General features: G+C 38.2%; 2 protein-coding genes across 2 annotated transcripts; one reads left to right on the top strand and one right to left on the bottom strand.

The window, feature by feature from the left end:
• Positions 1–42972: 42972 nt before the first annotated feature.
• Positions 42973–43488, bottom strand: LOC141638314 (uncharacterized). The gene has a single exon (XM_074447718.1). The coding sequence runs from the start codon at positions 43486–43488 to the stop codon at positions 42973–42975; it is 516 nt and encodes a 171-aa protein (XP_074303819.1).
• Positions 43489–44475: 987 nt separating this feature from the next.
• LOC141638353 (protein P21-like) lies at positions 44476–45402 on the top strand. Its single transcript, XM_074447751.1, has one exon. The coding sequence runs from the start codon at positions 44528–44530 to the stop codon at positions 45185–45187; it is 660 nt and encodes a 219-aa protein (XP_074303852.1). The 5' UTR covers positions 44476–44527; the 3' UTR covers positions 45188–45402.
• The last annotated feature ends 26687 nt before the right edge of the window (positions 45403–72089 follow it).

Below are 72089 nucleotides of genomic sequence, written 5' to 3'. Positions count from 1 at the left end.
ATTTTAAGTTTGTACAAATAATACCCATGTGTTCACCTTTTTCTTTCCCAGAATACCATTTGACAAATTTCGTCATTACTCCTATGACTTGTGACTCTTTTTTCTTTTGTTATCTATTACACAAATATTTCATCATCTAATTCCTAATTTCATATTTTATTTAATAAACTAACATTTAATACCTAAATAATAAAACACAAATAGTATGACATGCTCAGTTACTCATAGGAGTAACGACATTATGAAAAAATTAAACACAAGGGTATTATATGTAGAAACTTAAAATTAGGGGTATTATGTGTAATCTACCAAAATTCGAGGGTACAATGAAAAATTTTCATTATAATATTTACCATTTTATCGCTCTTCCTCCCACCTAAAAAAATGTTACAACTTTAAAAATTTAACATTTAATTCAAGATTATGTTTAAAGTCTCTTATATAATAAGTATACTTTGAGAGATTCAATATATTTGGGGTGATACCTAAGTTCCAAGGATAAATCCTATTTATAAACATGGGATCACCTCACCTTATGATAATCTTCTAATGTGGGACAATTCAACTATTTATACGTAGTATATATTTATCACACCTACATTATTTTTCAATGTGAGACAAATAACATATTTAAAAGTACACCATATTTTTTGAACCTAATTCGACTCCAACCCGATTTAATAATAAGTAAATACTATATTATCTATTAATATTCATACGTTTGTTTTCTATTTTTTTTATCATAATTAAAATATATACAAATGATATGAACCTATACTCTAATAATATAATTTTTTTTAATACAATTCTAATTATATTATTTAAACGTAGTATATTTACCAGACCTACATTATTTTTTAATGTGGGACATATAAAATCTATAGGTAAAAAATAATAATATAAACTTTAAGAGATCTCCAAGACAATACTTAACAGACTCAAAAGATTTTGGGTTATGACTTCTATTTATAATCATAAGATCACCCTGCCTTATGGTAATCTTCCGATGTGGGACAATTCTAATATATATATACATAGTATATTCACCACACTTACATTACTTTTCAATGTAGGACACATAACATACTAAGTACACCATTTTTTTTCGCACCTACTTTGACATCAACTCGATTTAATAATGATAAAATATAATAGAATCTACACTCTAATGATAGCATTTTTTTGTCACCATCTAATTATATAATTTTCATACGATACTTTTTTGTCAAATGAAATATAAAGTTTTTATATCAAAATTATAAACATCATTTTAATATAATATAGAAAATGTATATATATGAGACAATTCTATTATTTATACATAATATATTCACCACACCTACATTATTTTTCAATGTGGGACATATAATATACTAAAAAGTACATATCTTTTAGGATGCATCCTATTTAAATTTCACCCTACTAAAAAGTACATATCTTTTATATACTATTCTTTCGATGTGAGCTACATAATTTAATTATTTAGACGTACTATGTTCATCATGTCTACATTATTTTTCAATGTAAAACATATAACATACCAAGAAGTAAATGTCTCTTCTTAAAAAAACCATTATTGTATACGTATTATTTTTCTTTGAAGGTAAAACCACTTAGTCTCGATCGACGATTATTAGATAGGGATCTGTATATCGTACATATAACGACACATTAACGCTCTATTAGTGCATTCAGAAGACAACCATTAGTAAAATCTTTAGTTTTGTACTGTCTTAGGAGACAACCATTAGTAAAACTCTTGGTTTTGTATTGTGCTTTAACTTTGTGTATGTTGTAATATTGTTCATTATAGGTTGCCTATGTGACACCAACATTAAGTGATTTTTGCTTATCTTGTTCATGTTCTTAACTCTTTCCCGAGTAGTTATCATTTATATCATATCGTAGAGATAATAATAATAGAAAATCTTAAGAGAGCTCTTTAAAACAATATTTATGAGACTCAAAAAATTTTGGGTTGATACATAAGTTCCAAATATGCCTCCTATTTATAATCATAGGATCACACTACCTTATACTAATCTTTCGATGTGGGACAATTCTACTATTTATATGTAGTATATTCACCACACCTACTTATTTTCCAATGTGGGACAAAACATACTAAAAAGTACACAATTTTACATATTAAGAAGTACACCATCTTTAATATGTGCAAATAATATGAAATTTATACTCTAATGATAGCATTTTTTACCACAAAGCTAATTACATTATTTTCATAATTTTTTTAACGATATTTTTTTGGCAAATGAAATGTAAAAGTTTGATACAAAAATTAGAAATATCACTTGAATATAATTTAGGAAATATACATATTATAATAATTAAAAGATTCTCCACTTTATTTTTTACATAAAAAATTATACTTTCCTAAATTGATTTTTGATGATGTGGACGCTCTCAGATCGCTCGAAAAAACTATCTTTTATATATATATATATATATATATATATATATATATAAACTAGATTTAATGCCCGTGCGATGCACGGGCCTAGAAATAATATCGGTTCGTTTAATTTTTCTTGATGTCTGATAATAGATTCTATCATGATGAAATGAATGTTTGGCGTTTTTTTAGTCATGATTTGATCTAAAAGAATTAATGTATTTGGTCGAAACGAAATCTATTTTCACATTTTGATTTGCATGCTGGTAATTTTTCCACTTTTCAAAGGTTTAAGCCTTTATATGAAGGCTATTTTTTCTTTTACGTACGTTCATAATAATGACCTTTCTCTAAATATCCTATACAGTTTGACTTGCTACGGTAAAACATTATAGTTTCCAAAAATAAACCTGTAGACACCTCGTTTCTGCACCCCTCGCAAACCACCCGGTGATGATTGGGCCGCATGTTTGATCCGCGGAACGATTAGTGACAGTTCGTAAGATTATCGTCAAGTGATTGCTCAAAAATTAATGTCAACCTCTTAGTTGTCATCTACGTGCCGATACGGTCGTTTGACATAATTAGAGTACATTCGAGTCCGGGTCAAAAACCGTCTCCATTTTCGATAGGCTTTGTAAAATCCCGAGTCGAATGTTCGGAATATTCCGGATATTTCTATTCCATATTTCTCAAATTTTATCTTTTGGCAAATAATATCCCGTAATATTCAAAAGATAATCGAATTAAATCCGTCCTACCATAACTTAAACGCGGAAATCTTTCTTAAACAGAGGAAACCTCCACGGGAATAGACGCAGCAGTCTTTGCGCCTCTTCCAAGAGACGCGATGGGCTGCTGCGCCTCTTCCCAAGCCCTTCTTTGCATGATTTACGTATCTTTTTTTATATCTTTCCGAGATTCACTTCCAAAGAGTCTCCGAAACCCTATTCCTTCACGTGATTAGTATAAATAGGAGCCTTCGTTCCTCATATTTCTCACGCGAGTGTCCGCCCTTCTCTTCTCCCTTTGCATTCTAGACTTCGTTCTTACTAATTGGCGCCTACGTGCTTGAACCTTCGACCACGTAAGCTCGGATCTTTCCGGGTACCCGCCTCTCCGTTGCATGACCGACCAATTTGACCACTACACTCAATCAATCTAATTAAATCAATTTGTTAAATCGTTTTCCTCTTTCGAGGGCACTCTTTCCTTGCATTCGCGTCGAGCATTCACTAATCGATCTTCTTAGTTCATCTCGTTCCGTCAACATGTAAGTCTGAGGGTGTAATAATTCTCTTTATTTATTGTTATTTATTTTATTGTAATCACCGTTGTAAGATTTATGTCGAAAGCACCTCATTAAAACCGATTTCTAAAACCGTCTTTAAAACCTTTTTGCGGATTTCTAGTAGACAGACAGATCGAGAAAAGACGCAAAGCGCTGCGCCTCTTCAAAGGAGCGCACACTGCTGCGCCTCTTCGTGAGGCCGCCGATTCTCGCTTCTTTTCTTCTTCCTCCGTCCTCTGTAATTCGAGTTTGTTTGTTTCTTTCGTTTTGTTTGTTCGTCTGTTAATTCTCCGTCATAAAATCATAATAATTAGCATGTATATTGTGTCATATATTTCATCATCCATTCACATGTTTAATTCATCTAATCCAACTTAAATCCCAAATAATTCATATTTGCGGGTTTTCGTCATTAAGTTCAATTCGAGTTTTAGGGATTCAATTCGTTCGTATTGGGTTTAAGGATTCATTGTTGATATATTTTTATCATGTTCATTGTTAATCCGCCATCAATTCATCATGTTTAGTTAATTATTCGCTTGTTTAATCCTTCATTAACATCGACCCTTCACATAAATAATCCGTCTTATCCCGTCTTAATCGTGTTTGCTATTTTATGACCCTCAATCATATGTAAATAATCTGTAAATCACTTTCATCCGACTAAGTAATCTAAATCAATCCATTAATTCACTAATAAACGTTAACAATTGCAGTTTTGGCTTCACAGCCAGAGTTCGTCCTTGGAACAGACGCAGCAACTGCTGCGCCTCTTCCAAAGGGCGCAGTGCCTGCTGCGCCTGTTCCAGGACGACTTCTGTCCCTGAACTCCTTTTCTGCCTTGACCTAGTTTACTTAGCTACGTATTAACCTACTATTATCCGTATTATCACCTTCTGATCTGTCGTGTTTTATTCTTTTATTTCTTTTTCTCAAATCATCCGTTTTAAAGGTATTTTCGACATAGATCGCCTATTCCAATGTAATTATTGTATTTTCCCTTTATTATAATTTATCGTTAGTGTATCGCTTTTATCATTTGTATGCTCCCACATGTAAATCTACATTAAATCCTACTTCGACCCCAGTTGTTTGCCTAATTAATTGTTCACCGACTTAGTTAATTCTTCACATGCTAGGATTAATCTATTGGATGTTGCATTGCATGCATATAGCCGACGATATATCAAGTACGAATAAACTCCCTAATCATTAGTAGAGGCCGCTATCGAGGCGGGCGGGATTAGGTGTTCGATCAAAAGAGCTTCCTAATACGTACCCTCACCCCTTACTCCAGATCTCCGTGAGCACCCGTGTTCATTGGCATCCACGAGAGTCATTCTAGACATAGAATGCTAAGGGTAACGATTGCTTAGTGTTCATGTCACTACTTTGTGTCTTGACATGACACGAGGTATTCGAACGGTTCCAATTTCCCATAAAAATTGGTGGCGACTCCATACAAAATGCAAACGCTTGTTTTCGAGCCCCTTCACTCACCAAGCGCCCCCGTGGGCGGCCCGCTGTCCACAGTTTGGCGACTCCGCTGGGGATAATACACTTACGTGTAGCTAGGGTGAAACTCGAACAAGGTTAGGGAATAATTTGTACAAGACAATTGTCGGTTTTCATAACTCGGTCTTCCTAGACCGTTTAATTCGGCCTTCCTAGGCCCAACCCAACCTATTCGACCAATCGTCCCGTCTAAACGGTCCTAATTCCTATTTGGGCCTAAAGATGGATAGCGATTGACGTCATCCATACCATGATGCTTACTCTTGTTTGTATCAAGGGCCTTCACTACTTGAGGAAATGGACTAGGAATCGGCCTTACTCTTGTTTGGCACGAGCCTCTCCACAGACTTCGGGTTTGATGGTTCGGTATGGCAACCCACCCTTTAAACCAAAACCCTTCTAAAAGCACTCAGCATCCCGTTATAATGCTTGTACAAATGTGTAAAACTCTACATGATCACCATTTCTAAACAAAACCATGACGAATTTTCAAAAAATCAAAACCCGTTTTCAATCAAGAATTTCGAAAATAGGGCCTTCAATTAACGCAAAAATCCAGTCAAAACTCTGTCCGTTTGTCGTGTCAAAATTCGGGCCATAAGCCCATTTCAAAGCCTCACTTCGAGTCCACTCCTACAACTACACTACAGTTGGCTAGGACCCACATTTTCAAAGACCTTGTCTTTCTTCAAAACTCACTCAACACAAGTGGCACACACCCACTTCACGAGTCAAAATTTTCCTCTTTTAGCAAATGTGATAGAATGGTCGATCGTGTTTTGATTCGTCGCCGGTCTCTTATCCAGTTTCCAAGATGCAGGGGTCAAGTGATGATACGAACCTCCAAAAATTCAAGAGAATAGTAATCAAATCCTAGGCTGCCTGGCCCAAATGCAAATTACCCAGAACCAAACCTATGACCGCCTCGAGCTCATCGAAGGCCGCATCTTTGATGTAGAGGGAAGGCTACCTCCCCCTAAAGGTGAAGTACTAGGTTTTTCCGATGACGAGTCCAAAGATGAGAATCCTCTCATGGGGACAATGCAGTGAGAAAAAGACTCCAATACCTAGAGGAGCAATTGATGTACCTTAAGGGGGATGACATTTAACGGGAGAACAATCGTAAGTATGAAGCCGTCAATTCCAAATTGCCCACTAACTTTAGCATGACGGATATCCCTAAGTTCAAGGGGCATGAGAACCCTTTGAACCATATCCGTGCCTTCAAGGATTACATGTCTATCAAAGGCATCAAACCCGAGATGTTCTTAAGGATCTTTCCTTCATCTCTCGACACCATCCCAAAGCAATGGTTCTACACTTTAGATCACAAAAAGGTCGCTACTTGGGAGGACGCCGCGATCGAGTTCTCGAAACAATACGCGGATAATGCCGAGATCCAAGTCAACATGCGCACTCTAGAGGTTCTTACCCAAAATGACAAAGAAGGATTCACCGACTTCCTAAGTAGGTGGAGGAAGACTAGTACTCAACTAGTAGAACGTCCGATGAGGCCACTCTTGTGGAGAAGTTCGTGGACAATCTCAAGCCCATATATGCCAACCATTTGAGATATCAAAACATCAAGACTTTCAAAGATTTAACCGTGTTAGGGACACGGATTGAAGATGACATCCGCAAAGGACTCTTGTCCAAAACGGTGGGTCGAGGATATCAAGGGTCCACAAGTCGTTCATACGGCTCTACTAGCAAGACCGACGAAGTTAACCTTCTCGAACCATCCAAGAAAACTAGCCCACCAAGGAAGTTCACAAACCTTGGGGATACATACTCCAATGCTCTAAAAAGGCTAGTGAAGCAAGGCAAACTCCAACCCATTGGACCTACTCCCGAACCCGAAAGGAAGTCCAAGTTTTGGGATGAAAACTCTTACTGTGAATACCATAGGGGTAAGGGGCACGACACCGAAAAATGCTACAAGTTGAAACACGTGCTTCAAGATATGATCGAAGATGGTCGACTTCCAATTCCGCCAGGAGGTAAGCCTAATAACACTCAGAATCCTCTTGGAGTTCTAGTGATTACAAGTGACGAATCTACCTTAGATTGCTCACATCTCATTTCTCCCACCGAAAATGAAATTCATGCAATTGAGAAAGAAAGACTCTACTCTACCATCTCCCCTACCATCTCCGACTTCATCGCCTGGGCAAGGAGTGTAGATAGACAGGTGTGGGAATTAGAAAGCATGGTAATGATCTTACGCGATCCCAATGCAACACCTAAAGAACGCGTACCATTGATCTTCTCTCAAAATGCTACTATGCAAGAAGTCATCACCGTGGTCGATAAGCTAGTTGATCAAATCATACAACTAGAAAGTGACATCATGAAGATGAAAGAACTAGCCACAATTAATGGGGTTTGGGCCGATGACGATGAAGACGAATACCTCATTGAAAACTCTTTGGTAAAAGAGATAGTCCAAAATGGCGAAGACCAAGATGTGGATCACCTAACTCGCTCGGGCCGTCCATACCAAAGTACTACTCAAAACAGTCCAACCAATGTCATCACACCAAATGACAACGAAGACGACCCCACTGATCATTTGCTCAAGCAATTACAAAAAACCAAGGCTGATCTTTCGGTCTGGCAATTAGTGGCAAGCTCATTTCCACACCGCCAAGCTTTACTGCAAGCTTTGGCCAAATTGAATGTGGCACATAACTCTACTCCTGAAGATGTAGTCAACTTGGTCTTCCAAGAATCCCCGAAACTAAGTAACCCTGTTACTTTCTCGGACGAAGATTTGCCACCTTTTGGCGCTAGTCACAACCTCGCTCTATACATCACTCATCATCCTTCTAAAGAAAAATGTGCCAATGACCTTGGTAGATGATGGCTCCGCGGTCAACGTCATACCCCTCAAAACGGCATATAAACTGGGTATGAAAGAGTCGGATTGGACCCCTACAAGTCAAGGTGTACGCGCATATGACGGTACGCGACGAAAAGTGGTTGGACTTGTTAGCCTAACCATAGCTACGGGACCGATCGAGCGAAAGGTCAACTTCCAAATAGTGGACATCGAAGCTTCATTCAACATACTTCCGGGAAGGCCTTGGATTCACGCTTCCAAAGCGATAACATCCACCCTTCACCAAAAGATCAAGATCCCACTCAATGGCAAAGTTGTGACAATCACTTCGTCGCCTATCAAGGCAATAATCGAAAAACAATCAAGCAATCAAGTCCTTGCAGATCCCATATACGAACTTGGGGGCTTCCAAAGTGTAAGTGTCATAGAAAGCGAGTTGGCACCTTTGTACTACAATCCCTACTCCAACTTGGTGGTCAACCACATTCTCAAAAACCAGGGATACTTCCCTGGAATGCCTTTGAACCCGAGTTCGGAAAACACCTTCGCGCCATACAAGAAAGGCAACTCATCGAGAATACCACTTGGACTAGGGTACAAACCCACAACGGAAGAAGTTCTCGAAATGCTCGCCCAAGTCCAAAACCGCAAGTATGTAGGAGTCCAAATGAGGCCATATCTCCCTACCCTCAATGGATACTTCGTTCAAGAAGGAAGTTCGGAACTCTTTCATGGATTTCCCGAACCTTGGCATTACCTCGAAAAGAAGTTAGCCGGAATCGAGATCTTTCACGATTGCTACTTCATCCCTCCAGAAACGGTTCCTACCGTCAAAACCCGTCAAGCACCTTGCTTAGACGAACAAGCTGTTAGCCTCCTGTTTGGAGAGGATCGATTTGTTAGGGCCGCGCAGGATGAGATCATTACTACGATACTTCAAGACGATCGCTTCAACCCCACCGCTTTAATCACAGAAATCGACACCAAGCGGCGAAAGGGTGGAGAAAATCAATCAAATGGACCAACAATCAAGGAAGACTCTTCAAGCTCACCACCGGAGAAGGAGAGATGTTCAAAGAAGAACCAAAGACGACGAATTCGAATCGAGTCGGAGTCGGAGTCGAGTCGAGTCTAGAGAAGTAATTAGAGAGTCTACTCCCGTCGTCATCCCCACTCCCCTCGTTTCTCCTAGCTTATTTTCGAGTAGTCACGATAGTTCGGAAATACCCCAATTCTTGTCCCTTTGCCGCCACTATCCTTGGATCAGTTGGCTTCTTTGTTTCAACTTTACTCAAATCTTAATATGAATAAATCGGGTTCGCTTACTCTTTGTGTTATCTTGAGTGCAATTACATTTTTATGATGATACTGAGGACGACCAAAATCCAGACTTGACCGAAATACCTCCCTACATAGCCAAAGAAATACTACAAGAAAGGGAAGGGGACTGTAATGAGGACACCGAACCCATCAACGTGGGGACCGAACTAGAACCCAAAGAACTTAGGATAGGGACTACCTTGAGCTCAACCGAAAGAACCGATTTCATAGACCTCCTAAATGAATTCAAAGACGTTTTCGCTTGGTCCTACAAAGACATGCCGAGGGATCGACAGGGGATATCGCCGAACATAGAATTCCAATTAAGCCAGGTTTCAAACCCGTGAAACAGAAGCTTGACGGATGAGAACAGTGGGCTCAAGATTAAGGAAGAAGTTGACAAACAATTCAAAGCCGGGTTCATCAAAGTTTCCGAGTATTACATTGGGTAGCTAACATAGTACCCGTACCCAAAAAGGATGGGAGAATCCGAGTTTGTGTTGACTTTAGAGATTTGAACAAAGCAAGCCCGAAAGATGACTTTCCTCTACCTCACATCGACATATTGGTAGACAATACTGCAGACCATGCACTACTATCCTTCATGGATGGATATGCGGGTTACAACCAAATCAAAATGGCCATGGAAGACATGCATAAGACCGCGTTCGTCACCCAATGGGGAACCTATTGCTATACGATAATGCCGTTCGGATTGATCAACGCCGGAGCTACATACCAACGCACCGCAACTACACTCCTACATGACATGATGCATAAAGAAGTCGAGGTATACGTAGACGACATGATTGTCAAATCCAAGGAAAGAGAGGGACATATCGCGAACCTTCGCAAGTTCTTCGCAAGGCTACGGAAGTACAATATGAGACTCAACCCTCAAAAGTGCACATTCGGGGTGACATCTGGCAAACTCCTAGGATACGTCGTTAGCCAACGAGGTATAGAAATAGATCCCTCAAAAATCAAAGCTCTGATTGAAATGCCACAACCTCAAACAGAAAAAGAAGTCAGAGGATTCCTGGGAAAAGTGCAATACATAAGTCGATTCATATCGAAACTCACGATGATTTGCGAGCCTATCTTCAAGAAACTCAAGAAAACGGACCACACCATGTGGGACGACGACTGTCAAAAGGCATTCGACCGAATCAAGGAGATATTGGCTAAACCACCAGTGCTCATGCCACCACAACGAGATCAACCTCTTGGTTTATATCTCACGATGAATCGAAACGCCATGGGTGCCATGCTAGCTCAAATTGTAGGAAGCGAAGAAAGAGCTATTTACTATCTAAGTAAGAAGTTCTTAGAATACGAGTGCAAATACTCACAACTCGAAAAGACATGCCTCGCTCTTGTGTGGGCAACAAAAAAGCTACGTCATTACATGCTTAGCTACTCCGTCAAAATATTCTCCAAAATGGATCCAGTCAAATACCTCTTCGAGAAACCCGTTCTCAACGGACGTCCGCAAGATGGACCATGATGCTCTCGAATTTGACCTCAAATATGTGCCACCAAAGTAATAAAGGGACGCGCCGTCGCTGAATTCTTCGCAGAAAATCCCATCAACGACGCACAAACCATAGATACTTGGTCATTTCCCGACGAGGATATACTTCAAACAGATGTAGACTCCTGGGACCTATACTTTGATGGAGCATCAAACCTAAGAGGATTTGGGATAGGAGTGTTGCTCATTTCTCCTGAAGGTGAGCATACACCGATCGTTGTCAAACTCGACTTCGAGGTGACAAACAACGCCGCAGAGTATGAGGCTTGTTTAATTGGACTACAAGCGCGAAGCTTAGGCATCAAAAACCTCCGAGTGCATGGAGATTCATCACTGATCATTAACCAAGTTACGGGATCCTGGAAAATCCGAAGTGAAAGCCTAGCACCCTATCAGGCTAGGATTGACCAAGTCGCTCAATTCTTTGATCACGTAACCTACTTGCACCTACCTCGAGAAGAAAATCAATTTGCAGACGCTCTTGCGAAACTTGCATCTTTGATAAACATGCCAGATTACATGATGGAAATGCCTTTGTGTATCGAACGACGGTCGGAGCCGGCTTATGTCCATCAAATTACCAATGAAGAAGAAATCGCGCAGAACCCCGGTTCCAAGCAATCCTAAATTTCAAGCTTAATGGTACCTATCCGCCGGATATGGACAAGAGGGGACAACGAGCTATACGCCTACTAGCTTCACAATACGTCCTCATGCAAGGAGAGTTATACAAAAGAACACCTCTTGGTGTAGTGCTGCGTTGCCTTGATCATTCACAGGCACGAAAGGTGATGGAAGAAGTCCACGATGGAGAGTGCGGTCCTCATATGAGTGGACCTATGATGGCAAAGAAAATCACACGTCTAGGGTACTATTGGACCACAATGGAATCCGATTGCATCAAATATGTGAGGCATTGCCACAATTGCCAAATCTTCGGGAATGTACAACATGTCCCTCCTTCGTTGCTCTATACGATGACATCTCCTTGGCCATTCTCCGCGTGGGGAATCGACATAATTGGGAAAATAACCCCGGCCAGAACAGGAGGTCACTGTTTCATCCTAGTAGCAATTGACTACTTCACCAAGTGGGTAGAAGCGGCTTCCTACACCGCTCTTACGGCCAAAAATGTAGCCAAATTCATACAAAATAACATCATCTGCCGATATGGTTGCCCACATGAGATCATCAGCGATAATGGGTCCCACTTCCAAGCCGAAACCGAGCAATTGCTAGCCAAGTTCAAGATCAAGCATCATCACTCATCGCCTTATAGACCACAGACTAACGGCGCGGTAGAAGCGGCTAACAAGAATGTCGTCACAATCCTCGAAAATGACCGACAATTACGAGATTGGCCAAGCAAAGTACCCTTCGCTTTGTGGGGGTATCGAACATCCGTCAGGACGCCCACTGGGCTACTCCTTTCTATTTGACCTACGGCATGGAGGCCGTACAACCAGTCGAGCTAGAAATACCATCCTTGCGTATTCTACTCGAAAGTCAAATCCCTGAAGCCGATTGGAAGAGGGATAGGTATGAAGAACTCATCCTCCTGGATGAGCGTCGGCTACGTGCCTTACATAATGTCCAAACGTATCAAGCACGTATCAAACGAGCTTTCAACAAAAGGGTTAGGCCAAGAAACATCAAAGAAGGAGATTTAGTTCTCAAATCGGTTAGAGCTCTCTTACTGTCGGCCCGAGAGGGAAATTCAAACCTAATTGGGCCGGGCCATATCTAGTCAAATCCATACTCCCGGGGGTGCGGTTAGAATCACGGACACGGATGGAAATGAGTTTTCAAACCCCACAAATCTCGACCAACTGAAACGGTACTATGCCTAGGATAGGACAGAAACGCGCCTCGCGTAAACCTACGTGTCGCTCTTGCGGCACTAAATAAACGGCCCCTGGCCTATTTGAATGTCACTATGCTCTTGCATCTTGGCAAACTTGTCATCCTCATATCATCAAACAAACTAAATTCGCACCTCCCGAGTAAGCAAAAGCTCATGCTTATTTTCTATGTTCATTACAAGCTCTTGCTCCGAACAATTATTCTTTTACATTTACTCGAACTACGCGCAAGGGTTTGATTTCGCTTTTTTTAAGTGAATACGTAGGCAATCCTTCACGGGATTCAACCCACCATTTTATTTAAAATGTAAATAGAAGGACATCTGCATTGCATTTGAAATTCGACAAGAATAATTAAAGAAAATAACCACGGTTTCATAACCATTTAACTTTTTATTTCATTCAATTTCTAGTAATAATAATACGGCAAATAATAAAAAATAGATAGGCTAGGATTCTAAAAAATCCCCCTTTTTATTACAACAATAATAATAATAATCAAATAATAAATAAAGACTTGGGCTATTCCTCCATCTTTCCCTTGCCCTTGTCGTTCTTGTCATATTTCTTGTCGCGACCTCGAGCCGGGCGCTCTTGCACCACTTCAGACCTAATCACCAACGGTCTCTCTCGAGGCCTGACCCTTCCGTTCTTGCCAACCACCACCTCTGCGACAGGAGTAGTCTTCGATTTCTTCGAAAGATGAATGACCTGAAAGCCGGCTTCTTCTTCTCCTTCGGTCAGATGCTTCTCTTTCTCTTTCTCTCCTTCGCGCACCTTGTAATCAACGGGCTCGCGCTTCCTCAGTCTTTCACGCTCTTCCGAAGTTGCAGCCTTCCTCCACCTCAGATAAGAATCCGACACCCACAAAGCATTGGAGGAGAAACTCAGGAACCACATGTTTCTTTGGGCCCACTTTATAGCCCACTCTCTTCGGCTCTCGGTAGTCAACGCCATAGCGATCATGGGGACGGTGTCAAGCCTAGGGATCATCTGCTTCAACCCAACTTGCCTCATCAATCTCTCAGGGAAGATGCATACCATAAACTCCAATCCAGGGATGCGCACGGACCTAGTGGGATCTAAAGAAGACACTCCAGTGACAGACTTGAGGTGCCACCATGGTACAACCCACCTGATCAAAGGGCCGTCATCAGCCTTCAGCTTGTTCTTCCGATGTCCCGCAGACCGGGTGAAGTCCACCATGTACAGCCTCGTCCTCATCGAAATCATACGGGCATGATAGGAAAGTGCATGAACTGGGGGCTCGAGCAATCGGAGCCGTTCCATAAGCCAAACCTACCAAAACAGGTATTAGACACAAAAAAAAAAAAAAAAAAAAAAAAAAACACAAAAAAAAAAAAAAAAAAAAAAAAAAAAAAAAAAAAAAAAAAAAAAAAAAAAAAAAAAAAAAAAAAAAAAAAAAAAAAAAAAAAAAAAAAAAAAAAAAGTCAAGAAGACCAAGTAAACTGGGGGCTTGCGCCCCAAACCGAGTCCAAAAAAATGTTTCAAAATCGGATGTACGAATCTACAAAATCGACCAAGCTCTGCTGGGGCACCCTCCAACTCGGCAACCCTCGCCATAAGAGCGGCGATCTCGGCATCCCGAAACTCGAGCTCCCTCGACAAGCGAGCCGTCTCCTCCGGGCTCCGGGCCAACTCTCGTCCCGACTCATTTGTCACCCCCGCAAACAAAGAACGAATTGGCTCATGTCAATCAACTCAAATTGGGAAACCCAAAAATCAAAAAAAGGAAATCGAAAAATGGGTATAAAGGTTCATACCTGACGACCTCGACCGCCGACGAGTGCCTCAATGGTCGTAGCTCGTAGCCGGTTGGCCACCCTCCATAGTGCCACGAACCGGGATGGCGCGACCTGCGTTTCAAAAGGAAACTCTCAACAAATTAAAATAAATTCAATCAAACGTGTTCTTACGCGAAAACCATGCAAAATGGGAGCTCACCCTCCGAATCGAGATCTTGCCGGTCATCTAGGCCAAGATCCCCGTCACGGCTACGTCAAAATCACGCGGCTCGGAGATTGTCGTCCTCCCGATGGCGTCGGTGTACTCGAGGGTCTCGGGGTACTGGGGGCTCGATGCCCGCCGCCTCAACCTCCCGAAAGACGAATAGCTCTCATCAATCGACGATCTGTCGTCGCAAGTCTCGAAAATCAAATCAACAAGAAAATAAACGATACTCACCACTACGGCCAATAGGCCAACCTCCCGTAAAGGAACGGCCGAGTAATCCTCCTCGGGAAGAAGAAGGTCGTCGCCACATCGGCACCGGCCAGTCCGCCTCCCTCTCGGCTTCGGAGGGCTCCCGAACATCGTCCTCGGAGGATCGACGGAACCGTCAACGCACCCCGAAAGCACCGACGAGCTAACCGCTCGCCCGGATACCATACGGACCCATCGACGTCCACAAAGCAACAGCCGACTCGAACTCCTAGGCCGAAGGGTCTCGGAACAAAGGGAGGCGCTCCAGCGTACTCTCGCCCAAGGTCCGGCACCCACCGTAACAATGTGAAGGCCAAGGTCATTCCTAGGATCAATTGAAAACAAAGTATGAGAAGATGTGAATACATACAAACGGGATACTCACGCTTGCTCACCAAGGGCGTTCACATCCCGCCGGTAGACGTTGTGAGAAGAACGCTTGCTCTTCATCCGGCACATGACCCAATCCCTCACCACGGGATAGGCCCTCTCCAACGGCTCCGTCCTCTTGGGCGCGAGGCCCGGAAAGTAGGAGTACACCCACGCCTGTAAAACGGAATGGTCAGTGACGATCTTTGATAAAGAAAGGAATTTATTTTGCTATCAAAGGAAAGGTTCATACCTCCAACAAAAGCCCAGGTCCGACAGCACCAGGAGAAGTCCCCTTCTCCATCAACTCTGGGCGAACCATGGCCCTCATGAAGCGGATGAGGACCGCAAAACCAGCAGTGACCCAGTCCCAACGCCCTAGGGAGCTCAGGTCAGCAAGAAAGGGAAGAAGCTTCGTCGACAGCCTCTCACCCTTGTCTCCGAGGTAAATCGAAGACAAGAACCACCAAAGCCACAGACGAGCTCTCTGCTCCGCTGTACAAGGAGGAGGAGCCGTCTCCCTCCCATCGATCACCACCGATGCCGGGGTCTTCCCCGCAAAGTAATCTCGAACATAGGTACTGGGTACCAAACCGGACACGCAACACCTTCGGCGACAGGTTCCAACCGATCAACCTCCTCGCCTCGGCCGAGTCCGCCCTCATGCCGCTCCGCCACACCATCTCCTCGATCCCGCACGCGGACCGAAAATCATGCCGTAATCCTCCAAGGTAACCCCCACCTCACCAAAAGGCGGGTGAAACGTGGAAGTCGTATCCCAAAATCGATCCAAGAAAGCGCGGACCAGGCTAAGGTTGGCCCGCAACTTCCTCTTCACGATATCCCTCCGGACACTGAACCGAGGACCGAACGCTCCACGCTCGATCATGGCCCTCTCCTCCTCCGACACCGCTCGTAGTGCTCCATCGCCGTCGTATACCCGAAACGACCGGATATTCCCGGCCTCCTATTATGATTCGAAATAAAGCTATCTTTAGTTTTGAAATAAATTTGAAAGAAATTTGAAAAAAGAAAGAGGATAAGTAATGAGTTAGGGAATTCCTATTTACCAAGCTCTTCACCGTCCTCAGGACGGGTGACCCTCTACACCCACACAAGGTGCCTCTCTCCCAGTCTCGGCCACGCGGAGCTCCTCTCGGCTGACGACCCCCTCGTCCGAGGTGGGCCCGTCGCGGAATCTCCTCCTCCTCAGCAGCCTCCTCCTCAGGAACCTCGTCTGCAGCAGCCATCACCGCGTCGGTGAAAGCCTGCTCCAAAGCCTCCTCAACCGCACTAGCGTCTACCTCCATGGGAGTCCTCCCGGAAGTAGAAGCAGCATCACCTGCAACATTAAGGCAGGATTAGGCCGCGTCACGTGACGACAAGCCCTTGTTAAGCAGTTTTCGAGCCTCCGGAGCCCTGGAAGCTATCCTTCCTGGCCATCCTTGGCCATGTTCTCACCAATTCAATCGCTCATGTGACAAATTGGGTCAAGTCAAGTCAAAGTCAAAGTCTAGTTCCGAGTTCGAGTCGAAAATTCGGCAGCATTTCGCTATAATGACGATTATGCCCTAAAAGGTGTCCTGCAAAAGTCGTCACCAACCAAAATTCCGAGATAACAGGAAGTTTACCCATCACCCAAGGGTCCCGAATATCAAATTTCATCACAAATGGGCAATCCTAAGGCCGTCTTCGAAGCCATTTTCGATCTAGCTGTGAAACCGTCTCAAAATTCGCTCAAGGGCTCGAAACTCGATGAAAATTCAAAGTAAATACATGGTTATGTTCCTAACATTGCCTACTACTCATTTCTAGCATCTATTTGGCAAGACAAATCCATTTGGGGAAAAAGCCCCAAATTTTCGATCAATTGGGTCGAAAACCCTACTTATTGCAGCTCAAAATTCAACGAATATGGAAGATTAATGCAAGATTAAAACACATACCTCGATTAGTCATATTTTAAGCAAGCTTTTGAATCCAACCTTGACGGAAATGGTGAAGATTTGAGAGAGAAATTGAAGGATTTGTGTTTCAAATAATGAAATGAAACCCTTCGACTTCGCGTTTTTACGCGGAATTCTGAATTGGGGAACAGACGCAAAGCAGTCTTTGCGCTCTTCCAAGAGACGCAGCTCTTGCTGCGCCTCTTCCTTTGTTTCCCTCCTGATGGATTTTCAAAAATCCGTTATGAGTTCGTTATTCGTGGGCCCATCTTTGGTGCGCCTCTTCCTCGATGACATTTTATCACTTTGGTCCGTTTCGACGATTTCCTTTCGTTCCGCCCGCATTTTATCCATCGACAGATTTCGCAGTATTGTCCGAGTTCAGTTTATCCCGCACAGCAGTATTTCGCAATATTGCTCAACCTTTTTGTCTAGCGCGATGGTATTTTGCAATACTGCTCGCTCGAGACTTTCTTTCGCGACGATTCAGATGTTCCTAGTCGTCAAATCATTTTACCGTGCGCAGTAGTATTTTTGCGATCTTGCTCATTCAAGGTTTCCCATACGACGATCAAGATGTTCCTCGTCGTCGATATGTCCCCAACAAGAGTTCGCTTGAGACCGACGCAAGCGATTCAACTTCCAAGTTTCGCGAGTTCGCTCAAGACCGACGCAAGCGGATTTTCCCCGGCGGTTTCTACCGACGTCCTGCTTGTTTTCAATATCTCTTATTCCCCGCGGCCCGATTGAGTCTCGGTATGGTCTCTTCTTATGGCTGGCGAGCTTCCTTACGTAGTCTAATGGACTTTAAACGACCCTCCCGATAGTCGACGGACTCTAAAATGTTCCCGACAACAGGTCCTTGGTTCAGACCCTTCGAGCCGCCTCGCGTCGCCATAGTCGTCAGGTTGTAATCTTCGATTGACCTGATGGCTATACTTTGACTTTCGCCTTGTCCAAGCCTCAGTCAAAGTGGGGGCTCTGTAGACACCTCGTTTCTGCACCCCTCGCAAACCACCCGGTGATGATTGGGCCGCATGTTTGATCCGCGGAACGATTAGTGACAGTTCGTAAGATTATCGTCAAGTGATTGCTCAAAAATTAATGTCAACCTCTTAGTTGTCATCTACGTGCCGATACGGTCGTTTTGACAGTAATTAGAGTACATTCGGAGTCCGGGTCAAAAACCGTCTCCATTTTCTGATAGCTGTAAAATCCCGAGTCAGAATGTTCTGGAATATTCCGGATATTTCTATTCCATATTTCTCAAATTTTATCTTTTGGCAAATAATATCCCGTAATATTCAAAAGATAATCGAATTAAATCCGTCCTACCATAACTTAAACACGGAAATCTTTCTTAAACAGAGGAAACCTCCACAGGAATAGACGCAACGGCAGTGTCTTTGCGCCTCTTCCAAGAGACGCAGTGGGCTGCTGCCCTCTTCCCAGCCCTTCTTTGCATGATTTACGTATCTTTTTTTATATCTTTCCGAGATTCACTTCCAAAGAGTCTCCGAAACCCTATTCCTTCACGTGATTAGTATAAATAGGAGCCTTCGTTCCTCATATTTCTCACGCGAGTGTCCGCCCTTCTCTTCTCCCTTTGCATTCTAGACTTCGTTCTTACTAATTGGCGCCTACGTGCTTGAACCTTCGACCACGTAAGCTCGGATCTTTCCGGGTACCAGCCTCTCCGTTGCATGACCGACCAATTTGACCACTACACTCAATCAATCTAATTAAATCAATTTGTTAAATCGTTTTCCTCTTTCGAGGGCACTCTTTCCTTGCATTCGCGTCGAGCATTCACTAATCGATCTTCTTAGTTCATCTCGTTCCGTCAACATGTAAGTCTGAGGGTGTAATAATTCTCTTTATTTATTGTTATTTATTTTATTGTAATCACCGTTGTAAGATTTATGTCGAAAGCACCTCATTAAAACCGATTTCTAAAACCGTCTTTAAAACCTTTTTGCGGATTTCTAGTAGACAGACGATCGAGAAAAGACGCAAAAATCGCCGCGCCTCTTCAAAGGAGCGCGGCACTGCTGCGCCTCTTCGTGAGGCCGCGCAGTTCTCTTTCTTTTCTTCTTCCTCCGTCCTCTGTAATTCGAGTTTGTTTGTTTCTTTCGTTTTGTTTGTTCGTCTGTTAATTCTCCGTCATAAAATCATAATAATTAGCATGTATATTGTGTCATATATTTCATCATCCATTCACATGTTTAATTCATCTAATCCAACTTAAATCCCAAATAATTCATATTTGCGGGTTTTCGTCATTAAGTTCAATTCGAGTTTTAGGGATTCAATTCGTTCGTATTGGGTTTAAGGATTCATTGTTGATATATTTTTATCATGTTCATTGTTAATCCGCCATCAATTCATCATGTTTAGTTAATTATTCGCTTGTTTAATCCTTCATTAACATCGACCCTTCACATAAATAATCCGTCTTATCCCGTCTTAATCGTGTTTGCTATTTTATGACCCTCAATCATATGTAAATAATCTGCAAATCACTTTCATCCGACTAAGTAATCTAAATCAATCCATTAATTCACTAATAAACGTTAACAATTGCGTTTTGGCTTCACGGCCCGAGTTCGTCCTTGGAAAGACGCAAAGAATCGCTGCGCCTCTTCCAAAGGGCGCGATTACTCTTCGCTTGTTCGGGGACGACTTCGTCCTGAACTCCTTTTCTGCCTTGACCTAGTTTACTTAGCTACGTATTAACCTACTATTATCCGTATTATCACCTTCTGATCTGTCGTGTTTTATTCTTTTATTTCTTTTTCTCAAATCATCCGTTTTAAAGGTATTTTCGACATAGATCGCCTATTCCAATGTAATTATTGTATTTTCCCTTTATTATAATTTATCGTTAGTGTATCGCTTTTATCATTTGTATGCTCCCACATGTAAATCTACATTAAATCCTACTTCGACCCCAGTTGTTTGCCTAATTAATTGTTCACCGACTTAGTTAATTCTTCACATGCTAGGATTAATCTATTGGATGTTGCATTGCATGCATATAGCCGACGATATATCAAGTACGAATAAACTCCCTAATCATTAGTAGAGGCCGCTATCGAGGCGGGCGGGATTAGGTGTTCGATCAAAAGAGCTTCCTAATACGTACCCTCACCCCTTACTCCAGATCTCCGTGAGCACCCGTGTTCATTGGCATCCACGAGAGTCATTCTAGACATAGAATGCTAAGGGTAACGATTGCTTAGTGTTCATGTCACTACTTTGTGTCTTGACATGACACGAGGTATTCGAACGGTTCCAATTTCCCATAAAAATTGGTGGCGACTCCATACAAAATGCAAACGCTTGTTTTCGAGCCCCTTCACTCACCAAGCGCCCCCGTGGGCGGCCCGCTGTCCACAAAACCCGATTATTAGTTAAATGAGACGTAAGAGCCTTGACGTTCTCTTATATAATTATATACATAATAACGTAATATACTGTGGAAATACTGAGTTTGACAATGAGTATCTCATAATCTCATATATACTTCCGTTAATTCACAAACGTGCAAAGCAAACAACAGATATAGTTGAGACTTTGAGTTATTCTTACCATGTTTAACGTTAATTCGAATTAAAAAATAAATGAAAATCCCATAATTATAAGACCTTACAAAGCACTTGATTTTTAAATCTCAATAATTAATAATTAATGAACTTAGCTGGGTTGAGGTTGATAGAGTCCGAGCAAAGTTATAAGCTAAAAGGCCTAAGAGTAGTACTCTAGTAGTTGTCATCTCCAAGTGTTTATATTGGACAGTTGGTATGCTAATATGCACCATTAAATTTGAAAGCTAAAAATTTCTACCTAAGTTAATTGTGTATCCTACCTTACTAATAATTAACAATAATCAGTTTCAATATATAGAGGCGTACTATTTGATTAAATCTGTATTACTATATATTTGCCCTTAGATACGACTCTTCATACGTATTGTTGTTTTGCATGCATATTTGAGGTGTACTCAAATACAAAGGCTTTTATTTAAAATTACTTTTTAATTAATGTTTTATGATTAGTACGTCTTAGTATTTTACTAAAGGTGAATTTGTGTATTGTACGTATTGATGATAAGATTTTGTTAGGTGATAATATTTTATACATATAGAAAATGAATTGAACTTGATAGCACTTAACTTTTATGAGTTTGGATTTGGAGTTTAACTTTTATGAACTGGACTTATATGAGCTAAACGTAAAGAAAAATGTGTATAAATTAAGCAACTTTTTCAATCAACTTAATACTCTCATTCATCTCGGTTATTTGTTTAGCTAATCAATTTTTGTGACTCATTTGTTTACTTTTTTATATTAAAAATGTTTACTTTTTAAGAAGGTCGTGGTTTCATCCTAGCCAAACTCTAAAGTCTCTAATAGCCATTATGTATGTACCAAATCACTAAAATTTGGGAGAGACGGTCTCTCACTAAGTACCAAATATTGTTAACCGTATTACGAATTCATATAAAGTTAAGACTCTTTATAATGGTTGAAAAGAACTCCCTTTAAATAAATAGATTAATATGTATTAATTGATTGGATAAAGTGCACAAGTATAATTTAGAAAACATATCCATTTGTTGCTTTGCATACATATTTCTGTGAAACTAATGCAAGTATGTTAAACTTAAAATCTTGTTATTACTTGGACACAATGTAACTAATATTATCATGATTAAACCTCTAAAAGTATGAAGTATTAATTGTATTGATAATATTACTCAAGAACTCAACTTTGAATGAAAGCACTCAAGTGTTGGTATAAAACTTTTAAGAGTTTCGTAAAAGTTGGAAAAGCCAATGTCGTCTCGTTCAATTAGCAAAAATGTAACACGTACTATGTACCTAGCTTGATACTGATATTATTGTCTATTATAGTACTCTTATGCAATGAATTAGAATGATTACCCTTTGTAGAATTGTAGGTCAAGGGATTGACGGGAGAGAGTGAAGAGATACAATTATGATGATACAATATATTTAATATAAACTTAAAAAAGTTATCCTATTACTAACCAAACTGACGTAATATAATTACTAATTAGACACAATGTAATAGACTCGTGACAATTTTTTCAAAGAAGCCATAATAACTTAGACAATAATCGTCTAATCCAATTAATAGCTATCTACTCCCTCCTATTCACTATTTTCTTCCCTATTTCTTTAAACGGATTATTCAGGTTTTTTTCCCCTTTCTTATTTTGGAAACTTTTACTATTATTTTATTCATCTCTCTCTCCTATTATCAAACCCCACTCAACTTTTACTCTTATTTTATTCATTCATCTCTCCTATCACCAAACCCCGCCTAACTCACAATTCCTTATTTAATTCCTAATTATTCATTCCTCTCTCCAATCCACAAACCCCACCTTCCTTTATTCATTTTTTAATCATCTCCTAAAATCTTGTGCGCACATCAAAGGGGAAGAAAACCCCGAATAGGAGGGAGTATTATCTTTTTAGTGAAAAAAATTCAAATATGGATAACTTTTGATGGAGACAAAAAATTAATAATTATAAGAATAATGAAATGTAAATGTGGAAAAAAAATTTGTGAAAGAGAAGAGATAAGATGTATATATACACAACGGTTTAAAAAATACGATCTCCTTTAATTTTGGAATAAGTAGAAGATTCATACTCACGTAAGTTCTAGTTTTTGTTCTAGTTTGAATGAAAAATTTAGTAGGAGACTACTCTTAAGCTACCTTTAACTCGTGAAGTTATTCAATTTCTATCTCTATGTAGGTTTTTTTTGGTAATAGAGATCTTAATTCTAATAGTTGTATTAGGAAAGTTTTGATGGTGCACTATTAACTATTTGCATTGATTTGTGATCATTTACCTGTCAAAAAAACAAAAATAAACGTAGTTGTCATCATCAATACAAAGTCAAAACCGTATCGTTGATAATGTAATATTGTAGTCTGTAGAAGGTGAATGAGTTACATAAGGCAGATCGATCATCCACTTACAATATATTCATTAATCATGTCTTTATAAATCGTCATAGTTGACGTCTCTATAGTTTGTCCTATCTACATAACAAAAGAAATTCATTAGTAAAAACATTGTAACCAAAAGTCCAACACCTTGTATACGTAATACTTCTATAAAACTTGAGATTAATAATTAGTAAAGACAAAAAAATTTGTGTACAAATAATTACAACAAAAGTTATAAGCAACATAAGAAGAAGTTATTGACCATATAATAGTGGATTTCTTGAACTCTTACGCACAACTCACAATTTTTGCTTTCTTCATGAATATGAAAAACCTGCAATCATAAATATATACATTAGAGCCATATATTGAAAGAGATTGTACTGGGAGAGTCGTTTAAAAAAAATAATAATAATAAAAAAAACTCTTCTCTACAAACATATATTATAGATTCTGGTGGGATGGACGCAATTGTTTAATGAAGTGTATATATAGGCCACCATAAAAATCACAATCTAATCAAGCATAAAAGTTTACCCATTGTAGAATTCTACTACTACTACGTAATAGTATGGTATTAGTATAATTCTAAAATATGTATTTATTCAATATATAACTCTTCACGTTAAAGAAGAGTAGCTATGTGTTTAAGATTACCCAAATTCTTTGGAAGACCTAAAATATTATCTTTTACAAATTATAATTATTTTTGAGTTTCGTAAAAGCTGGACTCTATGTAATCGCTCGGAAAAAGCCTCCTTTATTAATATAGATATATATATATATATATATATATATAGATTATTTTATTTTTAACCGTGTTTTCACCTGTTTTGTTGCCCATTGTATTGTTTTGTAATATAAATTATAAAATAATCCCATAATAAAATAATTATATATAGTATATAGGATATAAAAATTATTTTTAAAAAACGCAAAATTTTAAAAAGGAAACTATGATATTAGGGAAATAAACCTTAAAATATAAAGAAGTTAATAAAAACAACAATAAAGAAATTCAGCTAGTGTTGCTTGTGACGGACTAATCCCGTCACAAGCTTGTGACCTATCACAAAAAGGGAGAGGGGATAAAGTGGGCACCTCCCATGTGTTTCCCACTCACCTCTCAATGGGCATTTTGTGAGAGAAAACGGTATCCGTCACAAGCTTGTGACGGATATCGCCCGTCTTCAATGAGATTTTGTGAAAGAAATTTCATGTGTTGGATTATTTAGTTAGTAGGCCTATTTTAAAATAATCCTAAAAGCTATGTTTAGTGTGGAAGTGAGGTGTTGGAGAGAAAAAACATGATTTGATTGTTGTTTTATTATATTATATAGATATAGATATAGATAGAACGTTTTCCATACAGGAATTTGTAAATTTAGAGCATAAATCAAGCACTTCGTTCGTGTGTGAAACAATTTTGGAACATGATTCTTGCCTTCACTTAGTTACGATATCTCTAGATAATATTTATAAGGAAAAAAACAAGGGTATAATAATATATACTGCGTAGAAGATGATATTCTGATGGGTTTTAAATATTACTATGGGTTCTTGACCTGTTGACCTAGTTATCCATGTTTTTGAGGTTATCACAATCGTATTTTACTATAGTTTGATGTAATTGTCACACTTAGCATATATAGGTGTTTAGGTGTTTAGATTCTTATGACTGATATTACCGTTGTGATCGAAATCTGGATTCAAAATTATGGAGTTGAATATTATAATGAAAGAAGAAAATTGAGGGAGGGGGAACATGATTTCTTTAGTGGAAGTAAAAGTTATGTTGATATATAGCGCATGTCTTTGGTGACACCAACTCTCAAAGTCTTCGGTGACTCGGTGAGGAGATATTGTGATATCGCTCCCAACTCTCCAAGTCTTCGGTGACTCGGTGATATTGTGATATCGCTCCCAACTAGACCTGTCAAACGGGTCGGGCGGGTCGGGTCCCGGGTCGGGTCAGAATATGGGTCGGGTCAGATACGGGTCGGGTCAGATACGGGTCGGGTCATACGGGTCACGGGTCGGGTTAGGGTCAGAATACGGGTCAAGAAATAATTTTTAACGCCTTTTTTAAACGATTTTTTTAATTTAAAAAATATTTTTTTAAAAATTAAAATATGTTTAAAATTATTATTTTAGTCATATTCATCATATACAATAATTATATTGATATAATTATTAAAATAAAGTTTTTTTAATAATTATTTTATTATTAAATATTATAAAAGTTATATAAAATTGACTTTTTAGTTGAATTTTTAATTTTAAGTAATAAAAAAATAATTTTTTAACTATATTTTCAAATATAATATATAAATAATAATATTTTTAATAAAATTCATGATTTTCCCTTGACCAACTCGACCCGTTAGTCGGGTCTCGACCCTAAAATAACGGGTCATTTCGGGTTCGGGTCAAACGGGTCGCGGGTCGAAAAAACCGGGTTTGTAACCCTAAGAAAACGGATCGGGTCGGATCGGGTTTTCGGGTCGGGTCGAATTTTGACAGGTCTACTCCCAACTCTTCAAGTCTTCGGTGACTCGGTGAGGAGATATTGTGATATCGGTACATGTACTTACCTTTCATTATTATTTATTAAGTTATCCCTTTCTTGAAATTTTTGTGGTGGAAATAATTTCATACCATATGTTGGACCTTTAGTCCTAATTAATTGTTTTGATAATGACAGTAATGATTTGTATGTGGACTTAATATATAAACATATGCGTGTAATTGTGTGCTTAAGTTTTAATTTAGAAAGGAACAATTACAAGACGCAAGCTTGAAGTTTGGACCAAGGAGGTACAACTTCAAATACACTTGATCGATGTATTCAAGCAAGATCAAGACCAAACAACAACCACGAGACTCAAGATGAGAGACTTGTGAAGAGACGATTCGTGTCATCAAGATCTACCAAGATTAGATAGTATAGGTCGTCATTCGGTAATGGTTTTACTTTGTTTGATTTAAAGGTTAGTGAAGTTATGACCTAATAGACATAACTTCATTGCTAGACAAAAATGATGCGTTAATTTTTGGAAAATATATTTTTAATGGTTTTTAAAAATAAGAGAGTATTTATTTGGTTGGAATTAATTAATTAGAATTTAAGTTAAATAAACTATTGGTTTGTAACACGATATTTATATCGTCATGCAACCTAGGGCTTTAACTAAATTCTATCTTGATTTGTTGCGGGCTAAAGAAGCAAGTAATGGACCGTTGGAGGCCTAGAGGCCGGCCAAACCCTAGAGGCCGAAACCCTAGGTGGGCCGAACCCCTAGGAGGCCGAAACCCTAGGGTGGCCGAATCCCTAGGGAGGCCAAACTCCTTCCTCTTGTTTCTTTCTTGTTCTTCAAGTCATTTGTTTCCAGAACATTCCTATGCCCTAATTCCAGAACATTCCAAACCCTAATTTACTCTACTATAAATACTCTCATTCATTCAACATTAATTGTTGACACACACATCTACAAATTTCAAAGAGAGAAAATATTTTTTTAAGCAAAAATCATTTGAGCTTTAATTCTTATTTTCATATTTGCTTATACAAAAATCACGCATCAAATTTGTCAATCACTCGAAGAAAAATCGTTATTGGATATTAAATACACAAGGATAGTATACTCACTCGCATAACGTGAGATTAGTATTTATCGTTGTATTTTTCTTATTAACGTAAGAGCAACCTAGAGTATTTAGCAATACTCAATCTGAGTTATAATCATATAGTTGATTATACGAGTGGATTGGTAATTTTTGTAATCCGGAGAAAGGTACTAAAAATTATTAATCGAGAATAGTGGACGTAGGTTTCGACTTGTGAAACTGAACCACTTCAAAATCCTGTGTGTCTCTCTTTCTCTCTCTCTTTATTATTGTTATTTCGATTTTGTGTTTATTGTTAATAATTTAATTAGTTGATTTTAATCAATAAAATCAAGTAATTAATTTATATCATATATTTCTAAAAAGCGGTCATCGTTTTTAATACTCAATTCACCCCCTCTTTCGTATTCGATCAATAGACTCCACAATTGGTATCGAGCCTCGTGCTCTTGATCGCCTAACTAGCTAGAGTTGATCGTTTTTTTTGTAGTCTATTTATCGTCTTTTCCGCTGCATTTATTTTTTATCAAATGGATTCCAAACACCTAAAGTGTCCTATATTCAATGGGAAGAACTATGGTTTATGGAAAAATATGATGACCCACTTCATTAAGGGAAACGACTGGGAGTGTTGGTTGATTATCAAGAATGGTCCGAATAAGATCTTACTTGCAACCAGTAATGGCACTACCGTCGAAAAGAAAGAAGAAGACTATATTGAGGCGGATTATAAAAAGGCTGAGAAGAATTCAAAAGCAATAAGCTTATTGCAAAACGGTATGATTGCCACTGAATTCGATCGTTTCTCAACCAGTTCATCTGCCAAGGAAATATGGGATGGTCTAGAATTAGCCTATGAGGGAACCACTGTTGTCAAAAAGCAACGTATGGCATTACTAATGCGAAAATACGAGCTGTTTGCCATGGAGCAAAACGAGTCAGTTGATAGCATGTCCTCTCGCTTTTCTAGCATCATCAATGAGCTAAAGAATTTAGGAAGAACTTTTGACTCCGAGGAAATTGCTAGAAAAATACTCAGAAGTATGTCTCGCAGATGGAGACACAAAGTTTCTGTCATAGAAGAATGTAAGGACCTAACTTCATTATCCTATCAGGAGCTACTCGGAACCTTAATGGCTCACGAGATTACTCTTAATCAGGATGAGGAGGAAGTTGGCACAAGCAAAAAGATGGCCTTACAAGCTGAGTCTAGCAAAGTTGATGATTCTTCAGATATTGAAGAAGAAACTAGTTTGTTTGTTAAACGTCTTAGGAAAAACCCCTTCTTTCGAAATCAAAATAAGACCAATAACAAATCAAAGCAAACTCCCAAGAAAAACTTTGAGTCAAAAGGGTCTTTCTCTAATCGTGGATGCTTCAAATGTGGTGAAAATGATCATATGATCAAAGATTGCCCTACATGGAAGAAAATAAAAGACAAAAATCTGCGTGACAAAACAAAGAAGGAATTCAGGCAAGTTATGATGGCATATTGTTGGGGAGACTTGGACTTTGAAGATGGCGAATCCGAAGATGAAGAAGAAACTGCCAACGTTTGTCTAAGTAACGTCAGTCTTGACCTATTCTCCGAAAGCGACAATGAAAGCAATGCTGAGAGATGTCTTGTCGAAACTCGATTCGATTCGAGAGGATGATGAGGTAAATTATCCTGACCTTAAAAAGCGCGTTAGGAAACTTTCTAAGGAAAATTTACTTAAGTGTTGTGAACATACCCTTGATCACTGTCATGAACAAAGTCTAGAGTTAAAAGACCTTAGGGAACAGATTTTAGATATTGCTGAGGAAAACCAACTTCTGAAAGCCAACGCCAAAAAGCTCAAATCTAAAGTTATGGCTACTCCAGCTGCAACTTCAGACATGACAAATGTTGAGAAGAAAGCTCTTGAATCAAAAGTTAAGGCTAGTGATGCTATAACTTCAGAGCTCAAACTTAACATTAAGAATCTTCAAGCCAAAGTTATGGCTAGTGATGCCATAACTTCAGAGCTTAAACTCAACATTAAGCATCTTCAAGCTAAAGTTACAGCTAGTGATGCTATAACCTCTGAGTTGAAGAAAGTCAATGAGATTTTAAAAGATGAGCTTAATGGCAAAGATAGTGTGGTTTCCGAACACAAGAGAGAAATTGTATTTCTCTCTAAGCAATTAGAAGAAGCTAGTAATAGCATGTCCAAACTTAAGGAACAACATGAAATTGAGAAACGTGTCTTAAATGAACGTTTTGATAAATTTCGTGATAACTTTGAGAAAGGTAGCTCTTCCAAGGATTCACATGTAGATCATTCAAAATGTGAAAAAGAAATTGAATCCTTGAAAGAACTACTTTTACATGCTCGAAAGGTTCATGATAAGTGGGAAGGAAGCACAAAGGTTCTAAACTTCCTTACTGAACAATCCGACAATAACATGAAGATGGGACTTGGTCATGAATGCTATAGTCGTAGAGACCATGATAAATGCAAATCAAATCCTTCTGAAAATGATTTCAAAAAAGAAAATACGTTAATCTTCCGAATACTTGATTTGCAATTACTTGTGGCTCTCACCGGACATATACAAGTCAATTGTGTCAAACTTGCTTGGGATAAGAAAAAGAATGTCGAAACTGCTAAGACTTGTGATTTCATAGTAGAAGATGATGTCTCTACTATAGATGAACCCAACGACAATGAAGAACGCAATAATGAGTTTAGGTGGACTTATGATATGGCTTTTGATTACTCATCTATTCCTTCAAAATCAACCAAAATGAATGAGAATCGAAAGCATACATTCAAGCCCAAAGTTCAAAACCCTAAACCTAGAGCGTCTCATGAAGGTACTAGACCTAGAGCTACTTTTGTTAGAGCAAAACCTAAAGTACCTTATATTCCGATTGTTAGACAACCCAATGTCAAAACCAAAAGAATAATAAGACAAGTATGGGTTAGAAAGGATCAAATATATAGAATTACTAACCATAAAGGACCCAACTTAGCTTGGGTACCTAAAAGTTGTATTTGATTCATTTGCGGTAGAAGTGAAAGAAAATAATCTATGGTATCTCGACAAAGGATGCTCGAGACACATGACAGAGACAAATCTTTTTCTTTCACTAGAGCCCTTCTTTGGTGGCAAGGTTACCTTTGGAGATAACAAGAAGGGTACGATTATTGAGTAGGAAAAATCGAATTTCACCTCTCATTCAATTGATAAAGTATATCTGGTAAGTGGTCTTAAACATAATTTACTTAGTATTTCTCAATTATGTGACAAAGGAAATAGAGTTGTCTTTCATGCCGATGTTTGTCGTATCATAATTGAAGGTACTAGTAATGTTTTACTGGAGGGTCACCGTATGAGGAATGTGTATATGATTGACTTAAATGTTGTCAATACAAATTCCTTTGCGTGTATGAAAGTAACTTCTGATGAGTCTTGCTTGTGGCACAAGAGGTTTGCACACGTTAGTCCAACTATTTTAAAGAAACTTAAGTCTATGGATTTAGTTGAAGGCTTGCCCTCAATTAATTTCGAGCAAGAGACAATGTGTGACTCATGTGCCCGTTGCAAACATGTTAGATCCTCTTTTAAACCTAAGAGAATAGTTAGCACTAAACGACCACTTGAGATGGTACACATGGATTTATGTGGACCTATGAGAGTTAGAAGCCGTGGTGGATCAAAGTATGTATTTGTTCTAGTCGATGATTACTCAAGATACGTCTGGCCAATCTTTCTTTCCTCTAAAGATGAAACTTTCGATGAGTTTGTGGTATTAATGAAGCTTGCCCAAAATAGATATGAAAATAAGCTTATTTCGATTCGGACGGATCACGGCACGGAATTTGACAATCAATCATTTATAGAATATTGTCGGGAAAATGGTGTGGGGCATAACTTCTCCGCACCACGTACCCCACAACAAAATGGTGTCGTGGAACGTATGAATCGAACCCTAGAGGATATGGCTCGTACTATGCTTTTGTGTAGTGGCCTTCCTAGAAGCTTTTGGGCAGAAGTCGTTAGTACCGCATGCTATGTGCATAATAGAGCTATGATCCGACCTGTTTTGAAAAAGACTCCCTATGAACTTTTAAGAGGGAGAAAACCCAATATATCACATCTCCGTTGCTTCGGGAGCAAATGTTTTGTTCATAATAATGGAAAAGAAAATTTAGGAAAATTTGACCCCGAAGTGATGAAGCTGTTTTTTTGGGATATTCGGATCATAGTAAAGCTTACAAAGTGTTCAACAAAAGAACCTTGCGCATAGAAGAAAGTGTTCATGTTCGCTTTGACGAAGATAATGTGCTTGATAAAGTGAACAGAAGAAGAGGATCCAGATGAGCCCGATTTCTTTTTAGCAAGAAATGAGCCTCTAAATGAAGAAGAAGATATTCAAGGTATCAATGATGAACTAGAGAATTCTGCAAACAATCCTAAGAGAAGTGATGAGTCCATAGTTAATGATACTATCGACCCTTCCTTGGATAAAGAAAGAGATCTTGAAGTTATACCTAATGATGTTGTAACTTCCGATCCAAATCATGATATGACTAATGAAGTTAGTGATGCTTCTGAAGAAAATCCCGAGTCCAACTCAGGGGGAACAAATCATGATTCTTCGTCTGCAGATGAAGCTAGTCCATCAAATGATAATGAGCCTAGAGTTCTCAAAAAGTGGAAACATCAAAGCTCCCACCCTTTGGACAAAATCCTAGGGGATCTAGAGCAAGGCATTAAAACTAGAAGGTCCTTGAATAATTTCTGCTCGTTCTTTTCGTTTCTATCAACCATTGAACCTACCAATATTAAAGAAGCTCTTCTTTGAACCTGATTGGATAACCGCTATGCAAGAAGAGCTTCAACAATTCGAACGCAATAAGGTATGGCACTTAGTGCCACGACCTAGTGATCGAACCGTTATTGGTACTAGATGGGTGTTTAGAAACAAATTGGACGATCAGAGTTATTACAAGAAACAAGGCACGACTAGTTGTCCAAGGCTACAATCAACAGGAAGGGATCGATTATGACGAGACCTTTGCATCTGTAGCGAGACTTGAGGCTATACGTCTCATTATTGCCTTTCTTTGCTCATAAAGGAATGAAACTATTCCAAATGGACGTTAAGACAAAGATTTCTTAATGGTTATTTGGAGGAAGAAGTCTATGTAGAACAACCTCCCGGATTTTTAGATAGCAAGTTTCAAAACCATGTCTATAAATTAGACAAAGCTTTATATGGTTTGAAACAAGCTCCAAGGGCATGGTATGACAGATTATCCAAGTTTTTGTTACAAAATAATTTTACAAGAGGATCTGTCGATAAAACCTTGTTCCTAAAATCCGAAGGTTCAAATTTACTTGTTGTGCAAATTTATGTAGACGATATTATATTCGGTTCTACTAATGAAAAATTGTGCAAGTATTTTTCTGATCTAATGACTTCTGAGTTTGAAATGAGCATGATGGGAGAACTGAAGTACTTTTTAGGCTTACAAATTCAACAAACAAAGGATGGTATAAAGATACACCAACAGAAATATATCAAGGAACTAATCCGAAAGTTCGGTATGGAAAATGCAAAATCATACGATACACCTATGGTACCAGAAAAGAAGATGACTATAGATGAACATGTAGGATATTCAGATGCAGATTATGCTGGATGTTCTTTAGATAGGAAAAGCACTTCTGGGTATGCAACGTTTGTTGGACCTTGTATTATCACATGGGGATCAAAGAAGCAAAATTCAGTTGCAATGTCTCTTCTTTGAAGCCAGTATGTATCTGCAGGATCGGTATGTTCTCAATTACTTTGGTTAAAGCAACAACTATGTGATTATGGTATTAATGTAGGTCGTATGCCTATTATGTGTGACAATACGAGTGCTATAGTAATTTCTAAGAACCCTGCCCAGCACTCGAGGACCAAACATATAGATATTCGACACCATTTTCTACGGGATCATGTAGAGAAAGGCAACATTTCACTTGAATTTTGTAGTACCGAAAGGCAATGGGCTGATATCTTGACTAAGGCATTAGCTAGAAAACGCTTTGAGTTATTGAGACTTGAGATTGGTTTAATTAGTGATAATTAAATCCGTCAAAATTATGTCTGGGAACCTGAATGACTGGCTAGGAAGATAAGATTGTACGATTGTGTCCGTATATTTTTGTTGCAAGTTTAATTGTGTTAAATAATATTTATTTTACGTATTATATCTTGCTTATGTGTATGGTAATATTTTATATTCTGCATAATCACATTTCCTCACAAAAATCGACAAAATCTACAATAAATTGCCATAATATAATAAAGATAATTCTATCTTATTATATTCCTCCACAAATCCTGCCTAAACTCCATCAAAGATTTTCTTTCCTAATCTTATATCAAATAGGAGATAATGCCAAAAACAAAAAAAAAAAGGAAGTGCGAAAAAAAAAGAAAAACGCACGAAACAAAAAAAAAAAAAAAAAAAAAAAAAAAGGAAAGTGCCGTGAAAAAAAAAAAAAAAAAAAAAAAAAAAAAAAAAAAAGGCACGAAAAAAAAAAAAAGGAAAGATGCCGAAAAAAAAAGAAAGGCATTAAAGAAATAAGGAAATTGGTATTATTCTCTATCTTTTAAGGAAACCTAATCTTACCTTAACTCAAATTCCTTATACTATATATACCCCTTTAATCTCACCTTAATTCTCATCAATCATAATTCTCTAAACCCTAATTACCTTTTACTACCTTCTATAATTCTCACAATGACTAATCAACCTACAACCCGTTTTCAATCAAAGAAACATGTTGTTATTAGAAAGAAGGTAAGCCAATCACCACCTCGCACCCGCTCCACCTCACCGGCCGACCGTCCTCGTTCCCCACGGACTGCCGCCGACCAACCGGCCAACCTCACCAAGCGTCGAAAGTTGTTTAAGGGTAAGGGAAAGACGGTTCCGGAAATTGAGGTATGTTCTAAGACTGAGAACTATAAACTTCAAGATGGTTCTTCACGTACTCTTTACGCACAAAGATATGGATGATTACACCAACAATGGACTTAATAATCTTAGACTAACTCAAGGTGAAAGAAGAGATGTCAATCAAGTTGCTCAATATCGCATTCACGCAGACGACAGTATATTCGATTGATTGGTTAAAGAAATACAAAGCACTTGGGTTTTTCAGAAATTTTCTCAAGGATCAAGGATGGGAAAATATTGTTGCTGTAAGTGGTCCTGTCTTTCCTATTGAGGTATATCAATTTTATGCTTCTGTTCATCTTAAGGAAGGAAATTTATTTGCTGTGGTCAATGAGACTTCCATAAAAGTCTCACTGGTGATTTCTCGCGACTTGGCTCGAGTTCCCGAAGGAGGAACCGAGATCAATCCAAGCGTAGAATGGGAGGTTTGTTACCCGAAAAAGGTTGATAGTGAAACGGTATTTCAAACAAGATGCTACTTCGTGCGAGACTATCCTAGCTGCGAAGTTGTCACCTAAATTGAGGTTCTTTTTGAACTTTCTTTGGAGTACTATTGTCCCTAGAAAAGAAGGTAGAGATAAATTTGGGGCACATGAGATGATTATAATGAAGGCTTGGCTTGAAGGAGAAAAGGTTAGTCTACCCTTGCTTGTGTTTCATAAAATTATACAAGCTAGTGTGACTAAAGATGGAAGATTTTGCTTCTACTTTAAGTTTGCCTTATGGGAATTGGATCTCACGAATTTTAGAGAAGAAAGGAGTAATTGGGAAGCAGAGTTATGGAGTTATCACTAATGACGAGATGAGCGATCTTTATTTATCTTATATGAAGCTCGTTATTAATGGCAATGAATTAGGTTTTGAGGTTAAAGGAGAAAAAGGAGAAAAAGAAGGAAAAAGCAATGTGAATTTTGATATGTTGGATTCAAAGATGGATTCAAACTTTACTTCTATTCTTGGACGAATTAATGAACAAGACAAGAAATTGGAAGAATTGTTTGACCTAATTACAAAGCAAAGGAGAATTGATACTAGTGGACCAAGTGAAGTTAGCAATGCTCACATCAAAACCGTGTTGTCACGGTTTGATACTCGGCTCGAAGGTGTTTCGAAGGCCGCCGTGCGAACTCACTCGAGTCCTTTCAAATAAAGGAAGGTATGGCTAGTTTGGTTAAATTTGGTGATGATCTTTTGCAATCTGGGAAGGAGATGAGGTCTGAAATGCAAACTATATATGAAGCAGTTAAAGCAATGACTTTGAGGATTGGTAACTTTGATACTCGCTTAACCGCTCAAGCTGCACTTCTCGACCATTGTCATGCGCGACTCGAGGACTTGGAGTACCGTACCCGTCCTAGGTCGAACCCACCAAGCCCACGATACCCTTGATCAATTTGCCCTAATCCATTCACCTTAGCCTTATCTTTTAAATCCTTGCTCACAATAAAAATCCATTCTTATGGATATTAGCTTTTTCAATTCCGCATTATTCCTTGTGTGATTTCAGTTTATATTATTATTATGCTAATTAAGAACTAGATTGCGTTTAATATAATATGTTTTCATGATTATTTCTTGTTTCATAATATATTATTCTGGTCGTTTTATGTTTGTTCTTATCTTTTCAATGATGCCAAGAGGGGGAATTGTTTTTATGATTTGCGACCGTCTCAGGTTAATTCTCTCATGGCGTTCTATAGTTATAACTTTGAAGAGATCATTAGTTTCTACGCTCAACTGTTCTATAATTTGGGAAGTATTATGTTGAGGGGGAACTAGACTTAGACACAAATCATAGGAGACTTGTCATCATCAAAAAGGGGGAATTTGTTGGACCTTTAGTCCTAATTAATTGTTTTGATAATGACAAATGATTTGATATGTGGACTTAATATATAAACATATGCGTGTAATTGTGTGCTTAAGTTTTAATTTAGAAAGGAACAATTACAAGACGCAAGCTTGAAGTTTGGACCAAGGAGGTACAACTTCAAATACACTTGATCGATGTATTCAAGCAAGATCAAGACCAAACAACAACCACGAGACTCAAGATGAGAGACTTGTGAAGAGACGATTCGTGTACTGAAGATCTACTGAAGATTAGATAGTATAGGTCGTCATTCGGTAATGGTTTTACTTTGTTTGATTTAAAGGTTAGTGAAGTTATGACCTAATAGACATAACTTCATTGCTAGACAAAAATGATGCGTTAATTTTTGGAAAATATATTTTTAATGGTTTTTAAAAATAAGAGAGTATTTATTTGGTTGGAATTAATTAATTAGAATTTAAGTTAAATAAACTATTGGTTTGTAACACGATATTTATATCGTCATGCAACCTAGGGCTTTAACTAAATTCTATCTTGATTTGTTGCGGGCTAAAGAAGCAAGTAATGGACCGTTGGAGGCCTAGAGGCCGGCCAAACCCTAGAGGCCGAAACCCTAGGTGGGCCGAACCCCTAGGAGGCCGAAACCCTAGGGTGGCCGAATCCCTAGGGAGGCCAAACTCCTTCCTCTTGTTTCTTTCTTGTTCTTCAAGTCATTTGTTTCCAGAACATTCCTATGCCCTAATTCCAGAACATTCCAAACCCTAATTTACTCTACTATAAATACTCTCATTCATTCAACATTAATTGTTGACACACACATCTACAAATTTCAAAGAGAGAAAAATATTTTTTAAGCAAAAATCATTTGAGCTTTAATTCTTATTTTCATATTTGCTTATACAAAAATCACGCATCAAATTTGTCAATCACTCAAGAAAAAAATCGTTATTGGATATTAAATACACAAGGATAGTATACTCACTCGCATAACGTGAGATTAGTATTTATCGTTGTATTTTTCTTATTAACGTAAGAGCAACCTAGAGTATTTAGCAATACTCAATCTGAGTTATAATCATATAGTTGATTATACGAGTGGATTGGTAATTTTTGTAATCCGGAGAAAGGTACTAAAAATTATTAATCGAGAATAGTGGACGTAGGTTTCGACTTGTGAAACAACCACTTCAAAATCCATGTGTCTCTCTTTTCTCTCTCTTTTATTATTGTTATTTCGATTTTGTGTTTATTGTTAATAATTTAATTAGTTGATTTTAATCAATAAAATCAAGTAATTAATTTATATCATATATTTCGAAAAAGCGGTCATCGTTTTTAATACTCAATTCACCCCCCCCTCTTTCGTATTCGATCAATAGACTCCACACCATAAATCGTATAAATTGATGGGGGGCATTGGAGCAGCACATGTGGGTATTTGTATGATTTATTACGACAAATTTTTAGCATTCGTATCCTTAAATCTCATAGATGACCACTTGTCCGAGCAACGGTTGACAAGTCAGACATACCACAACAAGTGACATTGCCCTACTGGTGATACACAGTGACATCATTCCATTGATGTCACCAACTGCACCATCATTCCATTATCAATATTTAACCTTGGCATATAGATGAAAGTGGGTAGTGTTATGTCGTGCGTCGTGCCGACTAACCGTACCTGGAGAAAATGGTAGAGTCCGAACACAGAAAAGTGAGCTTCGTGTTGTGTCGTGTTATGCCAGTGAAATGGAAATGACGGTTCAGGAAAGCCTCACGGCCAATGACGTGTCGTGTCATGCCAGGCTTGCTTGGGCACGCTTCAACCTTATTTCTTTGTATTTATAGGGCATGCCTAGCTAGTGTCATGTCCAGGTTGGCCGAGTCTGTCTGGGCTAGGCACAATCTTCGTCCCGAAACTTACCATGTCGTGCCAATCTTGTATCGTGCTAAACTAGGACATGGGCTATGATGGGGCACGTGGGACGTGTCAACCCAACGACTGGCGTGCAGAATTCCATCTCTATTCTAATTACTTGTAAAGGAAAATCGACTCAAATCACAAAATTCGAATATGACTCAAAATCTAAATTGGTATCCCAAGACTTAAACGAGATCCGAGATTTGCTAGTCCAACATTTATTTAACAATTATACCACTATATACACAGCATTTGAGTACGTAAAGCTTGGAAGGGAGGGAAATAACGTGAACCTCCACTATTTTAATCCACCTTCATATCTCTAAAATCGTGTACGTGATTTTATATGGGTGGATGATACTGACTTGGACGTCGCTTACTTCTTCAACCCATATAGCCAGCCAATTTAAGGACTACTGTCAACTTGTGTCTACAAACTCAATTAGTCAAGCAACTTGATCAACCAGCCTATTGTTTCGTACTCAAACCAATAGACAATAGTCATTTAAACGTACGTTATAGTCTGAATATATTTGGTATGTCAACTTTAAATTCAGAAATTCCCAATTTAAAATTAGTTTCATGTCCACTCTACTCTCAGTCTATAATGAGTTCATTTTGCCTACGCGAATTTTAGACCACAAAATTATGGAGACAGCAAAACATAAGGTCCCTAGAGTGAAGCTCTATAATGCCACCTCCACCATTAGATGAACTTGGATTACACATGAATGGCCGCGGCTAATCCGCACCGGAACTGGATCCATTGTCACCTGGGCCCAATGGACTAGGTTGTATCACTGCGGACTGTGGTGGGCTACTCAAATGTACATCCTTCCGGTGGTGGGCTGAGAATGCATTTAACTAATTCAACAACTTGTGGACTTCTTTGTTATTTCTTCAGTTGATGGGTTTAACGTACCCACTGACTTTCTTACATGACTAAAATTGCTACTGAATGCTGCTATTAATGGGCCGATTTGCAGTGAGCTTTTGGGCCAATAGTTGGTCGCTTACCACTTTGGAAAATACTTTTTTTTTTATCAGCAACTTTTCTATAGGACCGTCCTATAGTATAGAACGGGCCCAATAAAAAAATTAACCCACTAAAACTATTGAGAAACAAAAACAAAATAAAATCCACTTTGAGCACTCCATTCATTACCTTCATTAAAAACCATCTATCTTTATGAACTTCATCCCTACCACTCCACCTCCAATCCTCCGTAACAATTGCAATCACCCAACCTACAATATTTGCGGCCATTATCTCCGCCCTACGTCATACCCATCGCCCCTCCATAGGCGGGAACGATCCACCTTTTCCCTATGCCAGGTCGGGAAGATCACAACCATGGAGATGCCCACCTCCGAGCTATGGTGATGACAGTTACCAACAGTCAGGTTTGAAATCTAAAATAAATGAAAGTGATTGAATCCCTGAGGGTTTCATTCTATTGATATCGAATATATACTTGAGTACAGGGTATCGGTTACAGTGTGAACGTAATACAAAATATATACGTTATCCTAAAATATAGAGATACATACAATATCTACAATATACCGAATATTGACCTAATATATCGGTTTACTAATACACCCCCGCAGTCGTAGCGGGAGGAGAGCGGACGCAAAGACTGGTCCGAAACTGAGTAAAGAGCGGACGTGGGAGACCCTTTGTGAAGATGTCAGCATATTGAAACGCAGAAGGGACATGTAAAACACGCACTTTACCAAGTTGCACCTGCTCACGAACAAAATGTATGTCGATTTCAATATGTTTCGTGCGCTGGTGTTGGACGGGGTTGCCGGTCAGGTATACGGCGGACACATTGTCACAGTAAACGAGGGTAGCGCGCTGGATGGGCATGTGTAGCTCGAGGAGAAGATTACGTAACCAGCTCGTTTCAGCAACGGCATTAGCAACCCCACGGTATTCGGCTTCAGCACTTGACTTAGAAACCGTTGCTTGACGTTTAGAAGACCAAGAAATAAGATTATCACCCAAAAATACACAATAACCAGAGGTGGATCGGCGAGAGTCCGGACAACCGGCCCAGTCCGCATCGGAGTAGGCAATGAGATTATGAGACTTGGAGACGGACATAGTAAGGCCAAAATCGAGAGTACCCTTAATATAACGGAGAACCCGTTTCATAAAATGCAAATGGCTCTCTCTTGGATCATGCATAAGTAAACAAAGTTGTTGGACTGCATAGGTGATATCCGGTCTAGTTATAGTCAAGTATTGCAACGCACCTGCAAGACTACGATAGAGAGCAGGATCAGAGACAGGCGGCCCGTCTGCAGCGCTAAGTTTGGAAGAAGTATCAACTGGAGTCGCAGTAGCATTGCAGCCGGTCATAGAAGCACAGGCAAGAATAGACTTGACATACTGACCCTGCGTGAGAAATAGGCCATTTTTCGAGCGAGAGACCGTAATACCAAGAAAATGATGTAGTGTGCCCAAATCTGTCATTGCAAATTCACTTGACAAAGTAGCAATAATATTATTAAGCAGGGATGTGGTGGACGCTGTAATCACAATGTCATCAACATAAAGTAAAATATAAGCAATAGCCGAGCCATGATGGTAAATGAATAATGAAGCGTCACATTTGCTGCCCCGAAAACCCTTAGATAAAATAAAAGTGGCAAATCGGTGATACCAAGCACGGGGAGCCTGCTTAAGACCATAGAGGGACTTGAGAAGACGGCATACATGAGACGGAGTAGCCGAATTGACAAAGCCCGGGGGTTGGTGCATATAAATTGTTTCAAGTAACTCACCATGTAAAAAAGCATTTTTAACGTCAAGCTGATGAATTGGCCAATTGCGGGAGACGACCAAGCTGAGGACCGTGCGAATATATAGTAGCAGGTTTAACCACGGGACTAAAAGTCTCATCACAATCAATACAGACCTGCTGTGTTTTACCATTTATGGCGAAATAGCCACATACAACGAATCACATGAGCGTCAGTTGGTCGAGGTACAAGCTCCCAAGTATGATTGTCAATAAGAGCCTTATACTCGGCATTCATGGCGGCACGCCAATTGGGGTCACGAAGGGCCTCGGTATGGGATTTGGGTAATGGGGAAAGGTTGGTTTCAGCATGGGCAAGAAGGTTCATACGGTTTATCGGTTTGGTTATGCCATGCTGTAGGCGAGTGGACATGGTGTGAGGTCGAGGAGGAGGAGAGAGGGGGGAGGAGGGGGTGGTGGTGTTGGGCTAGAGGGAGGAGTGGGTGGAGGCCGAGGAGAGGAGGCAGGGGGAGGGGTAGTAGCTGGCGTAGAGGAGGCAGGGGGAGAGGTTGTAGGGGTGGCAGGGGAGCTCGGAGAGGTGGGGTCAGGGACCTTGGTGTAGGTACGGGTGTGGCGGTGGGTGTGGGCACTGGTGTGTGAGGATAAGCAAAGTCAGTGGTCATTGAGGGGACGTGGTCAGGTTCGAGAAAAGATTAGGAGGAGGGTGCGGGTTTGAAGGTAAGGCGAAGAGGAAGACCTGTTCGTCAAAGGTTACGTGTCGAGACAAGATTATTTTTCCAGAAGCAATATCAAGACACCGGTACCCTCTGTAATTTTGGGGATATCCTAGGAAGACACATGGGACGGACCGATGCTGGAGTTTGTGATTGCGAGTAGCTGACAAATTTGGGTAACAGAGGCATCCGAAGACGCGAAGATGATCATATGTGGGATGACGCAGAAAGAGGGTGGAAGCGGGTGATCGAAATTTGAGAAGATGGGAGGGAAGAATATTGTGAAGATAAGTAGCAGTGTGGAGAACATCGACCCAAAAATTAGGTGGTAATGAGGCGTGGGCGAGTAAGGCAAGAACAATTTTATTGAGTCGTCGTATCATACGTTCTGCCTTACCGTTTTGGGATGATGTGTGGGGGCACAAAAAACGAAGTGCAAGACCGTGTTGAACGGAATATTGGTGAAATGAGGAATTATCAAATTCGCGCCCCATATCGCATTGAAAGCTTTTTATTTCTTTTTCAAATTGAGTTTTAATGAAGTTTCAAAATTGGAGAAATTTAGAAAAGACTTCAGATTTAAATTTAAGCGGATAAATCCATACATATTGTGAATAATTATCTATTAAAAGCATATAGTATTTAAAGCCGCTTTTACTTAGAACCGGAGAGGTCCATAGATCATAGTGAACAATATCAAATGACGAAACGGAAACAGAAGTTGAAGTAATAAAAGGTAAACGTTTGTGCTTGCCAATTTGACAAGTATGACAAAGTTTGGAGCGACGCTCCTTATTACACACAATAGTATTTTGAGACCGAAGACAATCAATAATATTTAGACCCGGATGACCAAGGCGAGAGTGCCAAAGGTCGGATGATGACGCAGTTAGACAAGCTTGGGGCGACTCTTTTGACGTCGTGGCTGACACGGGATAGAGAGTACCGGTGCTATTGCTCCTCATTAGATAGAATTATCCCAGTCCGTATATCCTTCACAGAAAAGCCATTAGGGTCAAATTCGACACTCACATTGTTGTCCTTTGTGAATTGTCAGACGGAAATTAAGTTTTTCATAATTTGAGGGGTATACAGTATGTTATTAAGAGCAAATTTTCGGTTAAGGGAGGGGAGAATGGACTGACCCGAACCGTGAACCGCAATGGACTTACCATTACCGACATAAATGGACCGAATATTACTCTTATTGAACGGAGGAGATAACATACCTGGATCGGACGTTAAATGTGAAGAAGCACCGGTATCCATATAAAAATTATTATCCTCGGGTAGATAAAGCGTCATTGCTTGGAATACTTGACCCAGCTGTGACGGTTGAGCACCACGAGGTTGTGGTTGCCAGGGATTGACCCACCCTTGCTGAGTGGGGTACGGGCAGGGAGGTATTGCCCACTGCATCGGCTAGAATTGTGGTGGCGCCGCTGAAACCCACGTTTGAGGTGGTCGACCACCCCCGTAATTAGCACCGTTACCATGCTGATTTCCTCCCCAATTTCCGTTATCCTTGCCTTTGCCTTTATAGCCCGACTTGTTCTTATTTCCTCCACCATTGGAATTGCGATTGGATTGCCCACCAGAATTTGAGGAACCATCGTTCCAACCCGAAGAAGGAGGAGAGGAGGCAGCAGGTGCGGCCAACGCGGTAGCAGGTGCGTCGTCCGGACGTGCCGACTGACGATGCTCCTCCAACTGAAGCATACTCCGGGCTGTTTCGAAGGTGGGAAGAGTCTGATTTATGTAGGCACCAACCGTATCATATTCCTTCGGTAAACCACGAACAAGTTGCAAGACCTAGCGTTGATCATCGACAGCACTCCCGACATCAGTTAATTGGTTGCCGATGTCCTTCAATTTCTGACAATACTCATCGAGAGACGAGCACTTAGAGAGCATCATATTGGTGAATTCATGCTCCAACGCCGCTGCACGAGCCCCTTTATTATTAAGAAAATGGTTTTTGATACGAGTCCAGGCCTCATAGGCGGTGGAATTCGTTTCAAGAACCCGGAGAAGGAGATCCTCGGAGATGGAACCGTAGATCCATTGGAGGACGTGAGCGTCAATCTCACACCATTCGGCATATTTGGGATCGGCTGCGGTAGGTGGGCGAGTACCATCAATATGATGGGAAACTTTGTATCCTTTTGCGTGAAGAGTAAAGAGTTTCACCCACGCGGAACACGTAATTTTGACGCCATCAAGCATTCGGACTTTGTTGAAAATGTTTGTGACGGAATAAACTGGGTGCAAAGCGGGCTTGCCGCCATGACCACCGGAACTTGTGACATCGTCACCGTCTTTTGTCATGGCCGTAGCACGAGAGGGAAGACAAAGACGGAGAGGATGCAAAAAATGGATGTTTTTCGTAAAAAACCTAAGTCTATTGATACCATGAAAGTGATTGAATCCCTGAGGGTTTCATTCTATTGATATCGAATATATACTTGAGTACAGGGTATCGGTTACAGTATGAACGTAATACAAAATATATACGCTATCCTAAAATATAGAGATACATACAATATCTACGATATACCGAATATTGACCTAATATATCGGTTTACTAATAATAAAGTTTCTCTTATGGAAAATTTGTGTAGATAGACTTCATATGAAGTACTATTATAAAATATTTATAACATATTAATTTTTAATATTTCTATACTAAAAAAAGTAGTCATATATTTATTTAATTTTTAATATTTCTATACTATGTACTATTATAAAATATTTATTCGATGGTTTGTTTATCCGCCCAGATTTACAAAAATACATATTAAAAGATTAATAAAATAATAATTTTTTATAACATTAATGATTCGAAACTAAAATAAACTCGGAACGACTTTTGTAAGACGCTGTTAGTTTTTCGTTGCCTTCTATTTATTGAATATATATGTTTATATCTAATACGAAGTATTATGTATCTTGCATTATCTCATGCTATTGCATCATACCTTTTTTTTCTCCAATACTTATGCATTTTGCCAAATTATAAAATATTCAATCCCGTGCAAATTTGAACAGGCATAACACTAGTTTTAAGAGATAAAAAATAGGGAGTGAAGTGTCTCAAAATGTGAGAATGACATAAAAATAAAAAAATAAAAATAAAGATGAAAATAAAGAGAAGTGATAAAAGAAGAAAATAAAGATTGGAAAAGTCACATGTCTACCCAATAAAATGAAAGATGGCCAAAATCACAACACAAAATCACAATAGCCCTTGACGGGTTGCCCTCAAGCTCGAACTAGCATAACGAAATATCCATGGTTCCGTAGCTCGTATTTTTTTTTTCTATATAAACCAACCTATCCTCACTTCAAATTGACACAACCCACCAAAATGTCATTCCCCCTTCGCCTTTTCGGTCTTGTCTTAGTGACATCCCTATTCTCTACCTCTGTTTTAGCTGTTACCTTTACGGTTAAGAACAATTGCAACTATATCGTATGGGGTGCAGCTGTCCCTGGCGGTGGCCAACAGCTGAATCCAGGAGGAACATGGACCTTTTATGTGCCCCCGGGCCAGACTGGGGGACGCGTTTGGGGTCGTAAAGGTTGCACCTCAAACGGGCCCAACCAACTCAGTTGCACCACGGGAGATTGTGGTGGAGTCCTCCGATGCACTGGTTACAGTGCGCCACCAAATACTCTAGCTGAATACTCCCTTAATCAATACGCTGGCCGTGACTTTTTCGATATATCATTGGTTGATGGGTACAACTTGCCCATGTCATTTACACCCGTATCCAACGGTTGCAATTCTGGGCCCACTTGCCCGGCCCAGCTTATTAACTCATGTCCAGGTCAGTTACGGGCACAAGGTGCGTGTCAAAACCCGTGCACGATTTACCAGAGCGACCAGTATTGCAACCATCCCTCCCAATTATCAATGTATTTCAAGAATGCTTGCCCTACTGCTTATAGTTACCCTCGTGATGATCCTACAAGTACTTTTACTTGCCCTGGTAATACTAATTACTTGGTAACATTTTGCCCCTAGGCTAGTCACTAACTCTTTTTGTTCTAGTAATTTATTTACCTTTGTTTCTCCGTTAGTGAGAGCTTAAATAAAGATAAATAGATGATAAGAACAAAAAGGTGCTATTGATTATCAAAGGAAGTTTTATTTATGTAATTCTCCTTACATAAAAAGTGTGGAGCTTACGGATAATATTATGTATGAATAACGAAATTATCCGTTTATTATTCAAATGTAAGTTGCATTGTAAACTTCATATATATATTTACGGTATTTTCAACTTTTCTATTTTGAATTAGTACGATTGCATACAAGGTTTGCGTTATTAAATGTGAATTAATTATTTATGCTTAACCTGTCGTTAAACTCCGTGTTTGTCATTGGCAACTACTTGAGCAAGTTTTTGGGAGGATTTCCTTCAATGATGTCAAAAGAAAAAATAATTCTCACAATAATAGTCACTTTAAAAATAATTTCTACATTAGTTTAAGTAAGTTTGGATAATATAAACTTCAAGCTTGAATAATACATATAAAAGGTTCGTTTTGATAGTTTTTATTATACTTCTTGCACACGAATTCAAATATCAACAATGACAGAGAATCGGGTCTCGGTCATCCTTAGTTCAGTCACTACACTCTTCCAATTTAACGGTCGGAGGTATTCTATACAGAAACTTGCTCATAAGTGTTTGGTTCGACCATGAAATGGATATAGAGAATTAGTAATAAAATGGAATGGAGTTAGAAACTTGAGTGAACACATAGGTATGTGATTTCAAGGGGTTAGAATGGAGCTAGAATCCATTGTGTATCTAATTCCATTTCAAAAACCTCTAACCAAACACTAAAATGGATGAAATCCATTCCAAAAGTTCCAACCAAACACCTCCATTAGTGAAAGATGGACTTGGTTGGGTGATCCATGCTATTGTTTCTAAACAAGATTTGTTCCAAACTTATAAACCAACAAAGAAAAGTAATGTACACTCATTCAAAACTAATCTATTAAAAATGGCACGATTAAGGTGTCGTTTGGTTCATATATGAGTTGTATAATACTAGCTTTTGAACCCGTGTCGCACGGGCGATCTTCAAAATCGCATTATAAATAATATTTATATTATAATTGTAGTTTTAATTTTAATTGACATAATTTGTCTCTATATATTAAAAAAAGTCATTTATATGTCTTTTATCGAGTATAAACAAATAACTATTTATGACTTATCGTTAACTTTGTCTTCTTTTTTTTAAAGAAAGAAATAATTTGGTTATTTCCACTTCAAGATGACGTTTCATTCGACAGGGAATTACACTATTGGTATCTTTGCTGAGGTCGAATCCAACTTTTGTCTTCGAGGATTTCTTCTGCTTTCGTCGACACCTCTTCTGCAGCTTCGAGCTGCCAATGCGACTAAAGACTAATTTCTTTACCTCACTCCCTCAAATACGAGTGAATACTGACGCATTTGGCCTTTGTTGTTGAGAACATGATGTTAATTGCACCCGGACGATCTCTTCCCTTTCTCCGAGCCTGTCGAACACGGAAGAGCGAGGAGTAGAAGTTGGTTGACCCAGCCTGTCAAAAACAGAACTTTGTGGCAACTTTTCTGTGTTCTCGTCTTCACTTTCCGCCAGAGATCTGCCACAATATATTGTGATGAAGCTTCTTTTGCCTACACCGTGCAGAAATTTTAACGGGCTTTGGAGGCGAAAAACCAATACCAACCTTTCCGATTTCGAGCTTGTTCCCTTGTTGATGCAATTTCTTTTGTGTTTGGTTTAAACCATAGGGGGTGACTTCAATCACTTGGCCTAATGGAGTTGGATTTTCAAAATCGTACCCGGACTTCGTCATAAGCTTGTAAGCATTTGGATCGAATCATCCCTTTGTCGAATCTTCGGCACATTTTTGGTCCTCTTTCATCGACGCTATCGTAAAACCGAGTATAGGTTGTTTACTTGTTATAAAGCAATTTGTTTTAGCAACCAGAACGATGACACTATTTTTCAAAGTTTGCAGATCGTCATTGTCAATCGTCCTAGTTGACGTGGACGCTTCATTTTCAGGTGTGCACTCTACGAAAGGTGTCTCTCCAACTTTACGCTTTGATTTTGGCACGTACTTAAGGATCATCGGTGTCGCTTTCTGCTTGATCAGAGCAACTTTCTTTTCGGCAGAGTTCACATTTGTTTGACTGGTCTTTATGAAGATGTTTTCATGATGTTCAACTGTCGTCAACTCCTTTTCAGTTGCAATTTTGACATCATCTACCTTTTTCGGAACTTTGGTCCCTGTTGAAAGGAACGTTCACGGTAGCATCTTAGTTGGCGTGTCATTATCTTCGTAGAATCGAGCATCAGCGAAGTAGGACTCCACCAAAGAAAAGGGCTTCACATCGCCATTTATTTTTTTTCTCGCCGTCTCTGTAGTATTTCAGGCACTGATGTCGAGTTGACGCGACAACACCATTTTCGTGAAGCCAAGGTCGACCAAGCAACAACTTGTATGACGTTTTGGCATCGATTACTTGAAAAAGCGTGGTGGATAACATATCTCCCGTTAAAATTTCAACACGGATCATGCCAATTATTCTTTGTCCACCAAGATTGAAGCCTTGGATCATCAAACGTCTTTTTAGCAAGCTCGCTTATAGCAATCCGAAGCTCTTCCATAGTGGTTTTCGGCATTATGTGATTTCAAGGGCTTAGAATGGAGTTAGAATCCATTGTGTATCTAATTCCATTTCAAAAACCTCCAACCAAACACTAGAATGGATTGAATCCATTCCAATCCATTCCAAAAGTTCCAACCAAACACCTCCTTAGTGAAAGATGGACTTGGTTGGGTGATCCATGCTATTATTTCTAAACAAGATTTGTTCCAAACTAATAAACCAACAAAGAAAAGTAATGTACACTCATTCACAACTAATCTATTAAAAATGGCACGATTAAGGTGTCGTTTAGTTCATATATGAGTTGTATAATACTAGCTTTTGAACCTGTATTATCGCACGGGCGATCTTCAAAATCGCATTATAAATAATATTTATATTATAATTGTAGTTTTAATTTTAATTGACATAATTTGTCTCTATATATTAAAAAAAGTCATGTATATGTCTTTAATCGAGTATAAAGAAATAACTATTTATGACTTATCGTTAACTTTGTTTCTAATAAACATTTATGTTTAACTGACTATTCTAGATGCAAAATTGATTTGACCTGAATGACCCAACCTGAATAACTCAACCCGAACCCGAACACGACACTCCAACTCGAGACGCGAACTTGACTCGAGCCCGAACTTGACTCAAAACCTAAATTGACTCGACCCACTATAACTCGACTCGAATGTTTATTGTAGCAAACAGATTATTATAAATGAAAAATCGATAATAGTTGACCCGAAAATGATCTGAAACCGAAATAACCTGACCCGGCCCGAAGCCAGCGAACCCGAAATTGCCTCGACCCGAACTGGTCCTATCCGGTTGACCCGTTTGCCAGGTCTACATGTTGTACCCCTTTTAGTTCCTTAAACCTACATATTCTAATAATTAAGTGTGACACCCCCATCATACTCCAAGTGCTTTACCAGGACCACTCAGGTATAAAGATGTCACCATCTCGGTTTTCCGAGGCAATGATAATTAAAAGACAATAACGAAACAATACTTAAATGTAATAAAGTTTAAAGCGATTACAATCCAAAACCAACTTGATAAAAGTGTAATACATGTTCTCAAAATCAAATGTCTCAAACTACTAAAACACGACAGCGGAAGACTTTAATCAGCTCGTGGTGACACATCCCAGCCAGCCCATATGCTTCTAATCATACCTGCTCAACAACTGCTCACCATCCCCGAATGGATCACCACAGTTTATAAAACAATTAAACGGGGTCAGCACTAATTACACGAGACAAGATGCAATACAACAATTACCAAACAGCATAATCGTCACATCAAACCCCGGTCTCCATGAGCAATCTCCACGTAACTGACTACACACTAAAGTGTGTAGCCCTGCCAGAGTATCCATCGCAACAGATACTCCACACCGCCAGTGGGGGACCGCAGCCGTACCCACCAAATCCCCGCTCATCTCCATCGAGCGATAAACCCAAGTCCATTAATGTGCACATCCCTTCTGTGGCGGGTTCCACAGAAGGCGAATCATGGGCGTGAAGCCACTCCCGCAAGTGACTCGACTCAGCCAGGGACACGCCCCGAAGATCACAGACAGATACAATCCAATCAATAATATGAAATCAACAACTATCCAACACAACCAACAATATACTTAATCAATCGTCACAACAACAATCACCACACAATCATGTAACTAATACTGAGTAGGGAAACCCTACCTGAAATGCAATCACAAGCAGCAGACGATCTAACAGCTGTCTCAAAAACGCTCTTCTACGAATCCTCCTCCTATTCACATAATCATATAATTACTAACCATCACCATAACTAACAAAAAACCCCCAATCCCCCAAATTAGGGTTTAAACAAAACTTAACTAATTACTATAAAATTGGTACGTAGATCTTACCCTCGACGCAAGGATCACAAGGATGTAAAGAATGATGAAATCCGACCTCTCAAGCTCCGGGATTTGTCAATAACACGGATGATGCGAAGAACGTAGGTTGAATCTCCTTTATAATGTTATTAGGTTTGTAAAAGTGATTTATGAAGATGACGGAAAGAATTATATATTAATCCGTGTTATTAACAAAACCCGTCGAATTAATACCCGCTAACCGAGCTACTCGATCGAGTAACTAACGTACTCGATCGAGTGCCACTTACTCGATCGAGTACCAAAGCTACTCGACCGAGTACCCTACAGACAGACTACTGTTTCGTAAATCAAAACACCCTTACTCGACAGAGTAAGGCCCACTTGATAGAGTACCCAGAGACTCATAAAACCCTAGTATTACATTAAGTTCTTAGAGACCCAAATCTGATTCTCTCCTCCTCCAACTTTCTCAACATACCCCGTAGTTACCCAATAGTATCCGGCCAACTTTCAACACCAACGCACCTGTGGGCCGTGACCCACATATAACCATCTATTCATAACCCATGTCCACCACCCACGATATATCCAAGTTAGGCGATACTTTAATTCTTTTACCTCAAATGAAAATATATTTGGTTGGGTGTTTATTTTCTACGTATTTTACTCATCACTATAAATTTTTGACTATTTTGCCCTCCTCATTTTACCACCCTCTTCCTCCTCTCTCATTGTACTACACAGAGAAAAAAAAATTTAAATCACGCAGTAAACCCGCCACCAACCTTAAACCACCCCAACCACCGTGTCTCCTTTGCCACCCAGCGACCCCGCCTCAAGCAACCTATTCGCCCACCACCAGAATCTGCCAGCGACCATGTTCTCCCCCTCCACCTACCGCCGAATGAACCATCTCCTCCCTTTCCTCATTCATCGGACCCAAACTCTATCAATGACCTACACACCCCCTCGCCGGACACCACCAATTACAGCGGTAGGCGGCTACCCATGCGTCTTCCTTTGCACCTACCGTCCTCAAATCCATGCTGCCACCCGAAAAACCAACATTTAACTTTTGAAAACCCTAAATCCTAATTAAAACAAAAAAAATCTAAAAATACAAACAGAAACGTGAATTTGAAGAAATGATTTTGCAATTAATGGATGAAACACAATACTTTAGATTCAAATTACCACCTGTAATCGAAAAAAGTAATTAATTTGGGAAATTATAGAATTGTTAATCGAAAAAATTAGGTTTGGTGGGTTTTTGTTAGGGGTATGCTAATGGAAAGATTCAGGTAAAGAGTATTGTATTAAGTGAAATAAGTATTGCGAAAATAAGGTACGTAAGTTTATCATGGAGTAAATACTTGTAAGATGACCCCCACTCTAAAATGACACACCTTAATCAAGTGGCATAATCATATGAAAGCATGTTTATCTTTGTCGACAATTAATCTTTCATATAATTTCAAAAACGTTGCTCATATGTCTCCATAAATAGTGCTCTAGTATTTCTTTTACTTATTATTTTCCCATTTAAGCTTATTGATCTCATTACTATGTTATTGTTCAATTATGGATAAAAATAAAACAAGTAAATATATTAAACATTAAAATATGAACAAATTAGTTATAAATTATAATAGTAATATTTTGTGATAATCTGAATCACTCAACCACTACCAATACATGCATGTATTAATGAACTTAAAAAGTGTATGGAACATTGTGAATTGAATGTGAAAAAAATGTGACGTGAGTTCAAAAGGCGGGATACAAAGTATTTGTTTCAGACTTTCCGATATAAGAAATCTAAGTTTATAAGTCTTGATCTCAACCGGGCGGATTGTACTTGACTAGTTGAGTACATGAATGAAACGAATGGGGGTGTTGATGAGCCTGCACATTTAGCGAAATTGACAAGGAGGTCGAAACCTTTTTTTCATACGTAAATAAGAGGTTAAATGTTTAAAAATAATCTTGATGAATTGTTAACAAACATGTACGGAATAACAATAAAAAATTACCAAAGCACCAAACCCAATTCACAATGGCAAAAAATTTGTTGCATCAATATTGTAGTATCAATATCGAATATAAATATAAATTTAAAATTAACTCCATTAGAAATTACACGATCTAAACAATCAGATAAGAAACTACTTAATTTCTACTTGGCTCAAACCCTAAATATGCTAAAATACCCATCCTTAAGCTTGAAATCCACAATTACTCGTGTTATTGAGACGTAATATAAATTATATGACCGCAAAACAGAATTAAATTTTTTAATTGAAGTATTGTCTTACGTACTTCCAACCTGCAAAAAATTGGATAATTCAGTATCTTTAATTTAATGACTCGCTCGAAATTAGAACAAAACCTAACTATCGACATATCTTAACACATAAGCTAGTTCTATAACAAAGAATAGTGTCTGGATTCAAGTGTTCAACCTTATTCATCGTAACTATGGAGAGTATGAATACTTTATACTTGACGGCGAAAACAAACATGTGGGACAAATACTTACGCGAAAACACCACCTTCTATAGAGAATACTAATGGCGGGAGGGTAGTATTCACCATACTCATCCCAAGAGACCACCCTACGTAAATTTACCGATTTTCACAAAAAAAATATAATTTCATTTGTTCAGTATATATATAATTAATAATTCAAAGCAACAATAATTACTAAGAAAAGTCGTGGATAAGAATTATCATTAATTTAACCACATCAATAATATTGAATCAAGATAAATTATGAAATCACATACCATTGGTAAGGGAACACACTTCACTGATTTGTCTTCCTCTGAAATCGGTCATGATCTGGAACTTGCAGGCTACACTATTTAAATATACATAGTTTTAAAAACAAACCAGATATTAAGCCATTAAATAAGGCAAATTGATCCGAATGTTTGAAAACTGTCGATGTACCTCAAGCGATAATTATGGCAAAAAGTTTGAGGCACCAGAGTTGCTTGTGAAGAAGGTATTGATGTTGGTTCCTTTTCCTCATGGTCATCGCAAACATAATCACCTCCTCTTAATTACTAAAAGAATGAGATTTGGTATCCAATAGATATGAGACTATGGTAAATATAATTAAAAGAAGATCATTTACGATTTTAAAGAATATATTGAGGAGAATGAACTTAATTATGCAGCTTTTTAGGAGATTTTATTTCCTGCAGACTTATTTCCATTTTTTTAGTTATGATAATATTTAAAATGAGCTAATCACACATGACCAAATCTTGAAATCTTTCCTCCTATAATCATGCTAACAATCTTTTTTTAGGAATCATGCTGACAATCTTGCCTTACTTAAGTTAAGATATAATAGATCACCATTACAATGAAGATTACACTAAGATAGGAAATATATTTTCCTTTTTATTTTTAATTCTAGACACACTCCGTATAAATTGCAGTAAATGATATTGTAATTGTTTGTTTCCTTTTAAAAGTATATATGTATGTATTCAAATCTTTTATTTATTATGCCGAGTCAGATTTTCGTAGATGATGTGGCAGACTAATAGATGATGACACGTGTCGACTTAAAAGGCTTGTGGTTGTTGCTTTAATACTTCCTCCGTTCCATTTAATTCTTTACATTTGCTTTATACACATATGTCAATGCACATTTTCTTTTGTTCATATCTTCGGCTACATGTTACTAAAAATTATAAAAGTTTGATTTTCATAATACATTCGGTGAGACGATTTAAACAAGATCTCACATGACTATATTTTATGTTATATATTAGAATTTGTATTGGAGATTCTCCTTACTAATGAATAGTGCCGAAAAAAGCAAACGTAAAGAAACAAATGGAACGGAGGAAGTATAATGATGATATGATTATATATTTTAGGACTATAATGTAGATTTAGCATGTGATTATTGTCATAAAACTAAAACACAAGAGAAACGATAAAGGTAAAGAATCAACCTCGGATCCTAGTGCAATTCGGCAAAATGAACAGAAATCAACGTAGATTTCCTCCTAATTGTTGCACCCAAGACCGTCTGAGACTATGCCCTTGTGCTAGAATGTATTCTCTAATTGCCTTGCAATATTGAGAGAATTTTATGTGAGTTTTGCTAGATGTGAGATCTAGGTTTTTCAGAGAGAAAATGCTCCTCAAAACCCTAATTTTTGTTTCAAAATAAATGATTAAGTTACAAAAGAGAGAGAGCCTCTCTTTTGTTTGCTCGGCCAACCGTGAGCCCTCATGGGGAAGTGGGCTTCCACTTCCTCTTAATTTTAACTCGTGGTCCGGCTCGAAAATGCTAAATGTATATGACGCGATTTTATTATAAATCGTCATCGGTTATCGGTTATTAAAACATCAACTAATAACACGGATTAGTTGAAATATTAATACATGTCCGACAAAGACAATATTGTATAATTAATTCAATATACATCAATTAAATATAATCGTTTATATTTAATTTACGAATTAACTGCTTAATTCGCCTTAGCCATTATTATTTAATCCGTATTAAATAAAACATCTCAACATCGCGTTAGACTAATTATTAGTCAATGACTCCGACTAACTGCTTAGTCAACTTTGGCATCAACATGACTGTATTTTCATACCGTCACATCTCTCAAACGTATCCTATAGGTGTGACTTTTAGGGACCAGTTGATCACCGCCATCTGTATGACAATAAAGTCAAACTTATCTAGCAAGCCAACCGTTATTGATAAACGTGGACCAACTGATAATAATACAAAAGTATACCCTTTGATCCTTTTAGAGATTTAAATGTTATTGCACTAACTGTAGAGGACACAAGCCCCAACAAGCTCCCACTTGTCCGTACAAGTGTATGTGTAATAACGTTATCCGCACTTGCTGGAGGACACAGCTCCAACAAACTCCCACTTGTCCGTACAAGTGTATGTGCGATAACCGATTCTCATATTCATTTAAAAATTTCTCCCACTCAATGTAAAACAATTTGCAGATCCGGATCCGCAAAGGTCGTATTTTACAATCGATCTGTATCAAGAGTGGTTTCCCCGACTAGAGAGTAACTTAACTGATAAAACGAATTCGTATTCGAGCATGGCCATGCATTTCGATTCTGACTCCTCGAGTGGCCCTGAGAAATATCGAGTACCTGATAAAGGCTGAATATTTCCTTCAACTCGACTCCTGCCGATCTAAGCACAGCATGAAATGACCCAGAAACAATCTACTTGGCCCCCTGTTACGGATGACCGTGAGAAAGAAACCAAAGTCACCTAAAATCTGCCTTTATCTCAAGAGATAGTCGATAGTCAAAAGAATCGACTCTTAGGATCACCATGGAGGTCCTATCCACGACCTGGCACCGAATGTTATAAAACATTTAGGACTCCACGTCGTTGTAACAATTGTGTCCTACGAGATATCCGTATAACTCGCCTCTGTGATTGGTCAGTCAACCATTTGACTTATGGCTCGTTGAACCCACCATCAACCAACGTCACAAAATAATTGCCAGAGTTATCAGCTCATGTGGGCAATTAAGGACCAAAAAATATAATGTTTGTTCAGTTCACTTTGTGGTGTTCAAGATTGTCGTACAATTCCACATGAAAAACAAAATATATAAATATCAAAACGATGATGTCGTATAGAGTACACAAGAAAATGAATCTAATCCATAAAAGAGTACTACAACTGAGGAACACGTTTAATTCCCATGGAATTAACATGCCCTTCATGCTTATCTTGTCGTAATGGTTTAGTGAGAGGATCTGCTATGTTATCATCTGTAGCAATCTTTTCTATCACTACTTCCTTTTGCTCCACGTAATCTCGGATTAGATGAGCTTTCCGTTGTACATGTCTAGACTTGTTGCTAGACTTTGGCTCCTTAGCTTGGAAGATGGCACCTCTATTGTTGCAATAGATGGTGATCGGGTCATTCGAACTAGGCACTACAGATAGTCCTTGTAAGAATTGACGCATCCATATCGCTTCCTTTGCAGCTTCAGACGCGGCATAGTACTCGGACTCAGTCGTAGAATCTGCTGTAACACTTTGTTTGGAACTCTTCCAGCTGACTGCAGCGCCATTAAGAGTAAAAACGAATCCAGACTGAGATTTTGAGTCATCTCGATCCGTTTGGAAGCTAGCATCTCGTAGAATTCGGTTGCGCATAGCTTTTGTTCGCCTCCATAAGTCAATGTCCAATCTTTAGTCCTCCGTAGGTACTTAAGAATGTTCTTGACAGCCATCCAATGTGATTCATCTGGATGCTGTTGGAATCGACTTGTCATACTCAATGCATATGCCACGTCTGGACGTGTGCATATCATGGCATACATGATTGATCCTATAGCCGAGGCATAAGGAATCCGTGTCATGCGCTCTTTCTCTTCCGGTGTCTCTGGTGCCTGAGACTTGCTCAAATGCACCCCTGGAGCCATAGGAAGAAACCCCTTCTTGGAGTTAGTCATGCTGAATCTCTCTAGTATCTTGTCTATATAAGACTCTTGACTGAGAGATAACATCCGACGTGATCTATCTCGATAGATACGGATGCCCAAAATTCTTTGTGCCTCACCCAGAATTTGTATTGGAGATTCTCCTTACTAATGAATAGTGCCGAAAAAAGCAAACGTAAAGAAACAAATGGAACGGAGGAAGTATAATGATGATATGATTATATATTTTAGGACTATAACGTAGATTTAGCATGTGATTATTGTCATAAAACTAAAACACAAGAGAAACGATAAAGGTAAATAATCAACCTCGGGTCCTAGTGCAATTCGGCAAAATGAACAGAAATCAACGTAGATTTCCTCCTAATTGTTGCACCCAAGACCGTCTGAGACTATGCCCTTGTGCTAGAATATATTCTCTAATTGCCTTGCAATATTGAGAGAATTTTATGTGAGTTTTGCTAGATGTGAGATCTAGGTTTTTCAGAGAGAAAATGCTCCTCAAAATTTTTGTTTCAAAATAAATGATTAAGTTACAAAAGAGAGAGAGCCTCTCTTTTGTTTGCTCGGCCAACCGTGAGCCCTCATGGGGAAGTGGGCTTCCACTTCCTCTTAATTTTAACTCGTGGTCCGGCTCGAAAATGCTAAATGTATATGACGCGATTTTATTATAAATCGTCATCGGTTATCGGTTATTAAAACATCAACTAATAACACGAATTAGTTGAAATATTAATACATGTCCGACAAAGACAATATTGTATAATTAATTCAATATACATCAATTAAATATAATCGTTTATATTTAATTTACGAATTAACTGCTTAATTCGCCTTAGCCATTATTATTTAATCCGTATTAAATAAAACATCTCAACATCGCGTTAGACTAATTATTAGTCAATGACTCCGACTAACTGCTTAGTCAACTTTGGCATCAACATGACTGTATTTTCATACCGTCACATCTCTCAAACGTATCCTATAGGTGTGACTTTTAGGGACCAGTTGATCACCGTCATCTGTATGACAATAACGTCAAACTTATCTAGCAAGCCAACCATTAATGATAAACGTGGACCAACTGATAATAATACAAAAGTATACCCTTTGATCCTTTTAGAGATTTAAATGTTATTGCACTAACTGTAGAGGTCACCAGCCCCAACAATCCCCTATTTAGTAAAAGAATAGGAAAAGCTTCAAGTTTTCCCGCCTAAACTACATTTCCTATTTTGAAAAAATCTCTTATTTACTTCCCTATTTTGATATAATCTCTTTTTTAAAATTTGCCTCTAAAATTTTTGTGATAAAAAAAATCGTTCTTTGTATGATCGTAACTAAATGATATGCTAATAAAAAAATTATAAACAATTTCATTAATTTTGTTTATAAATATATACATTTCATGACATTACTCAATTTTTTGGATAATTTTATAGTTAATTTTTTTTCTAAAAATAAAAACTCTACAATTACCGCGCATTTATTACGCGGGATCTAAACTAGTGAAATATCAATTCACATGAAATTAACTACTCCATGCAAATCCTTGTGAATTGGGTAATTTTGTTTGATTAGCCATGTAGGAGTGAAATTCATGTGAATTTTCAATGAACAAGGAGGAGGTACGTAATCCAATTCCAATTTTTTGCAGGCATTGGAAAAACATGTAAACTGACAAATCCCATTTTTTGAAAGAAAAAGCCATTCAAATAACTTCCATATTTGCAATTCATGGAAAAACTAGTTTTAAACCCGTGCAAATTGCACGGGTTTTTTTTCAAACATTTGTTCATTTGTTATCATCAAACATTTAACAAAATTAGATAATGTTGTTACCTTTTGGAATTCCCACGCATAGATATATAATACTCCCTCTTATTCATCATTTTCTTCCCTATTTTTTTAAACGGATTATTCAGGTTTTCTTCCCCTTTCCTTTTTTGGAAACTTTTGCTCTTATTTTATTCATTTCTCTCTCATATCACCAAACCCCACCCAACTCACAATTCCTTATTTAATTCTTAATTATTCACTCCTCTCTCCTATCACCAAACCCCACCCAACTCAAAATTCCTTATTTAATTCCTAATTATTCATTCTTCTCTCCTATCACAAAACTCCACCCAACTCACAATTCATACTTTATTCCCCTCCTAAAACCTTGTGCCCACAACAAAGGAGAACAAAATGATGAATAGGAGGGAGTATAAAATACATGTAAATATTAAATTTAAAATTTAACATTCATATATCAATGTGAAATAATTATTAAAAAAATATTAACAAACAACTAAATCACAAATATTATGATTTTAAAAAATTATATTAAAAAAACTTGATGTTTATATCTTCTACAATATATGTGATGTACGTATTGAATACAGTAATAGCAAAGTCGGATTATTTTTTAAAACAATTTATCTTTTTCAGTTTTAAAACGGTTAAAAAGGTGGCATACACAAATTTTGACCTGTTTTCTTAGCCTGTTCCGACCTGAACCATATTCGATAACTTTACCATACCTTGTCAAATTGTAATTTAGAATATTGGTCATGTCAAATATAGGTCGGATCGGAACATTAACTCATATAGTCCACGAGTGTGTGTTCAATACAACAACTAACAAAGTGAACTAATAGAAACTCAACTATTAAACAAATTTGCTTATGAATTGATTTTTTTATTTATAGATTTTGAATTATAGTGTCTATAAACTTATTTTATAATTTAATTGATTTTTTATTAGTTTTAAGTATGATTTATATCATTATGAGTATTATTATAACTAATCAACACCAATTTACGATCAAATCATCCTTGCGGCGTGTTTGGGAACCTAGAATTGGATTTTAGTTCGTAATTGAGATATTTCAAGTGTTTGGGAACCTATAGAATTTGGAAATGGACTTAATTCCATATCAATTCCAATCTAGTTAAAATTTGAGTATCTCAACTTCCTACCATATAGTAATCATTTCAATCCCATCACTATTTACGTTTGTTTTGTCATGCAAATTTCATTGCAATATTTTTATTTGTGATATTTTTTTCGATCGCAAATATTTTTTGTGACAATTTTTTTTTTTCAAATAAAAAAAAATCGATCACCACAGAGAGGTGGCAATCGGGTCAGTCGGGTCGGGTCATATCGGGTCAGCATACACTTTCGGGCCGGGTTCGGGTCGTTATCGGGTCGGGTCAATTCGGGTCAAATGATGTATCGAGTTGGGTCGGGTTTGGGTCAGGTCATTATTGGGTCCGGTAACTTAATCGCATTACTATAATTTTTTACCATTTAATTTAGTTTTTTAATCTATTATTTGGTTTAATTACTTCATTACTAAGTCAAACATATCATTCTAAACACAAAATCACTTTCATTTTGATCAAAATTAAGCTTAATAATGGTCGGGTCATCAATTTAATCGGGTCAGTATCGGGTCGGGTCAATATCGGGTCGGGTCTGGGTCGGGTTCGGGTTACTGATAATTGGGTCGGGTCGGTTTCAGGTCACAATATTTTCGGATCCTGTCGGGTCAGACTTGCCAGCTCTACTGACCACACCCATATCCGTCATTCCAATTCCAATTCCTGGTTTACCAAACAAACTTTTAGAATCAGATTTGGAAGTGAATTCAAACAATTTGATTTCTACAATTGAAATTTTGGAAATGAAATCAATTCCACGCTTTCAAACATTACCTTGAATAGAACAAAGTTGAGTATTAATTATCTTTTGTAACTAATTTGTGAGAGGGAAAACAATAATAAATGAATTTTTAATTTTAGACTTTGTAATTTATCTTGTTCCTTACTTGTTACAAAGTCTATAATCCAAAAATGTGAAAAATATCTGTAAAACTTGAAAGAAAAATTTACTTCATAAAGCATATTATATAGATTACTCGTACATAAGAAGGTGTATAAATTAAAATGCTATTTTATATTAAATTTGTAGAAGAACTTGTAATTTAAGGGCATTGTAATATAATACTATGTTCATATTGGCTAATAAATGGATAAAGTAGGAGCAAACCTCTTGTAAAACTGATTTACAATAAGACATTGTAAAACAATTTAAAAAGTAAATAAATTTATGGTTTTACAATGACATTACTGTACAACCGATGTACATAAGTTCGAGACTTTTTGATAAGGTATTATTTACGTCTTTTAAAAGTCAAGATATCATAAGAGCTTTCTTGCCTCAACTGAGAAGTTGAGGGTTCGATTTTTAACCACGACATAGTACGCTCATTTGAAAAAAAAAATCATGATATCATCATTATTTTGGGTTTTAATGCTAACTAATGAAATTAGGTGTATTATTTATGTCTTTCGTATAATTATGAAGTTTTTTTTTATGGCAGTATAATATTAAATTTTAATCTATTCCTATTGAACTTAAAAGAAAAATTTGTAAATTAAAAAAGGTTTAGTAAAAAAAAATTGAATTCATTTTGCATGTGCCAAAGGCAGTTACTCCACGGCTAAAATATTAAATCTGCATAGGTGACATCATCATGATCTCAGCAATATATTGGAAGTTGGAATTTGAAATTGGAGACGTGACTTTTTATGCGGGTCCCAGTTTATTGTTTTTTTTAAAGGTTGTATATGATGACGTGGGTTAATGAGAATGAGTTAAATGTTATTGTATTTATAAAGAAAAAATTTCAAACTCTTGTATCACTTGAATTTTTACGAAGGGAGAATTAAAATAAAAAAATAGTGCAATTGATTTCTAAAATCAAAGGGGGTATAACTTATATTCTTCAACAAGTCGTTACAACTTACAATTATTATGTAAAAACGGTAATAAAATTTATCCCAACTTATATCCTCGTTCGTTTACTTGCATTATTATGTGTCATAGCCTCATAGGCATTAAAATATGAGCGACCACAATCGAATGAATACCAGGTTCACTATTAGTTCACCAATTATTAGATATTAAGTAAAACAAAAATCATATTATCAAAAGTATAATATTAATAAGGGAAATTATAAATACAACTCAATGAGTTGTATTTAAGCATTTAATACCCTTTTAAATTTGGTACGCCTTCTGTTTTTTTATATATGACTTTCTCACATTTCGAGACACTCCCTTCTCTCTTCAATTTCTCTAAAAATATAAGACTAAATATTATGATATGTAAACTCATATGAAAGAGTTTTTCGTAAGGAATTTAATAGAACCATTTTTATATTTTTTGAACAAATATATTTTTGTAAATATTAAAGTCAAAGACTTACCTCGTAAATACAAAACGTCATACATAAAGAAATAGAGAGAGTATTAATTTAGAAATTAGGGAATAAATTGGCCATGAATCAAAGCAATTAATGCATGTATTAAATATTTATTTCCTTTTTAGTTCCTTAAATATAAGGGTTCAAACACTAATTTGTCTTATTTACTTGTACCAAAAAGCATTTAAGACTATATTTTTAGCCACTTCCAACTCCTAACTTACTTTTGCATTTGTATTATCCAAAGACTTATGTTTGAATTATCGGAATCTATCTAAATTATATAGCAGGAATTATTTTTAATTGACCATATCATGAGAATTATATTTTTATTTGACATTATTGACGAAAACTGCCCAAGTTTTTGTTATTTGTGAAAAAAAAATTTAAGTGGATACTTTTTCGTTTAGAAATACTCGACTTTGGCTCTGGCTAGTTTTGATCCAATTTCTAATTGGCGAACGCCTCTAAATTTGACTTATAAAAGTAACAATATACTCCCTCCTATTCTACATAACTCTCCCCTTTCATGGAGGGCACAAGAATTAAGAGAGGGGAGTATTATATGATAAAGTATTGGAGTGGGGTAGGAGATTAGAGAGAGGAAGGTAGTGTGTGATTAAAATAAGTATTGTTGTGGGGTAAGATGATTAAAATAAGGATTGTTGTGGATAAAGTTATTAAAATAAGATAAAGTATGAGTATTGTGGGGTATTGTTGTGGGGTGAGGTGATTAAAATAAATATAAATGTTTGCCAAATAAGGAAATAGGGAGAGTATTGTGAATAGACGAAAAGGGAAATAGGGAGAGTTATTTAGAATAGGAGGGAGTATTATATAATAGCAATGACGTAGTGAAACTAATAATACTAGTATTAGTCCTGACGAGTGACTCAATCAGGGCTGGTCAATTTGGGTTCGGGTTGTTCAAGTTTGCAAGAATTTGGGTCGGGTCGGTTGGGTCGGGCTATTTCTGATTGATCAATTTGAATCATTTTCGAATGAGTTGTTATCAAGTTATTTGGGGGGATAACATAGCCATTATGCAATAATAAAAATTCGGGTCAATTCGGGTAATGGGTTAGATTTGGATCCTCAAATTGGGTGGGGGTCGGGTTATTCGGACTGGGTCATTCGGGTTGGATCAATGTTGTCATGTCTAAGTAGCAATGAGAGTAGTAACAGTAACAATAATCGTAGTGGAGTAGGAAAAGTAACAATATTAGCAGCAATAGTAGTGAATGTGTCATAATTTGGTTGATTATTTATACTTTTTTTTAAACATATATAATTTTTTGGTTGATTATTTATACTTTTTTTTTTTAAAACATATATAAATTTGATAAAATTAAGTAGTAAAATTGTGTTAGAAATGAAACAAATTGTAGAGAAAATATAATAGTAACTACCAACATATGTATTATAAGTAACAATACTAGTAACACAGGAGTAGTAAGGTAATGGTAATAGTAGCGGAAATTAAATAATGGAAGTAAAAGTAGTAGTAGCATGAACAGTGAAAATAGCAGCAGTAGCAGCAAGAATAGTGAAGCAATAATAGTAGCTAGCATGACATAACAGTAGCAATAACGGGAATAGTGGATTTATCTTATAATTTGATTGATAAATTTTATTTAATCATGGTTTTAAGAAGTGTTATACAAAATGTATCATAAATAATAAATGTAAGAATTAGAGAACAATCTATATCTATATCCATATCTATCTATTTGAAACATTTAAAGGAAAAATGAGGATTATTTGAACGCCACATGGCGCAATTAATCATTCTCATTTAGCCATATGGAGGTCCTTAACACTTTTAATAAGAAAGATTAAAAGAAATAATAACTTACTATTGTAATACTACGGTTTTCTATGTCTATGGGTACTCTATCGTGTGGGGCTTACTCTGTCGAGTAAGTATGTTTGGTTTTCGAAATAGTGTTTTGCTGACGGGTACTCGATCGAGTAAGTGGGTTACTCGATCGAGTAAGAGGCACTCGATCGAGTAAGTGGCGTACTCGATCGAGTACGTTAGTTTTTACGAGTATTTGGTCGGGTTTTGATAGCAACGCGAGATTTGTATATAAAGGATTTCTACCAGTTTCTTTTTACTTTTACATCATTCTATTTTTCACAAAAGAGAAAACAAGGTTACGTAGCTCTCCTCTCTCACATTGCTATCAAATCCCAAAGGCTTAAGGTGTCGGATCGTCGTGTTCTTTACACCGTTGAGTTCGTCGTGTCGTGGGTAAGCTTGTTGTATAATTTTTATAGCATTTCGTTGAGTTTGGTTAAAACCCTAATTGGGTAGTTTTGGGGGTTTTGGGAGTATTGGGTTGATTAAGTGATAATTGTATAATATGTGTTATAGGAGGAGGATTCGTAGAAGAACATTACTGATTAGCTGTTGTGACGGTCTTGTGGTGATTATTCCAGGTAGGGTTTCCCTACTCAGTATTGTTTACATGGCATTGTTGATTGTTGGTAATTGTTTTTTTGTTGTGATTGATTATCATAAAGGAATTGCCATTTGCTGATTGTGATTGTATAAGGTGATTGTTGTGTAACTGTCTATGGTTCTCGGGGTGCGTTCCTGGCTGAGTGGAGTCACTTGCGGGAGTGGCTTCACGCCCTTGATTTGCCTTCTGTGGAACCCGCCACAGAGGGAATGTGCACATTAAGGAACATGGGTTTATCGCTCGGATGAGATGAGCGGGGCTTATGTGGGAACGGCTGCGGTCCCCCACTGTCGCTGTGTAATACTTGTGTAATACTACGGTTTTATGAGTCTTTGGGTACTTTATCGAGTGGGGCTTACTCTGTCGAGTAAGTATGTTTTTATACGAAACAGTGTTTTGTCTGATGGGTACTCGATCGAGTAAGGGTGGCACTCGATCGAGTAAGGGTCACTCGATCGAGTAAGTTATTTACTCGATCGAGTAAGTGTGTTTTACGAGTTTGTTTTGACGGGTTTTGCTAATAACGCGAGATTAATATAAAAGGCTTCCGTCATTTTCTTTATTCACTTTTCACCTTTCTAAACCTTTCAAAAGAAAAAGAAGTTACGTAGTTCTCTCTCGCCGCGTTGTTGGCAAATCCTAAGGGCTAGAGTCGTCGCATCGTTGAGTTCTTTACGCCTGTGAGACCGTCGCATTGTGGGTAAGCTCCTAGTATGATTTTTATATTGTTTTATTGATTTTAGTTGAAATCCTAATTTGGGGATTTGGGGGTTTTATGATTGTACGGTCAAGGTAGTAATTGTATGAATATTTGTATAGGAGGAGGGTTCGTAGAAGAGAGGTTTTGAGACAGCTGCTAGATCGTCTGATTCTGTGATTGCATTCCAGGTAGGGTTTCCCTACTCAGTATTAGTTACATGATGTGTGTGGTGATTGTGATGTAGTTAGTGATTGTTGATTGATTCAGACGGTTGTGATTTCATATTGTTGATTGTTTCAGACGATTGTTGATGTTGTATTGTGGTTACTGTTTAACTGTCTGTGTTCTTCAGGGTGCGTCCCTGGCTGAGTGGAGTCACTTGCGGGAGTGGCTTCACGCCCTTGATTCGCCTCCTGTGGAACCCGCCACAGGAGGGATGTGCACATTAAGGAACATGGGTTTATCGCTCGATGAGATGAGCGGGGCTTAGGTGAGAACGGCTGCGGTCCCCCACTGGCGGTGTGGAGTACTTGTTGCGATGGGTACTCTGGCAGGACTACACACTTTGGTGTGTAGTCAGGTGTGTGGAGATTGATTATGGAGTTTGGAGGTTTGTGTGTTGAGCTATTTGTGTTCTTAATTCGTTGTGGATTGGTTGTATGTAATTAGTAGTGACTCCGTTTAAATGTTTTAAAAACTGTGGTGATCCATTCGGGGATGGTGAGCAGTTATTGAGCAAGTATGATATGATGTGTATGTGATAGCTGGGATGAGTCATCATGTGGCAGTGAGAAGTCTTCCGCTGTGTCAGACGATGTTTTATAGTTTTGACAGTTTTATCAGTAGACCGTCTGAGAACCTTGTGTTTCAGTTTAACAGTTTTGGTTTTGAACATGTAATCACTTTAAACTATATTGTTATTTAAATTATGTTTCTTCATTGTCATTTGGTTATCATTGCCTCGGGTAACCGAGATGGTAGCATTCTCATGCCTTAAGTGGTCCTGGTAAGGCACTTGGAGTATGGAGGTGTTACAAAGTGGTATCAGAGCGACGATCCTGAAACCTGTCACCAATGAATCTAATGAACATAGGGAGTCAAACTAAAATGAACTCGGATAGAAGTTGTAGGAGCTAATGCAAAGACTTGGCAGACGTCCTAAAGTCGCCAACTTGCCCTACAATTTTGAACCGGTCACCATGGGATATGAGTCGGGATCAATATGTGTTTATCTTGTGAATTGTGTACCTATATAGTGATGTGTGGTATGAATCAGTAGATGTATGTATGTGGAGAATGGGGAATGTGTAGAAAAGATGGTGATGATGTGACTTCGTATGTTGTTGATTGAAAACATGTTGCATGATAGTTGGTTTACAATGTTGGTTGGAATTGTTAGAAAAGTGTATGAGAATGATGAGTAATGTGGTGGAAAAAAGAAGTAGTTCATATGTGATAAGATGTGATGAATAATGATGTTGCAGGATAGATGATTTACAATGCGACTATATTAGTAACATGTGATTAGGGGATGTGATATAATTATAAATAATCTTGTTTGCGTAATTTTATATAATGATTTCATATGCATGCCTACTGTTGTATCATATGCACTTGTTAGATGAAGAATTTGGTTGAAATAGATGAATGGATTGGAAAAGATGAAGTAAGGAATTGCATGAGAATATGAAATTTATGTGGAGAACATGTTTATGTGATGGAAGTGGATTTTCTACTTACTATGTTAGTAACATGTGATTAGGGGATTTTATGTCGTATGTTATGTTATTGTTGACTGTAAAGGTATAGAATAAAAGCATGTGGGTAAATAATCTATGAGCATGATGAATATTGTTGCTTCGCTTTTGAAGATAGTAACATGTGATTAGGAATACTGGTTTTATGAGTATTGAGTTGTTTTTGTTTACCCTGTTGTCGTTTAAGTTGTTTGGAAGTAAAAATCAAGTAGTTGTGTTTTTCGATTATAGAGAGGTTGTCTTTAAACTATTATAACTTGAGATGTATATATGATTTTGATGTGATTCCAATTGGAGGTGATAGCTTGTTCTTTTACGATTCTAACGATAGGTCACACGCCCAAAACGACCAAGAAACGAGTGAGTTATGACCGTTTTACAAAAATTGGACAGTGTTGAGAAATGCGTAGGGTACTCGATCGAGTGGCCCTTACTCGATCGAGTGCAGCTCTTGTTACTCGATCGAGTAACCCTTACTCGATCGAGTAGTCCTGTTAATTTGTTTTACGTGCTTCTGACCTTCACCTACTCGATCGAGTAAGTCACTTACTCGATCGAGTGGCCTGTACTCGATCTAGTGACCCCTGTTTGGGTCATATGCTTATCTTTTGACTTCGTTGCCTATTATGTTTAATTCAAAGGTGTTATTTTGCTTCCTTGTGCATTGATTTACATGCTTGTCGGTCTTGATGCGTAAGTTACTCAATCTTATGATGTAAGGAGTGGCACCTGTGGTGAGTATGAGTTCGCTGGGGAGGACATGAGTTATATGCGGTTGTGATAGATAGTGGAAAAAAAAGGAAGATTGGTAAGGCTTAATTGAGGCATATAACATGTTTTGGGAGATGAGATGAGTGACATGTTTGTGTGTTGAGTAATGTAAAAGTAAGTGAATGTGGGCAAGGCATGATGGAAGTCTAAGGAACGTGAGAATGAAAAGATTGAAAGGAAGGACGTGGATAGTAGCAACTTGAGATGTGTAAGGAATTATGGAGAGAGATGGTTAGATTGTGTTGGTTAAGAATGTATGTAATGAAAAATCGCTTTAGAGGGATTGAGAAGAGTGGTATATAGTGAACTTAATGGAGACATGTTGCGACATGGATTTGCAGATAGTGAGTGACTTTGGGAATTTGTATTATCAAGAGGTGAAACTAATGTGTGATTTCCTTGGGCAATTAATGGTATGAAATGAGTTTTGGGATTCTGAGAAAAAAAAAAAAAAAAGGTGATTGTAGATCAGTGTGAGTGATAGCATGATAAGAGAAGATCCATGGTAAGAAAGAGTGAGATGATATTGATATGAGATAATGGGATTTGAGTTTTGGGGGCATGAGAAGGTAACCGGAGCACTAATGAGTTAGGTAGAAGTAATAAGGAGTTGAACTATTAATTGGTATTGTTGAGTGTAAAGAGAAAAGAAGGATAAAAGTAAGCTGAGAAAAATATTGATCGGAGTTATGTGATATAAAAGTAAGGAATCGTCAAGGTGGATGATGTTATCATAAGGATATTAGTTAATGGTTATATAGGAGTTTCAGGATAACATGATTAGTCATGAGTTTCGGGGAATTAAAAGAGTAAGAAGTTGGTAGAGTATCTGCACGATATGAGATTTTGGTGGAGAATTAGATTACGATACAATTAAGGATAGTATTGGGAATAATGTTGAGGTAAATTTTGTTGATGTATTTGATGTTCGTTATTTGGAATGTTAACCGAAGATAGGAAATGAACTGTTATATTTAGAGGTGAGCGTAAGAGGTTTGTTATACGAGCAGTGGCGGTATTGCGGCGTTGTCACTAGTGGTTAAGGGTGATGATAGATAAGAAAGACGACAATTCTAAAGAGGTTGATTTTATAGAGGCCGGATTGATATGTACGTTTGTAAGGAAGTATAAGATGTGGTCTTAGGAGGCGGTTGCTAGTAGTTAAGTATTAGTTGTATGGTTATATTTGGTAGGGGGTGATGGTTATGCGAATAGGAAAATGTGTTATGAGGGGCATACGAGTTAAACTCGGGCGAGAGGTAACCTTTACCAGGTGTTAACTTACGTGATCAGGACTGACTAGTTGGATGTGATTACGGGTCTATGATGTGTATAAATGTTTGTGCGAGGTTCTGATCTCACGAGAAATAGTAGGGTGGGCTGGTTATAAAGTTGTTATATGAATGTTTTGTGATTTATGTTGGGTACGGTAAACTAATGGAATGAGGTTCAAAAGGTAATAATTTGGTTGATCTGGCATGGATAGTTAAAATCGTATGTGTATTGATGTTACATGTTTATTCCGTGAAATGGTAAGGATGATGTTCATAAGGTTCTTATCTGTTTATTCTGTATAATATGTTGCGTTGTGATCTAGTAAAGCGGTTTTGAGTAAGTTTTCTTGTCCGGGAAGTTGTCATGAGTCAGTGTGTATGAGAATAGTGTAAGTTGTGATGTCTATCGATGTGGTTGTTGTGCCTCGGGTGGTGATCCGGGCAGGGTACTTCGTGTGGTGATGCAGGTGTTTTCGCGCTGCGGTGCGGCTGTTGGTGGCGGTGTTGCGATGCCGTCACCGGTTGTGGTGGACTAGGCGGGATGATTATGATACGAGTTCTCAAAAGTACATACCAGTTATACATAGATTGTTGTTTTGCTTGCTGCTGCTTCCTGTGAATTTCAGTTTGTACAGATAGACAGTTGTTTTGTTTATTGATGTTTCTTACTAGTTTAAGTTTGGGAATGAGGGTAGAGTATGATATGAAAGAGAGTCGTATATGTTTTCGTTGTTGTCATGTTATAGCGATATTCTGTTGATAGGTCACAGTTGTAAGAGGTTGTTACATTAATTTTGATCTTGTTTTAAGACGAGGCATCGGTAGACATAGTCATGGCAAGTGATTCGTAGAACATATGTGGTAATGATCTGAAAGTTGCAGGTGGTTCATAATCTTTCGTTGAGACAGTGAGTATAGGGTGTTGGGAAATGGTGTCATGTTGAGTTATGAATGAGTTTTGCGGTAATGAAAGAAAGGAACTTGAGGATCTAGTGTGAGTGTACATAACAAGTGTGGATAGTGAGTTATGCTTTTGGCGATAAGAGTTTTATATAGTTTATGTAGAGAGGTATGTCGTGTTGCGGTAATGTGGAAGAGTTAGAGTGTCTGTTATGATCAGGATTTTGTGGTATTGGTTAGATGGAGTGCAGAATAAGTTGAGGTATGAGAACTGTTTAAGTAAGAGAGCCTTGGAAATATGAATGGTTATAGGTGTGAGGGTATAGACGGTTATCTTTGAAATGTGGTGGTGATGAAGATAATGAGAGGATATAGCTAAGGATCTAGTATTAGTGAGTTACGAGGACGTAACATGTATCTTAAGAGGAGAAGGATGCGGCAAAGAGTGTTTGAGGGTTATGCATGTCGTAGTATAATTGGAAGTAGAGTGTATGTGTAGTATAAAGAATGGATTTGTATATATTGTGGTTGATAGTGTTAAAAGGCCATGGCCGTGCTTGTAGTAGTGTGATGTTTAGGAGTGTGAAATATTTCGACAGTGTTGACAGTTGGATGATAATGTTTATGAGTTCGATAGTGTTGACAGTTGGATGGTGGTGTTAGGAGTGTGAGTAAACTTCGAGGACGAAGTTCCTTTTAAGGGTGGTAGAATGTAACATTCCGTTTGATGTTATGAGTATCTTGATATTGGATTTTCTAGTGGACGATATGTTACGGAGCTAGCAGCGTTAGCAGCGTTTGTGGACGGCAGTTGGTAATGTATGTAGTTAGTGTCGAGAGAGATATAATGTGGTGGATACGATATCGTTAGTCATGTTGTGGAGATAGACATAGCTGGTGGAATTGGTGTTACGAGTTCATGTTTTGTAGGTTGGAGTTTTGTTTTGAGTTTTTAGTTGCGTTGTTATGTGTTGATCGAGTTAGTATGTTTGTTTTTGAGTATCGGTTGAACTTCGGGGACGAAGTTCATTTTAAGGAGGGAAGACTGTAATACTACGGTTTTATGAGTCTTTGGGTACTCTATCGAGTGGGGCTTACTCTGTCGAGTAAGTATGTTTTTATACGAAATAGTGTTCTGTCTGATGGGTACTCGATCGAGTAAGGGTGGCACTCGATCGAGTAAGGGCCACTCGATCGAGTAAGTTATTTACTCGATCGAGTAAGTGTGTTTTACGGGTTTGTTTTGACGGGTTTTGCTAATAACGCGAGATTAATATAAAAGGCTTCCGTCATTTTCTTTATTCACTTTTCACCTTTCTAAACCTTTCAAAAGAAAAAGAAGTTACGTAGTTCTCTCTCGTCGCGTTGTTGGCAAATCTTAAGGGCTAGAGTCGTCGCATCGTTGAGTTCTTTACGCCTGTGAGACCGTCGCATTGTGGGTAAGCTCCTAGTATGATTTTTATATTTTTTTATTGATTTTAGTTAAAACCCTAATTTGGGGATTTGGGGGTTTTATGATTGTACGGTCAAGGTAGTAATTGTATGAATGTTTGTATAGGAGGAGGGTTCGTAGAAGAGAGGTTTTGAGACAGCTGCTAGATCGTCTGATTCTGTGATTGCATTCCAGGTAGGGTTTCCCTACTCAGTATTAGTTACATGATGTGTGTGGTGATTGTGATGTAGTTAGTGATTGTTGATTGATTCAGACGATTGTGATTTCATATTTTTGATTGTTTCAGACGGTTGTTGATGTTGTATTGTGGTTCTTGTTTAACGTCATGTTCTTGGTGCTTCCCTGGCTGAGTGGAGTCACTTGCGGGAGTGGCTTCACACCCTTGATTCGCCTCCTGTGGAACCCGCCACAGGAGGGATGTGCACATTAAGGAACATGGGTTTATCGCTCGATGAGATGAGCGGGGCTTAGGTGGGAACGGCTGCGGTCCCCCACTGGCGGTGTGGAGTACTTGTTGTGATGGGTACTCTGGCAGGACTACACACTTTAGTGTGTAGTCAGGTTTGTGGAGATTGATTATGGAGTTTGGAGGTTTGTGTGTTGAGTTATTTGTGTTCTTGATTCGTTGTGGATTGGTTGTATGTAATTAATATTGACCCCGTTTAAATGTTTTAAAAACTGTGGTGATCCGTTCGGGGATGGTGAGCAGTTATTGAGCAGGTATGATATGATGCGTATGGGATAGCTGGGATGAGTCATCACGTGGCAGTTAGAAGTCTTCCGCTGTGTCAGACGATGTTTTATAGTTTTGACAGTTTTATCAGTAGACCGTCTGAGAACCTTGTGTTTCAGTTTAAATGTTTTGGTTTTGAACATGTAATCACTTTAAACTATATTGTTATTTAAGTTATGTTTCTTCATTGTCATTTGGTTATCATTGCCTCGAGTAACCGAGATGGTAGCATTCTCATGCCTTAAGTGGTCCTGGTAAGGCACTTGGAGTATGGGGGTGTTACAACTGGTTACGATGAGTATTCTGGCAGGACTACGCACTTTAGTGTGTAGTCAGGTGTGTGGTGATGTGACGGAGTTGGTGGATTGGATTGGTTTGTAATGTTGTTTTATTGCAGCTGTTTGTTTTGTGTAATCAGTACTGACCCCGTTTAAATGTTTTAAAAACTTTGGTGATCCATTCGGGGATGGTGAGCAGTTATTGAGTAGGTATGGGTTGATGCGCATGGGATAGTTGGGTTGAGTCGTCACGAGCTGTTTAGAAGTCTTCCGCTATGTCATAACATTCTTTTACTTTTAGTTTGTTT

The sequence above is a fragment of the Silene latifolia genome, unplaced genomic scaffold (genome assembly GCF_048544455.1).
Source record: "Silene latifolia isolate original U9 population unplaced genomic scaffold, ASM4854445v1 scaffold_20.1, whole genome shotgun sequence".
Taxonomy (NCBI): domain Eukaryota; kingdom Viridiplantae; phylum Streptophyta; class Magnoliopsida; order Caryophyllales; family Caryophyllaceae; genus Silene; species Silene latifolia.
This window is presented reverse-complemented; position numbering and strand designations above follow the sequence as displayed.

What these genes read in the sequence shown, in the direction of transcription:
- LOC141638314 (XM_074447718.1), bottom strand. Translation starts at nt 43,488, where the DNA reads ATGACAAAAGACGGTGACGATGTCACAAGTTCCGGTGGTCATGGCGGC.
- LOC141638353 (XM_074447751.1), top strand. Translation starts at nt 44,528, where the DNA reads ATGTCATTCCCCCTTCGCCTTTTCGGTCTTGTCTTAGTGACATCCCTA.